Raw genomic sequence first — 72089 nt, 5'->3', positions numbered from 1 at the left:
ATCAGAACAAAAATGATGATAGGAGGGATCGTAGAGGTGGATCTTTATCTGTGGTGGTAATCATTTTGCTACTAAATGCCCACAGTGCTCTAATACGAAGGAAATTTCATCACAACATCACATTCGTGTTGTAGTTGATCATTGACAAGCATATTTTAACTTGCTACACCTATTTAGTTTACTGGTACACTTTTTGGTATTATTGTTTCTATTCTAGTTGATACTGGCGCTACGAAATTCTTTGTAGATCCTAAATTAGTAGCTAGATTACCTATTAGAGCTGGTTTTATGGCTAAACCATAGACTGTAGAGTATGGTAATAGGGCTGAGTGGTAGATAGATAAATGTCTTTTCTGTAGTGAGTTGGAATTTCCCAACTTTCGAATAGAGGTCAACCTTTTTGTAGCTCCTTTAAGTTCTTACGATTTCATCTTAAGCATTAACTGGTTAAGTGAACATAAGGCCTTAGTTAATTGTAAGGATAAAATAATTGAATGTTGCAATGACACAAGGCACCTAGTGACATTGAATGGTGTCTAAAGACCACTTAAGCTAAGACACATCTCTGCTATGCAATTGAAGAAAGCAAGGAGAAGGCGGTGTTAGTTTTATGTGGCACTTGTTAAGGATTTGGAAGAAGAAAACCCACCTCATTTAGAGGATTATGCAATGTTAAAGGAATTTAGTGATGTTTTTCCTAATAATTTTCCAAAACTACCTCCAAAAAAGGAGCTCAATTTTTCTATTGATTTGGTACAAGGGGTTGAACCTCAATCAAAGGTTCCTTACCACATGACTTCCACTAAGATATATGAGTTAAATACTCAATTATAGGAACTCTTAGACAAGGGTTTTATTAGACCTAGTGTATCACCTTGAGGAGTGCCTATAATCTTTATGAAAAAGAAGGATGGTACCTTAAGGCTATGCATTGATTATTGTATTCTAAATAAAGTTACCATAAAGAATCAATATCCTTTACCCCGTATTGATGAATTGTTTGATCAAATGAAAGGGGCTACCATCTTCTCAAAGATAGATGTAAGATTTAGATATCATCAACTTCAAAACAAGGAGGCTACCATATCCAAAATAGCATTTAGAGCAAGGTAAGGGCATTGTGAATTTGTAGTCTTACCTTTTGGACTAATGAATTCCCCTATGGCTTTCATGAACCTGATAAATAGTGTGTTCCAGGATTGTCTTGATAATTTTGTGGAAATTTTCATTGATGACATAATGATATATTCTAAGACTGTGGAGGAACACGAACTTACATATAGTTCTAGAATGCCTTAGAGAGAAGAAACTTTTTGGAAAACTCTCAAAGTGCTCATTTTATCAAAAGGAGATCCATTATTTGGGACACATCTTGTCAGTAGATGGTATTGCAGTGGATCCAATAGAGATTAAATCCATTCTTGAGTGGTTGGTTCCTTAGAATGTTAGTGAGGTACAAAGTTTTATGGGGTTGGCAAGTTATTACAGGAAGTTTGTGGAAGGGTTCTTAAAAATTGTAGCACATATCACTTCCTTGCAATGGAAGTGAAAATGGTATGAGTGGACTAAAGCATGTGAGAGAGAATTTTAGTTATTGAAGAAAAATCCTACATCCACTCCTATTTTAGTGATTCTAGATCCAAATGGACATTTATTGGTTACAATAGATGCTTCGAGGGAAGGACTGGGAGGTGTACTTATGCAAGATGGTAAGGTAGTATTCTATGAGTCTAGGAAGCTTAAAAAACATGAGGTAAACATATGGTAAAGATTGCAAAAGAGTTCCATCTCATTCAGCAAGAGGTCAAAGGTTGCACAAAGATTTTTTGGTCCTTTGAGGTGTTGGAGGTTATCAATCTAGCTGCTTATCGACTTGCTCTACCACCCGCACTTTCCCATATTCACAACATTTTCCATATATCTCTTCTTAAAGTGTATCACCCTGACATGTCTCATGTGCTCTACTAGCATGTGTTGTAGGTACAGGATCCAAGAATGGTGGCAATTCATCCCACTAGACTTGTTGAGCAGCGTACCATCCACATACAAGATTGAGATGTTCTATAGTACAAGGTCCAATGGAACCAATTTGGCAAGGATAGTACTACTTGGGAGGATGCAAATGACTTACAACAATCTTTTCCTCATCTATTTTGAGTACCATGTTCACTGTTTGTCTAGATTTTAGTTTGAGCATTCTTATGTTGTTATTTTGGTTGACATCGGGACAATGCATTTTCCTAGAGGGGAGGTATGTCATGACTTGTCATATGACTTCTTTGTTTGTGCCTACATGGCGATTAGGTGGAAACCTTGTTATTTTGACTTGGTCAACTATTTAAAACTTGCTAGATTAATTTATGGATTAGATTAATCATGTCATGTGATATATTAACTATTCGAGAAATTAATTTTATTTAAGGATTTTTAAGTTATGTTAAATGAATGGTTAAGTTGTTTTATGATCATGTTGATGATATTATGTAAATGTGATTTAAGTTCATATTTTGATGTATGTGTATGTATTATAGGTATGATGTTCACATATGATGTTTTATTATCAATTGACGAATACTGACTCCTTTATGTTTGTGAGCGTTTGAGTGTCTATAGGTGTCGAAGGTGAGGGTGTGGTTGAGGTAGAGAGAGTTAGCATCTCGGAAGGGGATCAATAAATAATCCCTATAGCATATCACACACCACTTAGTCTAGAATGAATTAATGTTGATGCACTTGATTTTTATTTAATTTCCTAATACATAAATGGTAATAAGATATTGAGATGAAGTTTGATGATATGAATAGGGTTCTAGTTTTATGAAAAGAAAACTATTGGGTCTTATAGTTTTTTTTTTTAGAATATTTTAAAAAATAAATTATGAAAGATAATTTATTTTATGGAAATTTTATCTTATTTCCTTGAAAAGATGCGTTTTTTTTTAAATGAGCTTGTTTTTGGATATTATTGGGAAAGGAGGTCATCTTTATAGCTTCTATATTCGAGGGTAGTGAAATGCCCAATTTGCAGCAAGTTTGGGGGTAGTTTTCTTCCATGACAGAGGCATAATGGAGGTGGGAAATATGATAAAGGCAGGGGAGGAGAAATTGATGGGGGGAGGATGATTGGGTATTGGAGGATAGTGCTCATTTTTGGAAGACGGAAGGGAAGAGCATATTCAAGTTTTCATGCTAATTACCATTGTTTGAAATTAGTATTGCTTCCTCTTTCTTAATTTAAATTTGACAAAAAGATGAATATATCTCTATTTGGTCATTTGTGGTTTAGTTTTGGCATAGAGTTTGGTATTTGTGTTTCAAAATGAGGAAGCGCACAAATTTAGTTGTGGCTATTTTCATTAGGATTTTTGTTCCAAATTTAAGAGGGTTATGTTTGAGTTTAGTTTTTAAAAATCGCATTTTCTTGAGACCTAAACTTTATTGAAGATTTGAACAATTTTAAACATATTGTGATCTATGGCCTATGGTACCCATTAAATCAAAATGTTAATGTAGCTACATGGACCAAATGGCTTTATGATGAAATCCTATCACTTCATTTGTAATCTCGATGTAAAATGGATGATTATGTTAAACCCTCACTCTAAATGTTTTTGTTCTATTCTCAACATCTATTTAAGGTTTCTAAATAATTTTTATAACTTCTTTAGCTAGTTATTTTTCTTTTTGAGTTGATTTCCCACACCCTAAACCTAACCCTTATTTTTTTCCTTCAAACGTATGATGGTTTTTGAGATAGCAATACGTGTGTTGAAGGAAATGATATTTCATTGTCGAGTAGTTTTTTTAGGTATATTTTTGTCTACAAATAGATAAATATTTTTTTAATGTGTTTTTTTTAAAATCTAGCTAGACTAGCTTTATTCCCTATTTCAACATATGTTGGGTTCTTTCAAGTATAGATGTGGTGTTTATTTTTGTCCAAATTCAGTCCAAGGTTAGTGCAAGTGTAAATATTGGATATAGTATTTCTTCCAGTTCACATGGATGATGAACTCTATAGAGTTATATCATTTCTTTCCAACATTTAATGATTTTTCCTTACTATCATAGTTTAAGCATATGTCTATATAACAACTTTGATGGACTGTATATCCCTAATGCAAAAATAACCAAATCTCTGACTATTTAAACAATGGAATAGTAGCATTGTTTTTGTTGGTTTTCTTAAACCTCTAAATATGATATGAGTCTATAGTATTTATGGTGTATCAAGGACTTAGCAGGGAAATAAGTATTGTACTCTATTGAATGTTGATGTCAATATAAAATGCTTGAGCTTATAACATTTTGCAAGCTTGAGATGTAAGAAATGTAGTTCTAAAACATAGTGCTCTTTTACTTTGTACCTTCTTGTGGCAACTTTTGAATATTGTTAAGATGAATGGATATGAATGAGATAACAATTACCCTACAACTGGTTACTATCAGAAGAGATTTAACAAAATCCTCTATTAAGATAATATTTAAGCCTATTTTTAAGCATTAGAATATTATTAATCGATAAATTATAGTTATTCAGAGGAATATAATACTACTCGAGGTGTGGCTTATGTGTTTTACCATCTATGGAGATTAAGTGTTCCAATTTATGCATTTTTGAACATAAGATGAGCTAAAACATAATGGTTGCTTGTTGATAATTTTGTTTTTCAAATTTCTTAGTTCATTCCCAGCTCTACCCACCACTTGGAATTTTTGAAGGCACCAAAACACATCTTCTTCATCCATGTCATTAACCATTAACATCTAAAGAAATTAAATTTTAGAGTTTAAAATACATTTTTCAATGCAAAATCTTAACCTCTCATTTGAAAAGAGTTAAGATAAATTGCTAAAACACTATTCGATAACATTACCTCTCATCAAAAAGGTTAAGATCAAACGTCAAAATGTGTGTTTTGGAGATGGTTATTACCTTCTTTGACTTCTTAGTGAAGGATTTTCTATGTGAGTGGCTCATTATGAGTGATAATGAAAGCTTGTATATTTGCAATGCAAGAAGCTATTTATATAGGATTAACACTTTAAGAAAGAGAAATTTAGTTCCAAAAATTACCAATCACCTTAATGATGGCTAGCCTCTACCCAACTATGATGGATTACATGGAAATAGCTTAAAAATCACACACTAAGCTTAATTCCTAGACCAAAAGTGTTAAATAGTCATAGTTGACTTTTTTTTTTCTCAAGCTTAATTCTCCCCTTTGTGTGTAATGTTTAAGGATGGCCAATTACATGGTGGTGGAGAAAATTGATATCTCAATTTTGTGAGAATTCACATATCCTCAACTTTATCAAAGAACATGATCGAAGGAGATAGGGCCTTCAAGGAATTTGTGAATTTGTAGATCTGTCCTATATCTGCCTTGAGTTCCCCAAATGTGTGAACATTACTTTGAATGTTGACACAGTAGGAGGATAATACACGTGACCCATTTGATAGAATACTTCAACATAGGTAATCACCTTTAATGGCTATGTAGAGAATCGAGTTTGGGGAAAGATAAGACTTAAAATGATCAACATAATTCTTAGAAGCAATGTAACCATATCTTCAACAAAAGCATATTGCAGTATATGGTGGTGACATGGGAATCAATTCAAATATGAAAAAGATGTAGGATTTAAAGAACAACAACACAATAAAAATAATAATAATACTTAAAATAGGGGAGGCATTGTTTTACCACAGAGAAAAACTAATTTTTTATCACTACATCATTCATAAAAAATAATTACATCTTACAACTATCTTATATAAAACTCTTCTATGGAAACCTATGATGGAAATCACTACTTGTCACAATAATTGAACCATTAGTGACTGGTCCTTTATTATATGCAAAACTTTGTGAAACTTGCAATAGAGACAGACTAACATATTTATTTCTTGCAACAACAAGTGTTATTGAAATTCTAACACAAAGTAAAATATGAAACAATCTATAGAAAACTAATTTAAATTGTTGCTAATTATGTGAATCCTTGGTTTGGATGGTGCATGAAAACTAGGATGGTGGAACTAATGGTTTAAATATCTTGTGAAGCATTAATCTTCATACTACCCCTTGATGCTGAGTAGACTAACAATTTGATCTCTGAGTGCTAAAAATTGATCTTTTGCAACTACCTTTGTGAAGATGTCCACTATTTTCTCTTTTGTGTTTATATACTTGAATTCAACTACCTTGTATTGCACAAAGTCTCTAATAAAAAAATGATTCAGATCAAAATGTTTTGTCCTACTATGATGAATGAGATTTTTGACCAATTTAATAGCACTTATGTTGTCACAAAAAATCATAGTAGGTTGAACTTGTATCTCTCCAATTTATTCAAGAAGTTTTCTGAGCCATAAGGCTTGTGTTCCTCCTGAAATAACTACAACATACTCTGCTTCTATAGAAGAGAGATCAACCATGCTTTGCTTATTTGAACTCCATGTGATTAAACCTTAACCCAAAGAAAAACAATTACTAGATGTAGATTTCTGGTCATCCAAACTACCTCCCCAATCTGAATCACTAAAGCCAACAAGCTCAAATTTATTAGAAGAATAATGAATGCCAAAATCTATTGTGCTTTTCACATACCTCAAAATTCTCTTGGTTTCCTTCATATGTTCCTATGATGGATTTTTCATTTACCTTGAAACCAATGAAACTGAATAAGCAATATGAGACCTTGTGTGAGTTAAAAACATAAAACTTCCCACAATGCTCCTATATAATGTCTCATCAACAATTTCAACACCATCATCTTTACACAATGCAATTCCATGAGAAATTGGAGTGGAAAGAGATTTACAACTAGCCATATCAAATTTCTTCAACATATCCTTTGCATATTTATTTTGACAAATAAATTTTTTATCTTAACCTTGATAAACCTTCATGCTAATAAAATACTTCATGAGACCTAAATCTTTCATCTCAAAATCATTCATCATAGAAAGTTTGAATTCATCTTTCATCTTTGAACTACTACCCATATATAGAAAATCATCAACATACAAACTCACAATAAGAATATCATCACCTTCTTGTTTGTAGTAAAAGGTAGGTTCACTCTTACTTCTTTGAAAGCCATTCTGCTGAAAATATCCATCAATTCTTGCATACCATGTAGGTGGTACTTTCTTGAGGCCATACAAAGCCTTCTTCAACTTGTAGACATGATCTTCTTTGCTTTGAATCTCAAAATCTTGTGGTTGTCCCACATATACCTCTTCTTCCAAGTACCCATTCAAGAAGGCACTTTTCACATCTATGTGATAAATATTGCATCACTTTTGAGCTAGAAGAGAGATTAACATCCTAATAGTTTCTTGTCTTGCTACTAGTGCAAAATTTTCTTCATAATCAATTCCATACCTTTGAGTGAAACCTTTAGCAACCAATCTTGCCTTGTGTCTTTCAACACTCCCATCACTATTATACTTAGCCTTGTAGACCCATTTTGTGTTAATATTCTTCCTCCTATGTGGAAGATCTACAAGCTCCCACATCTCATTCCTATGAATGCAATACATCTCTTCATTCATTTCTTGCATCCACACCTCATTAGCACATGCATCTTCAAAACATGATGGCTCAAAATCAGCTTTAGCAAGTAATGCAAAATTTACTATCTCACCTATTGGATCTTCTTCATGTGCTTGATTTTGACACCTCTCATAGATATCACTCAATCTTCTTACCTTTCTTGGAGGACTTGAGAATGGAATTGTTCTTGAGATTGGTGAGGGGTTTCTTGGTGGGCTTGGCAATCTTGAAATAGAATCATTAGTTGGTTTCTCATTATCATTATCAGCAATAACATCATCATCCAAAACTGATTTTGGCTTTTCAACATGGTTTTTTTAATGACCATAAACTCCCCCTTCATCAAAAAGCACATCTCTTGAAACAACAATCTTATTAGTAATAGGATTGGATAATATGTAAGCCTTTCTTTCCTCACTATAACCCACAAAATGGTATGATTCACTTTTAGCATCTAGCTTCTTCCTTTTTTGATTGGGGATATGAACATAAGGTAAACATCCAAAAAATTTAAAAAGATTTACATTAGACCTTTTCTCATACCATGCTTCATATGGAGTCATCGTGTCTAGGGCACTTGCAGGACTCCTATTGAGAATATATATGGCTATAGCAACTGAATCAGCCCAATAAGAATTGTTCAAACCCTTAGTTTGTAACATGATCCTTGTCATTTCTACCACAATATGGTTGTTCCTTTTGGCCACTCCATTCTACTGGGGTGTGTATGTAGTTGTGAGTTATCTTTTGATCCCATTCATCTCACAAAAATTATGAAAATATTTTGAGCAAAACTCTCCTCCATGATTTGTTCTCAAACATATGATTGTGTTAACTTTTTCATTCTCTACACGAGCTTTAAAACTCTTGAATGTATCAAAGGCTTCATGTTTAGTCTTCAAAAAAAATGCCCAACACATGCATCAGTAATCATCAATAAAAGTAATGAAATATAATGACTTACCCAAGCTTTATGTTTGCATTGGACCACAAATATATGAACAAATAAGCTAAAGTGGGTGTTGGGTCTTCCATGCATTGCCTTTTGGAAATGATTCTCTTGCATGCTTCCCTTTTGCACACCCTTCACAAATTTGTTTATGTTCTTTAACCCTAGGTTATCCAAGAATCAATGCATTTGATTTTAGATTCTTCAAACTATTGAAATTCAAATGGCCATACCTAAGATGCCACAACCAACTTTTGTCCTCATAGGCCATATTGACAAGCTGATTGTCAGTTTAACCAAACTTCAAAGGAAACATCCTATTCTTTGTCATAGGAACAACTATAATCACTTTATTTCTCTGATTCTTATCATAGATAGTACATTTCATGTTCTCAAATATCACTCTATAATTCTTCTCACATAGATGCCCAACACTCAATAAATTATACTTCAATTTTTGAGTATAATAAATATCCTAAACACTTTTCATACCTTCCTTTGTCTGAACATCATTGGCTCCTTTATCCACAACATCCACTGTATTGTTATTGTTGGTGTAAATAAGTATTTACTATTTACACATACTTAATTTTACATAGGTTAATGCATATTTTTATTATTTATTTATTAGTCACCTAGGAGTATGCATACTCTTGTGAGATGTCATATTAACAACGTGGGAGTTCACACCTCTTTTATGCACATGGTGTCTACAACATAGGAGTTAGCACACTAATTAAGCTCATGGTGTCTACAACATCTGTACTTGAGATACACCTTGTCATTCTTATCCACTCATCTAGAATTATGGATAAGACATGTGCTTAGTTGTCATGCTTATCTTATCTCCTAGCTCTTTCTAGAGACATTCTAGGTGCTTCCTAAAAGGCCTTTATATATAGGCACTCCTAGTGTGTTTGTACATACAATATAGAGCAATATATGAGGACATACTTTGATATATTCATCATATCCCTTTTTGGTCTACAGTTGTGCCTTTGTTCAAGTTCTATGATCTTGGGTGAATCTTTCCCTAAGGAAAATTCTTACATGGTACCAAAGCTCGCGTAGAAATCTCTCTTCACATAGTCATTCGAGACTATCTTGTTGCTTCATCACCTCGGCCTAGATCTGGTGTATCACTATTACTGGGAACATCTAGAGCTAGATCTGACCTCATCATTGGATCCAAAATGTCAATTCAATAAAAATTGGCTATAAATTTTCCTACCCTATGCCAAATTTGATCATAAGGCAAAAAGATTTTGCAAATCAACACCTAGAGGCCCTAATTTGCAAGTTCGGATATGATCTTTTAGATTTGCAATTTAATTTAATTCAGAGCTTAGTGTTTTCATTAGTTAGTTTTCTATAGATTTTTGGAAATTTTTTTCCATTAATTGCCCCTGCATAGAATTTTTTTTTGCAGGAATTGGGCAATGACACCCTAGCTCCTGTAGGAAAAATTCACAGTTATTAGAATATTCCTCATCAATTGGTGGCTTCAACATTTTTTAATGGATTTTCATTTTATTCTAGTAGTATTAGACAAATTCTAATAAATCTACAAATTTTTGGCTACTCAAATTCTGGCCAAGATGACTGGCTACATTCCTCCACCAACGGTCATCTTCCATCCCATCATGGGCTTCTCTTTACACTCTTTCTGTGGATTTTGTTATTTAAACCATTGCAACATCTTTTACCCCACCGATGTGGGATGTTATAAAAAAATTAGGAAACATGTTAGTAGATTTAGGCCCCCATCCATGCCTTTCCAAACCTCTTCTTGATTTTTAGCACTTGACAAGCAATTTTGGTGCCAATAAAACATTTTGTAGCTCATTTTTTTCAACTGGCACATGCATTACACTTTTGACTATTGACTGTAGACATTTTTAGCCTCCATGACTACCTCTGACACCCATAGATTCCAAACTCAGTGCGTGTCTACCTTTTTTGGTAGATGAAAAACTTTTTCTAACACGTCACCAATTTTCTAAAGCCTCGCTAGTTGTTTCTTTTTGTGACACCTTGTATTTTTCTAGGAATGTATCAATGACATGTGGCATTCCCATAGAGAGTCACCTCTACCAATGCAGGCTAGTCAACTTGGACACATGTTCATCCATGTTACATAATGATTTGTCAATTTTGTACCACCACGTATTGAATTCCATCCAATTGTACACTAAGTCAGCATTTTTGTACTGCCATGTCAGTAGAGGGGACTTTTTTTGCTAACGTTGGCTAGACATGGTGTTAAATTTGATAGCCATCTTCCCATCATTTCTAGGGATATTCTAACTATTGTGACAACCATTTGACCATCAAATTTAAACTCACAATTTTTTACCTAGACCTTCTCCAAATTTAGTTTTGATTTGTCAACCCGACTTTGAGAGGCCATACCTTGGTCATTTGGACTCCAATTTAGGTACAAATATTTTTTATTTTGAGTAAATTTTTTTGAAATCTTCATTGGTGTTGTTCTTTTCTAGTTTTGGTGCATGGATTTCTCAAAAATTGCATCTTTTGGCAGTTGTACTTGTCCATCCTACATTTTTCAACTTGAAATACTCTGTATGGGCTCATCTGGACTCCTTTTCAAGTTCCATTTTTTTGAAAGTGCATTATTTTTCATCTACTTTCCAAATATACATTCAAATAATAGGGTTGTGTGGATAGAAATATCACTTTAATAACTAGGGCCTCTTCTGCATTGTATTGCTTTCATTTATTTTTAGAATTGTTATATATTTGAGCTATAGTGCTTAGTTCTATATTTAGGCCTCAAAAGGTAGTTGTAATAGTCAAAATCAGAAGTCCATCTTGTACATTTTGACAACTGGCCTATTGTACATGCACCACCTATAAAGCACTATATATTACATGAGGGGGGGTTCTTTGATTCTTTGGGGGTTGCATTGATTAGTCCATCATGGAAGAGAAAGATTTGATTTACTTGACACTGGACAACTATCAAGAATGGAGTCAATTAGCTATCAAATATCTCAATTAACACAATGCACTACCATATGTGAGAGGACTTACTTATGATATTGAGACTTTTTTCATCATTGGTAATGTTCTCTTTCTACATATAGATATGGAGGCTTTGGATTCACTCATTAACCTTAAGAAAACTGATCCATATGTTAATTGGATTCATCTTTGGGAGACATATGGAGATTCACACATTCCTCTATTCCTAAAGGATCTTATACCTTTAGTTGCAGCTACATCCTCTCTAGATGAGATTACACCTCTAGATGCTTCTTTTGCTCCTACTGATCCTATTCTAGCCATAGATGCTTTAGATTTGGTGTAGCAAGACCCTTTGTGTCTTCCTACTTTACCTTCATGTGGCGACGACTTCCCGCCATTGCAAGCCTATTCATGGAGTCTCACATTGAAGTTGTGGGAGACATCCTAGATGATATTTGTCTTCTCCTTGAGGCGAATTCTTCATCCATTTCCATAGAGATAGATTCATGTACTTCAACACAATAGGGTACACTTTGTCTTCCAGTTCTAGCATCAAGTGATGACTTCTTGACTAACATTTCAAGTTTTCTTGTGGAGTCAAACACAATAGATTTGGAGGACTTCTTTGATGATCTAACACTTCTCTTTCATGAGGACGATCCTTCTATAGTTGTTGTGAGGGCCCACTTTGACCCTCATGTCCATTCTCTACATGATCAATCTTTACAAGTTGATGTGATTGTGGATTCCTATGTACAACAATTGTTAGAGGTCTCTTTGTCATTTGAGAAGACTATTGGTTCCTTGAAATAGGTTCTACATCACTCCTTGTTCAATCTACACTTCTTCTCAGCACTATTGGAGGGAGCCGCCATCAGTATCGACACAAGGACATTTGAATTGGTTTTAGAGATACCTTACTTCGTTGAGATTCTTTCTCCATACAGGAGAAGCATCTCCCAGGTACCCTTGCCTTTGTTTCTTCCAAAGGGGAGGAACATCATTCAGTGGTCATGGATCAGCTTCTATGTTGGAGCATTTCTCACTAATTGGCACACTACCTTTAGGGGGGGACTACCTCATCTCCTTCTTATCCATTTTGGGGGGGACCTTTTCCTCTTACGAGGTTTTGTCCTCCCATTTCTCTCTTGTATATACTGGATGTATGTCATAATGTGGGGGTCTTGATTACTCCATCCATCCATGCATCCCTTTTCATCTCTCTTTTTGGGGGAGGGTTTTTCCCATGAGGTTTTTCCTCTTTCTCTACTTGATGAGAGATTGCATTTTCATTATGTACATGGGTACCTAACATGGCCTAGTAGCCAAGACCCATCATGCATTTCATCATAGTTCTTGTGAACTTAAGTGCATTCCCCTAAGTTGCACTTGAGGGCGAGTGTTGGTGTAAATAAGCATTTACTATTTACACTTACTTAAGTTTACTTAGGTTAATTCATATTTTTATTATTTATTTATTAGTAACCTAGGAGTATGCGTACTCTTGTGAGTTTTCATGTTGACAACATAGGAGTTTGTACCTCTTTTATGCACATGGTGTCTACAACATCTCTACTTGAGATACACCTTGTCATTCTTATCCAATCATCTAGAATGATGGATAAGATGTGTGCTTAGTTTTCATGCTTATCTTATCTCCTATCTCTTTCTAGAGACATTCTAGGTGGGTCTTGAGAGGCCTTTATATATAGGCACTCCTAGTGTGTTTGTACATATAATATAGAGCAATGTATGAGGACATACTTGGATATATTGATCATATCCCTTTTTGGTATACAATTATGCTTATGTTTGAGTTCTATGATCTTCAGTGAATGTTTCCCTAAGGAAAATTCTTACAGTTATTACCAAGAGTAATATTGGATCTATAACCATCATCAAGTTTTGAAAAAATCTCCTTGTTACTAGACATATGGTTAGAGCATCTAGAATCCAAATAAAAAACATCATTCATATTACTCCCACCTTTCCTATAACACAAAATAAAATTACCTAAGGAAGAATTCTCATCTTGTTGAGTAGAATTTGCATTATTGTTACCTGATTTCAATCTACACTCTGTCTCAAAATGTCCATACTTATTGCAATGATAGCATTGGATGTTCCTTTTTATCAAATTTTTCTCTACCTCTTCATCCTTGAGTGCCTCCTCTTCCTCTAGATCCTCTTGAAAAGTTCTAATTTTGACCCCTTCTTGATCCTTTGTTGTTGTTACTACTACTGCTAGCACCATCATTCTTTGAAATTTTTAATTGGGAAGAAAAAGCCGTCTCATTAGCACTAGTAGATGTGTCACTTATTCTATCTTCATGTGATATGATAGATCCAACCAATTCATCATACTCCATGGTAGCTAAATTTTTTCTTTCTTCCATGACAATTGGTATAGTATTCCATCTTGGGGTTAGAGATCTTAATGCCTTCTTTATTACATGCTCTTGAATCATAGATTAATCCAAAGTGCCCATTTTATGAGTCACATCTTTCACTCTCACACAAAAATCTCCCACATTCTCTGTCTCCTTCATCTTCAAGTTCTCGTATTCTCTTTTCAAGGTTTGTAGCTTCAAAACCTTGATCTAATCATTGCCATGGTAAGCATCTTTTAGAGTCTTCTAGGCCTCTTTTTCTATTTGTGCATCAGCAATTTGGGGGAACAAGCTCTTCTCAAGAGCCATCTAAATGTGGAACAATGTCATTTCATTCTTCTTCCTAGCTTCTTTCTTCAATCTCCTAGCATTAGGTTGGAGAGTATTCCAGTTTGTAGGCCCTTTGTATCTAAATTTAATGATCTCCCAAAAATATTTCCTAATAAAAAATGTATTCATCTTGATTGACCAATATTGGTAATAAACTCCATCAAACTCTGGTATTTACAAAATATTTGCCATGTTGCTCTCTTCCAAACACCTTCAACTTTGATACCAAATGTAGAATTTAAAGAACAACAGCAACACAATAAAAAATAATAATAATACTAAAAATAGGGGAGGCTCTGTTTTACCATAGAGAAAAACTATTTTTTTATTGTTGCATCATTCATTAAAAAAAATTACATCTCTTAGCTATCTTATATAAAACTCTTCTATGAAAGCCTAAAATAAAAATCACTACTTGTCACAACAGTTGAATAGTTATTGACTAGTCCTTTATTATATGCAAAACTTTGTGAAACTTGTGGTAGAGATGGACTAACAAATTTATTGCTTGTAACTAGTGTTACTGGAATTCTAATGCAAAGTAAAATATGAAACAATCTATAGAAAAATAATTTAAATTGCCGCTAATTATGTGAATCCTTGCCTTGGATGGTTCATGAAAACTAGGATGGTGGAACTGATGCTTTAAATATCTTGTGAAGCATCAATCTTCAAAATATATGGTAGCGCATGCTAAATGTGAAGGTGATCTAGTAGATCTATGGCCATGATGTGGTTACACCATGCACATAGAATGCAAGAAGGTGAAACATGGGTGTAGTTTGATAAGCTTTGCTTGCATATTTTCGTAACAATAGCTTCAAAGTTTCATATGGCATGATGAGTTTAGAGTATTCAAAAGAACAACATGTGTTGGTGAAATACCTAAGAAAAAGACAACTCTGATCCTATCGGTTCACCAATTATTAACAAAATATTTGAAGTGATGATCAGCATATTTTCTTTAGTAATCATGTGAAGAATAAAACATTATAGACAATATGTAATGGCAGTAAGTATATAAGCTTTTAGTTTAGATTGAGTAAATTTTACTAATCTTTTCTTTGCACTATGATAAGTGCTATGAGAAAGGAGGTAATTTTCCAAAGCATCAAACGAAGGGTGCTTGATGATGATGTTTGAAGATGTAGATCCCAAGCAACAGAGAGAAGAGAAAAAGAAAATGAGGCATGAATTTAAAGAGAAGTTGCAATGATGTCTGGAGCATAGGATAAGATCAACTTTGGAGCATGTAATTGTCCATTCTATGAAAATTAACACTATTGTAGTCACTGATTATTAATCTCCTATTGTAAATGATTATTAAACTACTAGAAATAAATTTCCAACTAATATCAAAAAATAACACAATTGTAACTTCACCAAAAAAAATATGGAAATAAATTCATGACATAGTCAACACAATATTTTCAAACAAATTGTCCCTGGAAAAACCCCTAAAGGAAAACCAGTTCTATAGATAAGGAATTATATTAAAATTTAGAAAATAAAGAGATACAAAATTCCTTGCCTCTCATTGGTAGAACTCTGACAACCTTCTAATTTCTTCCACTAATATTCCCCACTACTATTCCCACTCTAACACTATGTCGTTGCTAACACTGCAAGACAATTTGTTGTCACTGCAAAATGCTTCTAAATAACTTGTCTTTCCAAATGACCCAATGACCCCTTTTTATACTACTTTATTGGAAAACCAACAATTGAGATTACATCAAACCAATGGTTGAGATTAAGACAACTCAACAACCAATAATAGAATTGGTTACAAGATGCCCAGAAAGGAAATCACTGAATGTTTAAATATTTATCCTTGCATAACAACCATTTACTAATTCTTAGCAAGTGGAAAAACATCTATCCAAACTACCCATAACTAATGCTGCTATTTCTAGGTAAAGACGAGTAGTTGTCCAAGCTACCCATAAATATTATTGTTATTTCTAGGTCAGAAATAATAGTTGTCCAAATAGCAATAATTAACACTCCCTCTTAGTGAGGAATTTGTTCTACATGACAGCCATCTTATCTCTAAAGAAGATAAATTTGGCCTTCCCCAAAGCCTTCGTCAGAATGTTAGCTACATTCTCTTCTATAGTTATGTATTGTAGCTGAACAATATCTTGTTGTACTCAACCCCTGATGAAGTGATACCTGAGATCTAGATGTTTAGACCTATCATGAAACACTCGATTCTTAGACAACTTGATGCAACTCTAATTGTCACAATGTATCATAGTAGTCTCAACCTTCTGACCAAACAAGGCTACTAACAACTTCCAAATCCATATAGCTTCACATGCCAGCATGCTAGCTGCTATGTATTCTACTTCTGCTAAACTCAGAGCCACAGACTTCTGCTTCCTGCTAAACCAAGATACCACTCCTGATCCCAAACTGAAACAACACCCTGAAGTGCTCCTTTTTTCCATTGTACTTCTTGGCCAATCTACATCAGTATATCCTATCAACCTAATACCTTCATCTTGGACATATCTGATCCCATACTCAACTGTACCATGCAAGTAACTCAATACATGCTTGGCCACTTTCCAATGCATTCTCTTTGGTTCAACTATGAACTGACTGAGAGAGTTTACTAGAAATGCTATATCTGACCTAGTTTTGACCAAATACATAAGTAAACCAATCAACTATCTATATAAGGTGGGATCTAGATCCTTCTCCTTGGATGTATCTACCTTCCTCCAATTCATGATCATGGGTGTAGACATGAATTTGCAATCTTCCATCCTGAATCTCTTCAAGATTTCAATGCAATATTTCCCTTGACCAAGGAAAATATCTCCATTAGTCTACCACACCTCCATGCCTAGAAAGTAGTGCATAAGTCCCAAATCCTTCATTTCAAACTCTTAAGAAAGGTCCCTCTTGCAATTCTCTATGAGCCCTAGTGAACCTGTAAGAAACAAGTCATCCACATAAAGAACAAGAATGATAATCTCACCCCCAACCACCAACTAGTAGAGGTTAGCATCTGCTTCACTCTTTACAAAGCCCATTCCCGGCAAGTATGTATCAATATGCTCATACCATGCTTTGAGATCTTGCTTGAGTTCATATAGTGATTTCTTTAATCTGCACTCATGGGTCCCTTTGTTGTGTGCTATAAAGCCTTCTGGTTGCTCTATATATACCTCCTCCTTTAACTAACCATTAAGGAATGTTGTCTTGACATCCATTTGATGGATCTACCATCCCATCTGTACTGCAAATGAGATCACATATCTTATAGTAGTATACTTGTCCACTAGATAAAATGTCTCCTCCTAGTCTATTCCCTACTTTTGAGAGAACCCCTTGGCCACAAACCTCACCTTATATTTCTCGATGCTACCACCTGCACTATGCTTTCTCTTATAGATCTAGCATGATTAAACTACTTCTCTATCTATTGGTCTAGGAACTACCTCCCACACATAATTCTACATAATTGAGGAATACTCCTCAACCATAGCATCTTGCCATACCTAATGCTCTGCAGCCTCCTGATAGTTAGAAGGCTCACTATCTACCAACTAACTAACTAATGCCACATAGTCATTAAACTTGGTTGGTTGTCTCTGCTACCTAGTACTCTTCCTACGAGCTCCCACAACCTCCTAAGTATCCTTTTATGTATCTGAAACCTCATGGTTTTTGCTGCTAACGATACAGGATGAAATGTCAACCTCCCTATCCTCTAAATGCATTTCTTGTTGCACCTTTTTCTCCATACTCTATGAATCTTCACTACCTGAGCCTACACTTGTACTGGTAATTGTACTTAAGCTTTTATGCCCTTGGCTTGGCCTTGGAGCTTTTTTTGGTTGCTCACTCTAATCATCTATAGGAAAATCTCTAGATATCCTAAGTGCTTTTTTGTTCATAGCTTGACATTATGTCTGACAATAATTCTTTTAGTCTTTGGATTAAAAATCTTATATGCCTTTGAGGTCTTACTGTACCAAACAAAGTAGCTCCTCTCTATAGTCTAATCTAACATCGTACATGTATCTCTAGGACTATGACAATATGCCAAACTCTTGAATATCCTAAAGTGACAAAAATGTGGCTTCTTCCCTGTGAAAGCCTCTCCTTGTGTCATCTTCACTAGCACCTTGTGTAGAACTCTATTCTAAATGTAGACTAATGCACTACATGGCTCTGACCATAAGTAATAGGGCATGTCCTAGTCATGTAGCATACCCTTGCTACCTTCGATATAGAATGATTCTTCCTCTTAGCAACTCCATTCTATTGTGGATTGTAAGGAACAATCCACTCTCTCTTAATTCCTTCTCTAATACATAACTCCTAGAAGTCATTCCTATGTACTCACCTCCATTTTCTGACCGAAGAACCTTTATCTTCCTTCCTGTCAAATTCTTCACAAGAGACTTGAACTCTTGGAATTGACTGAAAACCTTATCCTTGGTCTTCAAGAACTATATCCAAGTCTTCTTGGAGATATCATCAATAAAAGTAACATAGTAAACTCATATCCTCTGAGAGATTCCATCAACATCGGTCCACAAACATCTAAATGTACTAGATCAAGAACACCCTCAAATCTAGTGTTTTGCTTTGGAAAAGATACTTTTGTAAACTTCCCTAGCACACATCCCTTACCTACATCATCATGCTCTATGCTCAACTCTGGTACACCTGTCACTATCTCATGAAACAATTTAAGTGTTCCATGATGAATATGGCCCATCCTCATATGTCATAGCTCTTCAAGATCTCTAGGATTACTATTGCCCATGAGTTGCTTAGGAGTATCAAACTGCAACCTATAAAGGTGACCACTCCTAACTCCAATAGTTATGGATGATTTCCAATCCTTATGCTTAATCAACACATTTGTCCCTCTAAAGAGTACATTGTACCCCCTCTCCTAAAGAACGGATATAGAGATCAAATTCATACCTAAGCTTGGCACATGCAACACATAATCAAGTGGAATTATCTTTCCATTCTCCCTCTGAAACTGAATAGTCCCTTTCCCAACTAGGTTGAGTTTGGATAAGTTTCCCATAGATATCTAGATTTTGGTGTCCTCATCTTTGTAACTAGAGAAGTACTCTCTAACTCATGTCATATGAAATGAAGCCCCACTATTTATATACCAAACACACTATGAGGTTGAGCTAACCATACAAGCTATAAGTGCAAACTCATCTTCCATTCTACTAGAGAGTTCTTTCGCACTTGCTGAAGCTGTCACTTACTTCTGATCCTTCTTCCTCTCTGGGAAATCACTAACATAGTGGCCAAACTCATGACATCCAAAGCACTTGACCTTAGAAAAGTCCTTCTTCTTCTTCTCAATTTGTGAATTTGATCCTTTGCTAGATCCTTTCTTTGCTTTCCCTTTCCTTGCTAAGGAAATGTTCTCTTGTTCCACTCATTTTTCTGACTCTTGTTAGCCCCATTGACAAGACTTAGTCAAAACTCCTCCTAAGTTAAATTAGTCCATAGTAGATCCCAACTAAGTAAAGTATCTCATCCACTGACAACTTGAACAAAGACACTTCATTTTTTAGTAAACCCATTTAGGGCTATTCTCACTAGCTCATCATCACTGAGACTATCTTCAACAACTGCTAACTCATCCTTAAAAGGTCTAAGCCTAATGAGGTAACTTGTAACATCTTCTCCCTGGTTCATTTGGGTATTCTTTAGCTTCTCTTTAAGAATCATCTTCCTATTGGTGGTAACATTCTAGTACATATTCAAAATGGTGTCCCACATCTTATTTGTCATATCTATCTCTAAGATATCTGAAATAATATGATCCTTGACATCATCAAGGATAATCCTCCTAACCTTGGCATCATCCTTCTTATATGTTGCAAGCTATGTTACATCTATTGGTACAAGTACAACACTAGTAGCACAATCCTTAATACCATTCTCTTCTAGCAATAAAGAAATTTTGGCCTTCTAGACACCAAAATTCAAGGCCCCATCCAATCTATCTTGGTCTCTCAAACTAGCTAAAGCCATCTCAAGGGATTCAAGCAATAATATATCTAAAGAGATCAAAATTTATTTCCTATGGAAAAGCTCTTCCACCCTAAAAAATTCTCTAATACCATGTACACTATTGCAGTCACTAATTATTAATCTCCTATCGTAAATGATTATTAAACTACTGGAAATAAATTCCCAACTAATATCAAAAAATAACACAACTGCAACTTCACCAATAAAAATACGAAAAGAAATTTACGACGGAATGAAAACAATATTTTTGGACAAATTGTCCTTGGAAAAACCCCTAAGGGAAAACTAGTTCTATAGATGAGGAATTGTATTAAACTTCAGCAAATCAAGAGATACAAAATTTCTTGCCTCTCACTAGAAAAACTCTAACAACCTCCTAATTTCTCCCACTGATAGTCCCCATTGCTCTTCCCATGCTAACATTGTGCCCTTGCTACTGCAAGACAATTTTCTATCATTGCAAAATGCTTCTACAAAAGTTATCTTTCCAAATAACCCAATGACCCCTTTTTATGCTACTTCATTGGAAAACCAATGACCAAGATTAAATCAAACCAATGACTAAGATTAAGATAACTCAACATCCAATAATAGAATTGGTTACAAGGTGCCCAAAAAGGAAATCACTAAATTAGTAAATAATTATCCTTGCATAACAACCATTTATTGATTCTCGACAAGTGCACAAACAATTGTCCAAACTATGCATAACTAATGTTGTTATTTTTAGGTAAGGATGAACAGTTGTCCAAGCTACCCATAAATACTACTACTATTTCTAGGTCACAAATAATAGTTATCCAACTACCAATAATTAACACATTTAATGTGATAGTCACCTAATTGCTTCCAAGCATGCCTTTACGGAAGTACAATATTAATTATGAATTATTATCATGGTATTAAAAAAGCCATGACTGTCCACATGCTAGTGGGGTTATTTATAAGGATCTCAGGCTAGACAACTTTCTACTTATGGAAGATCAAAAATCTATCAAACTAAGTGATTTGAGATGTTAACATGCAAAATTGTCTATTCTACATTGAGGAATCACAAAACAGATTTTTGGGCAATACCTATATTTCCACATTCTATGGTAATTCTATAACAGGTACTATAAGGTACTAAAAGAGTGACAGCCAGAAAAAATCATGGAGCTTTCAACCTTTTAGACTATTTGAACATCTAAACTTTCTTAGTACTTGAGATTCATTATAATCTATGAACAAAAAAGTGGAACTATACAAATCTTGAGCTATAATCATGCAATCAACTTGTGGACTATTTGGAGTTTTTATGAAAATGGGTATGTGCCATGAAGTGACTCCATATTTGGGTTATTTGATCAAGGTTTACATTAGGCAATCCAACTAAGGTGATCGATCTGATGGAATATACAGAATGGCACTGAAAATTTCTCAACGTGCCATCTAAGCAAAAAAATGATGTCATCATAATGAATGATCCAAAGATCAAATAGAGAATCTATAAGTGCTTTAGAATTAGTTATTCAAATTTATTTTTGAGTGTCCAAGTTTCAAGCTATACTTTTCGTTAATTTTCTAGAGGTTAATTAACTGCATCAAAAATACAAATTTGGTAAATAGTTATTAGCTATAGAGTTCTTGAACTCAATGTCTATTTAAAGGATCATTTTGGCTTTGTAAAGGACTTTTTAAAAGTTGAAGAATTGAGAGGACAACTTAATTACTGAAGCAGTATTGCTTCATATATTGAGAACCAAGTTAATTTGAAAGTATTTTCAATATCTTTGATTGTTCAAATTATCATCAGTTATGTTCATCGTAGGATGGTATAACATTTTGTGCTATATCTTTTGTAAAGGTAATTACTCAATTAATAATTGATTCTATGTGATTGAGTATTTTTTCTTGGTATCTTGAAACTTTTATAAGTTCTTGTTAGGAGTTTGTATATTCTTTCAACAAGAATGTAGTGCTTAAGTCTTAATTCTAGCTTTACCCCTAACCTTTTAAAAACCCAAATTATACATCCTATAAGGGAGTTGCCTCTCTAAATGCAATAGAAGGCCACTTATCAAGGGCCTATCCAATTTTTGGAGAAATTGATTTTTTACACATTCCTTTGGGTCAAATCAAGTATTTTTCAAGCGACAAATATGTTTACCAACAAAACATTGTGTAGATTTTATGTACATAATATTATATGAATAATATTATTAGTACCCAGGGTTCAAAGATGTCTTTTAGCGAGCTAAGTTGGGGGGTGGACTTGTATATGGGTACCCATCCATGGAACTTAATTAGAGAAGTTTTGGAGGCACTCCAACTAATCTTGGTGTGGTCTTCAACCACTCCTCTAGAGGTACACATGCTCATAGCATGAATGGGCTAGTGGAAGCTTACCTTGTTCCTATGATCCCATGCATTGGCTTCTACATTTCATCTTGATCCCAAGCCAAGGAAGGGGAAGGTGACTTCATGCAAATCAATTTCTCCTACTCATGAAATTGGTCGCTCACTAGTTTGTTGTCAAATTCTAGTAGACCAACAGGAGGGGTAAGGCCTTGGGTTCCTTAGCTATGGTAGAGAAGCTGTGGGTGCATCTAACAAGGGATATTTTTCTAATGGGGGATCGAGCAAGGTCATCCAGTGGTTTTGTTATCTGAAGGAGAGTGCCTATGGCTTCATTAGGTGAAGTTATTCTAAATTTCCAGTGCAATGAAATGGTTCCAGGTGGGTTGGGTGGGTTAGTTCTAATCACAACTTGGCCTAGTAGGGCAAGGATCATGACATAAAACCAAATGTTATATTGTAATAAGAGTGTTTAGGTGCTTAAGAAGTTATGTTTCTAGCTTGATCAAGCCTTCTATTGTAGTCAACCTCTTATAATATTTTTAAAAATTAATAGAATTACTATCATTACCAATCAAAAGAAATATTAATAACCAAAATAATTTTAATTTGTATTGAAACAGTCATATTTTTTATAACTAATTTTTATAAAATATTTCAAATCATAAACAAGGGCTAGAGCTTGAGTCCCTGCCTTGTGTAGAGAGAGAGGAATAGGTAGCATTAAAAGATATATGCATGTTTGGATTTTTAGAGAGGGAAGTACTAAAAGATGTAGCATGATGTGTTTCTTTAAAAAAATCAATTATATTTTAATTGATAAAAAATAATATAGTTTTATTCTTAAAAATATTTACTCTAGTATATTTTGATGTGCATCCACCCTTTTGCAAATATTAACTCCTAGTTTACTTTAATTTGAACCTTGCATCTTCCTATTTTAAAATTGACTCATACATTTGTGGCCTTGTCCTCGTCATAAGAGATTCCTAAACTTACTTTATTGGTATTTAAATATATATTGGCAACCCTTAATCAAATCTTTGGTTGTGCATAAGACTGGTGTTAATTTCCATGTTTGGATGTTACATAGCAATCATAAAAGGACACAAGCTTTTAAATTTCAAGTGCAAAAAGTGAACATAAAATTACTAATGGATCGATTGGGGTAAATTATTCTTGAAAATATAGATGCATTCTTCTACAAGATTCATATAACATAGTTTGAATTTCTAGATTTTAAAATTCAAGTAGGTAAACTACTAATTAATAGGTTAGAAAGGAAAAATACTAAGAAACACTCTTGCACATGAAAGAAAGAGAAAACATAGACAACTAAACACTAGATATAAACTCCAAAAAATATTAAGAAATACTTTTTTAAAAATAGCACGATGTTAGAGAAAACTAGGTAATAATTTTCCAACTCTAAAATTGAAGCAATAGTTTTATATATATAAGAATAGAGAGAAAGAAGTAATAAGATAATATCTCCTAATAAAAAAGGAGTAGCCATTAGCATGAACTATGACAAAAATTAAGTTCAAATTAAAAAAGGATCAATCAATAAAAATATGGTTACCAAGAAATATTTAAAATAATTGGCTATTTATATAGGCATGATGAGAACTACTATAGTTAAAAATATAGGTCTACTTTTGATTTTAGAGAAGGTGGAAATCAAATGAAATGAAATCATCAAATATTTGAAGGAAAAAAGAAAATTAGAATATACTAAACAATCAGGTGAAGGCTTAAGTATATAGTTGGTTACAAATAATTAAAATATATTAGTCGAGATGATAATACGAAGGTAATTATGTATGTTTACAATGTTTATTGCTTACCACTTTTTAAAAGTAATTATTGAAAATATATTTTGTCTGTAATTATAGTAAACAAAAAATTAATTATAAAAGAGATTTATTCAAAATTTAAAAGAACTATTCATCAAAAAAATTTATATTTAAGTTAATCAATGTTTACCATTTTAAAAAAATATTTATTCAAAGTCCATGAACATTTATCACACATTTCATTGAGAAATTACTAAAATATAAAATTGTTGATAAGAAAAATATGAACAAAGTATAATAAATAATTAAATAAATAAATTTTATAACTTATAAATAATTATTACATTTTAATCAAATTTTGTTAGAATTTAAATTAAAAACTAAATATTATAATATAGTATGTATGTAAGAAAAATAAATTACTAATTCATGAAAAAATAGATTCTATATAATTAGAGAAATTAAATATGATTAAAAATATTATTTAAAGAAAATTAAATTGAAATATCTTTTAAATTTATATAAATTTCTACTTATTATAAAATATATTTTTTTAGGTATCTTAGGGGAGAAAAACGCATTTTATTTTGGCATCATTAAAGTTTATATAAATCTTTTTATAAAATATTATATCATCTCAAAAAAATTGACTATTTTTTAGATAATTGACTGTTTTCATGTCTATTTTTATTTATTGTTTATAGTTATTCTTTAGGTTTCTTGATAATTATAGTGATACAAGATATATTTTGCATTTAAGGGAATGCTTAAAGAATGTTTACTTAAAGATGTTATAAAAATTATATATTTCATGCACCTTAGAAATTATAAATATAAATGTACAAATTTATAATAGTAAAATTGTTAATAATTTTATATAAATACTCTACTCTAGTAGTAAAATGGTATATTTTAATTACAAAAGATAAATAAATAAACTTTTAGTAATTGAAATTAGAACATAAATGAATATAATCTTTAGTAATTAAAAAATTGGATTAACAAGAAACAAACCAAATTTATTTCAATAATATAACTACTAAATGATCTCAATATTTTTAGACCTAAAAAGTTTGAAGACATTGAAACTATTAATAAGTATTTTAGTTTGACACTAACCCATTGTAATAGGAATTCCATATGTTCTCTATGTTTCTACCACACACATTTTATAGAATGTCTTCATTTCAAATTACCAAATTCAAGCAAAGAAAACTTGCATTGAGCTAATATTATTCTTCCATGTGTACTACACATTCTTTCAAAAGCTCTACATTTTCTATAGGTAGATAATCTTCCTATTGAACATCCTAATTAAGATCCAGAACATCAAGAGCTTGAACACTGACCCTAGTTAAATCATTTTGACAACAATCTTGAAAAGTATATGGAATTGTGTTATGGTTATGATGTAATAAAAGAAAAAAAAGGCACTCACTTTCAACCTAATTCGGTAGATGGAATGGGAACCCAAACTCCCTCTACTTGCGAACAAAACAATATCATTTACATTACTAGTAATATTGAAAGGAGCTTTCATGATGTTTTCATCATATTTTCTAATTATATTTTCTATTTATGACAATCTTATGCATCTAATACAAGCCAATATCATTTACATCACTGGTAATATTCAAAGGAGCTTCACATTGGATTTGGTAATGATAATTACAATAAGAGCACATAAAATCTAGAATACATGTGATAAAAGACATAAAATCATCTCAAGGAAAAAATGTGTTTGAAGATTTTTAGAAGAGGAAATAAAGTCTTAAGGAATGCAACAATCATAGGAGAGGCACACTATATTTTGTTTTACTAAGGATCAATAACAATTAACACTATCAAAGAAAATTAGCTAAAGTACAACTAGCAACATGCCAAAGGTTAAGAAGAGAAATAATTGGTTTTATAAAATAATTGAAAATATCTTGGTATTTGTAATAGAATACTAGCTTAGTCTTGGATTGAATGAGATCTTATAAAAATAAAAGAGTTGATCTTAGAGCATTGTAAGCTACACTCTTTCCCACATAATTGAAAAGAAAATTGGTTCTACCAAAAAGCGACATACTCCCTACATAGTACACACCTTTATAGAATACCTCATTAGGAAGGAATGAATCTCATCTATTAAAAGAAAAAAAATCAACCGAATGAACTAGATGCAAACACGACAAAATATATTTCTATTTTAAACTTACACAAAAATCTTCATTTTTTAGGAAAGACCACTAAAGTTTCGTGCAACACAATGCTTTAATGGGAATAATTGAAAATGTCTCCCTACTTTAAAAAATATTGGCACAAGAATTGATAAAAAAAGAAACTCTTTAATCTACTTCCACATAGATGCATGCACATAAACTTGTTAAACCACTTGTCTTCCTCTTTAGTAATTACATTAACACTTATCTAGGAGTATACAAAATGAAAATTACAATGCCATGCATTCCTACTAGTTGCGGTAGTAAAAAATGCGAGTTGCAACTCTTCAACATTTTCATAGTAAAATCCCATTAAGAAAGGAAAAACCTACCAGGAAAATAGCTTTAGCCAATAAAAAAAAAGTAAGTGTAATTAATGAGGTCATTAAAATTTTAAATTCTAGTAGAACAATAGATTTAGACGAAGATTTTTATATACTACATATTTTCCAAGAGCCAGGTAATGTTGAAAAAGCCATTAAAAATTATAGTCCTTTGCCTTACGGCAGGGACTAATAACCTCATTATTAAAAGTATTTTAATTTTCAAATAGCTAAATGATAACATAATCCTCATAATACTAATAATAACTAAGTAGTATTTTAAAGTGAAAAATAAATTTATTACATTAATTAAGCTGAGAGGCTTTCCTATAGTGGGAGCAAATATCAATGTAAACAATAAGCACTTTTCAAAAAAATTGACAGGCATTCACCTATTTGTAATGTGAGGTGCAAATAGAATTTTAAGAAATAAAAAGTAATAGTAGATTAGTTACATATTGCCATATGTTGCATGTTTTGATTTCTTTCTTTACCAAACACATCAGTTGCATGTTTCAATTTCTTTCTTTCATTACCATATGCATCAATTGTACTTATATATTATATATTAATTAAAAAAACTTGCTTGTAGGTACATGGCAAATATATTAAAACTTATATTTAACACATAATTGGTATCACTAAATATATATGGTTTTTAATTAATCAGTCAGGAAATGAATGGACCACTCCAAGAAATTGAAACGTTTGTAATGGAATAAGCTCTATTATATAACAATATGCGACTCTAATTAGAAACAACATACAACTTTTAACTTTGTTCTTTCTGCAAATTTTAAGAAAGATATGTTTTTCATCTCTACTATTCACATGATCTTTTTTTGAATAATACTCTACAATTTTAATTAAGGTTTAATTTTTTCATCTGTTGTTGCTTATTAGCACATTGAATTTTTTTTCCCTGGATTTTATTATGAGTGTTTGTTTTCAAAATAGATACAAAAATGTTGGAAATTCTGTATTCATCTATTGGGCATGTTCCGTTTAGTCATTTTGGATTTAAAAGTGATCTAGTCCATAGATTCCCAAAATAAAAAGTGATTGAAACCATGCCAAACGACTTACCAATCATGTCCTGCTAGTTATATTGCTATTAATATTGCTATGCAGATCTGTGAAGTTGTTTTATCAAACAAATTTCTTGATACCAACTCACCAATCTTATCAGCAAGAGAGCAAGGAAAATAAAATTTGATGGCTAGAAATTGCACGACTCTTGTTAAGGATTTTTCTTCACATGGCATATAGTTGTACCACCTGATATACAAGTTATTCCAACCTATTTTAATAGTTTCTAAGTAACAGTATTAATATTTGCTACTTTATACAGTTTGCAATATTATAGTAGATCATAAAGCAGAATAAATCCAAGCACCATCTTATCTAAAGTTTTCAACCCAACCCAAACTAGATTACAGTGTGAGCATCAAGTTTTCAAACGTATGCAACCCCTTTTCATGTTGGAGACAGAGAATATCTGATCAAAGTTGTAGTGGTAACTCTGGTGAGAATATCTAATGAGATTCAAGGGAATTATGGACATGGGCAGCAATCTGATGTAGACACAATGCATGTCTTGCCACAACTACTACAAACAAGCTAACCCAATCTTCCACTCTTCCAAATCCTCATCATTTTCAGTCATTCCCTGTGACGGTTCCTCTGTCAGGAACTAGGCCTCCAACAATCAAGATGCACTCCCGATTGCAATTATGTGGTACAATATTCTAACGGTTCTTTTATGAGCGGTGGGCTTTCCCTAGAGACTCTAACAATAGGAAGTGATAACAAGGTCTCTCATTTTGCCTTTGGATGTGGACATGAGAGAAATTACTCTTTTCTTATTATTATTATTGCTGTTGTTTTTAATTTTATTATTATTATTGTTACAATTGATATTGTTTTAAATTTTATTATTACAAATATTGATTAATATTTCTGAGTTCATCCAGAGAATAACACTAAATCTAGAAAAAATTAGTAATAATAACAATTTGAGATATAAATGTAAAAAGTGTTTATTTTCACAAATATTCTTTTTCTTTTGAAAAATTGCTATTATTTAATGGAGACATGAAATATGGTGATGAATTGTAAAGTAGAAAGGAAAAATTTTCTATAAATCTTTTGGTTAATGCCTTGCTTGCAGTTTTCATTTTTATATGAAGGTTTATTATTTTTTCAAATCTTAAAAATCAAGAGTTTTATATATGTAGGTTTACTTTATTATTAAAATAATAAGATTTTGGGGGTTGTAAATTATTGAAGTTTAGAAATTATTTTAGATTTTACAAATGAATTTTAACATAATATTTATATTAGAGAAAGAAAATATAATAAAATTGTTACTTAAGTCAAATATAAAAATTATAATATTTTAGCTAAATTTATTAATCATATAATATAACTATTAAAGATAATTAAGTTCTATTAAATGTATTTGATTTTATATTATAGAAATACAAATGAAATTTATAAATTGGAATAAACTTTAGAAATGAAGTCAAATTTAAAGAGAGACAAACAACATGAGGTGACATGATTATGTGTGTGTGTGTGTGTGTGTGTGTGTGTGTGTGTGAGAGAGAGAGAGAGAGAGAGAGAGAGAGAGAGAGAGAGAGAGAGAGAGAGAGAGGAGGGGACATATGTGTGAGAGAGTGAGAAAAGAGGATTATAGGGTAGGAGACATGAGGTCATCATAAATAGATAAATTGTGAGAGGTAAAGAGCCATGTGAGTGAGAGAGGGTGACAAACATTTGGTATATATGGAGGGTGAATAGGTTAGGGGGATGACATTGTGAGAGGAGTGAGGGGAGAGAGTTAAAGAGTGTAATGAGGGAGACAGAGAGGAAGAGAAGAGGGAGAATATGAAAGGCATGATGTAGAGATAAATAGTGATTGGGGGATGAAATGGTAAGAGGGTGTGGGAAAAAAAGAGAAACACAAAAGAGGGGGAATAGATGAAGTAGAAAGAAACAACAAAGTGGGAGAGAGAGATGAGGTGGAGAGAAAGAGAGTACTTAGGGAATAAAATAGATGGATTTGATGATGATAGGAGGGAGGGAGGAAGGGAGGGAGAGAGAAAAAGGGGGGTAACATTTGATGAGATGAAGGAGTGGAAGAGAGTAATTAGAGATTAGGGGCAAGAGATAAAGAGAGAGAAGAGGGGGAGGATTTGAAACACAAAATATGTGTGTGTGTGTGTGGTAATTACAAAGATGATATAGTGAGAGGGGGATGGATATGAGAGAAAGATAGAGACATAAAGATACATGAGATAGGGAGTTTAGGAAATGACAACACGAGAGAGAGAGAGAGAGAGAGAGAGAGAGAGAGAGAGAGAGTTTGTGAGAGATAAAGAGACACGTGAGAAATAGATGGTGTGAGACATGAGGTAGATAGAGATGGTAAATAGGGAGCCAAGATTGTGTGTGTGTGTGTGTGTGTGTGTGTGTGTGAGAGAGAGAGAGAGAGAGAGAGAGATGGTGATTAGAGAGATATGGTAATTATAGAGAGGATATAGTGAAAATGGGATGGATATGAGAGAAAGACAATGAGACATAAAGATACATGAGATAGGGAGAGTAGGAAATGACAACACGAGGGGAGGAGAGAGAGGGAGAGAGAGAGAGAGAGAGAGAGAGAGAGAGAGAGAGAGAGAGAGAGACGTGAGCAATAGATGGTGTGAAACATGAGGTTGATATAGATGGTAAATAGGGAGCCGAGATTGTGTGTGTGTGTGTGTGTGTGTGTGTGTGTGTGTGTGTGTGTGAGAGAGAGAGAGAGAGAGAGAGAGAGAGAATACTTTGTACTAGGGTAATTGGTATGTGAGACATATGAGGGAGAAAGAGAGAGAAGAGGGCCCAGAGGGTGACACAAATGGGCTACAGATATATGGTAATTAGGAGGAATTGATGGTGAGAGGGGGGAGGATATAAGAGAAAGAGGCAATAGAAGAGGGAATAGGGCATAGATGGGATTAATATAATAATTAGGGCATAGGATAGATGAACATGGTAATGAAGGAAGGAAGAGAGGACAATAGTGAAAAGTTGGGGGAGGAGGGAAGGGTGGGTTAAGTAGGAGAACACATGCTAGGAGGAGGGAAGGGTGGGTTAAATAGGAGAACACATGCTAAGAAGAGGGTTGGGAGAGAGGGAAATAGAGTAATTATGGGGGGAGATATATGTATGTATACGTTTAGGAAAGAGAGATGTGTGAGAGAGAGTAAGAGACATGATGTAAAGATATATAAGGTATTTAGGGGGAAGCAATGGCTAAAGGTGAAGGGAGATGGAAGAAATGTACAAGGGGGAGTAGGGAGAGATAGATGTAAATATAGAAAGAGGACAATTTAGGCCCAAAATAGAGGGGGAGAGATAAGGGGATGACGGTAAGGCGTGAGGTAGATATAGTGTGAAGGATGGGAGATAAAGAAATGTGAGAGAGTTGTTGAGACTTTACTTTAATGATTAATAAAAAAACTATGTATTATAAAACTTGAATCCTTATTAACTCTCTAGCTCTTGATTTCCTCAAAGAAGTCCCACTACAACCTTTGCTCTATTACAAATAATTATCTAGCTTTAACGATAAAACCTATGCTAATACTAATGCAAATAAAAACTCTAATTTCAATCCAAAATTTAATTATAATTACTTGAATAAAAAATATTCATTTTGTTCATACTAATTATTATATATCTGGTGATTTTTATTTTATTTTAATTTTCAAAAGGAATCTATTACATTAAGCATATATTGAAGTGAACATATAAAATATATAATGTATTATAAAATATAATATATTTAATAATAATAATTTATTTTTAAGATTAATAACAATAATGTCTTTCATTCTTCCATGGCGAGTGCTACTAGCTTTTATCTATATATATGCTAATACTATCCCACAAGTAAACTCTAAACCATACCTTTTTTTAAAACCAAAGAGAGGATAGAGAATGATTCTTAAATAATTTAATCCAACAACAGAATAACATTCGCGATTTGTTTTAGAAGTGACGTAAAGTAAGAGCATAACCTGCGTAACTATTGCTTTTAATCTTACTTCGTGTTTCACGTTTATTCTTATGCAACTTCGCAAGCACGGTCAAAGAAGAATGTCAGGAGGAAATTATAGGTTTTCCTCTTTCCTCGAGACGTGGCAGGGAAAGCACATTCTCAGACTTTCCCCCTGTCTACTATGTCCCCGCGCTCCTTAATTTTCTTCAAAAGATCGCCATCTTTAAAGTAGAACCATATCCAGGACTCATACACATCACCATGACACTAAATAGGATGTGAAAGCTTGTGCTGTTGTTGAATAAAAAGGAACACCTATGTATTATTTTATAGAATTTAAAATTATCTCATATCCCCAACGCTCAAGGGATGTCAGCCTGCCACATAAATACTTGCAGTTGACGTAGAAGATCAATAATGAATGAAATAGTAGGACGTAAGAATGTTTAGCTCATAAAATATGGGACGCTGCTATTTTTTTTACAAATTTTAGAGTCAATCAATTTTTAAAAAATCGAAAATATTATGGATTTTTCTAGAAATTTCAGGATTTGATCTTTATGATCAGCATAGTTTGTAATCGAGAACAACAAAAATTTGGAAAAGAAAATCACCAAGTTTTCATGAATCTAGGAGAAAAAAAGAAAAAAAATTGACTTTCTTTTGTGTTAAGTACATTTTCTCTGGAGATTACCCCTGAAATATGTCCATTAATCGTGTCACCATGTAATGTAATGATAGCTAGAGCTCAATGGTAAATTAGTGAAGAATCTATTTGAAAATATTAATGGACCTTTGATCAAGGCATTGAAAGATTGTGCTAGATTTGGTAGATGTTGTAGAGTATTAAATGTATGTATTTTGGTATAGAAAGAGAGTATATGTATGAGAGTTCAAACACTAGAGAAGTGGGTTGGATCTAAGAGTAGGTTTGAGAAAAAGGTTACTTGAGAAATTTGGCTAGTTAAGGTTGAGAGAGATTAGTTTTGTAATTTGTGGACATGATTATATATGTTGAAGAGGTTGATTTTTGAATAAACTTAAAGGAAGAACATTATGATAAATTAAAATGGCAATGCTAGCAAGAAAAGGAAGTTGAACAAACTATAATGGAAAGACTATATGTGAAATAAAGTTGATATAAAAAACAAAAATAAGATCAATGTGTATTAACAGTAGGAAGAATAAGTTACATATGAATAATAAGAGGTGCTAGTTAGAAAAAAGTGTTAAATAGAATGTGTAGAGCAAAAGGGGAATAAGAGGAAAAGAAAAACACTAAATGAGGAGTCAAGAGTACATATGAAGGGATATGAAACACATAAGTTTCTTCGGCTTAAAAACAGATTACAAGAAAGAAAGAAAAGAGTACTAAAATTCGTCTATTTTCTTTGCTGTTTAAAATGACATCCGGTATGTATAGTAGGATGTAAGTTGTGTTCAGTCATCAAAATATTATTTGATAATTGTAAATGATAGTCTTAAGACTATATGAATTTAAAGATTATTAGTTTGTCTCAATAATTTACAATAAAGAAATTACTCCAAGTAATATGTTAGGGTGACAACATCACTTTATAAATAATAATAATAACAATAAAGCAGTTTTTAATCAACATTTGTGAAGCCAATAAACTATTATTACTTTCACAAAGGGTGCTAGTGGGGGAGTCCGGAACCCTTTCTCTTTCCTCTTTTGCGGGGACAGAGGAAAGCGGAAGTATGAATTCTTGAGTCTCACGAAAAGCATAGGCGCTATAGCATTCCTTCCCGTCTCTCTTTTATTTGGAGCTAAAGAATTCCTCTCTCACAAGAAAAGCGAAAAGAGTAGTGCAAAGTCGAACTCGCGACCTCCTCCTGCTGCTGTGTGTGATGGCTGAGCCGAAGCTGATCTCAGAAGAATGGTCGGAAGAGGTCAGACTGTTTCTGGAGGCCAGTACGGAGGACACGATTCGAGATGATAGAGGCAACGTGCGTCTGTCAAAGGCTCTCAGAGATGCTAAGCCAGAGGCCTACACTCCTCAGATGGTGTCCCTCGGTCCTTACCACCACTCCTCTCTCAAAGACGTATCCGTGGGGCCGTTCCATAAACGCCTCACCCATCTCTCTCAGATGGAAATGTACAAGCTCAGATTCACAAGGGAGGCAGCTGGGAAGGACCCCCAGCTTATCAAAAGTATGCTCGCAAGAGTGAGCCATCAAGATATGATCTCCGAGTTCGAGCAGTTTTACGACTGGAAGATAGATGAGGAGGACGTTTCCAACTTTGCGTGGATGATGATGGTCGACGCCCTCTTTCTCTCCTACTTTCTCAAATCTGGTTTCGACGATGTTGATCGTGCGGAGTCAAGTGTGCGCAGAGGAGCCTCCAAAGACGTTGTCATTCCTGCAAGGGCAAGCATCAGGTGTGATATTGTGAAGCTGGAGAACCAGATCCCTCTTTCTCTTCTCAGAAAGTTGGAGGTGATTGCCAGGGACCGCAACACACTTGACTCTCTTCTTCCGTCTATAACAAGACGTCTATCCTCTTTCTGGGTATCTGATGTTAATGAAGAGAAGGATGATAAGGGAAAGACTGGAGAAGGTGTTGGTGTTGATTTAAAGAAGGATGATAAGGGAAACAGAGAACGTGTTGATGAAAGGCTTCTGCTGGGGTGTATCCACAAACATGTCTCTTCCTTCCTCCAAGTGAGCGAAGTGGAAGAAGGGTCCCCGACATGGCGTCAGTGGATGGCAAATGTGATGGGAGACATGGTCGCTGCGGTGTTCAGTGTTTGCTATTCTCTTCCAGCCAAACAAGGTCGACGAGATTTTCTGGAGAAATACAGTGCCAAGGAGCTGAAAAAGGCCGGGATCAAGTTCAAATCGTTTTGCGATGAGCAAGGTAAGATCAGATTTTCCAAGAACTCCGACACGCTTTACCTTCCCCAGATTACAATTTCAGATACGTACACTGAAGTGCTGCTGAGGAATTTGCTGGCGTTGGAGTTCAACGAGTCGGGCCGAGACAAACACGTGTCGAACTACGTGGAGCTGATGGACTGCCTTGTCGACACGCCGGAGGACGTGAAGTTGCTGCGAGAAAGCCGCGTCATTGAGCGACAGAGCATGATGATCACGGACGAGTACGTGGCGAAGATGTGGGACGGAATGTCTAAAACTATCTTTCTCGCAGGTTTTCTGGAGCTTCCCGGGGGGCTTAAAGCTAAGATCAACGAAGTGCTGATTAAGAATTACTACAAAAGCAAGATTAAGACTCAGATGACGATACTTTATTCTGAGTACCTGTCAAGTACGTGGAAGGTGGTGGCTTTATTAGTTGGGTTTTTTGTGCTACTGTTGACTGTACTGCAAACATACTGCTCTGTACATGATTGTGAGATTGAGCGTCGTCCAAAGACCAATGCTCGCAAGCTTTTCAGGCATTTTGGTTAGCTGGACAAAGTGATGGCATGGAATAGCACTGTCCATAAAGACTTTCTAGGCTTATAGGCCATAAAAGAAGATCCTTACGCTGGGAAAATAATGTCGTATGCAGGAAAAATAATAATAATACCAGCCCCTGTGAGACTGGATAAGTTATTGTAATTTGTAGCCAGGCAGATATTGCATTTGTTGTGCACTAATTAGTATGCCGTATAAGAAATTAATAATAACCGATACATAGTTCTGCTATTTTATATTTTGCATCTTAATGTTGCTTGATTCTCATGTGGTCAATATTGGTACTCTTTGAAGCAATGTCAATGTCATATGCTCTTATTTTTGTGTATCTAGCTGATTTTCTTGCAGGCTCTAACTGCAAATTTGTAATTCACATTTTTTTCAATATAAAAAAAAAAAAATATTGGTACTTTCCAAAGCTTCACATTTAATTTTTTTATTATATATTCAAAACAGGCAAGGAGTTTATGGGGCTTTGAATTAGGTACATTTTTTCCTATAAAATAGGAGTTTGGACTTTTTAGCCCTTTCAATTTAAACAGGTGAAAATGGGATGGGGCTGGAAATAGCCTCACACAAGATTGTCAACATTCTACTCTTTATTTTCCCACCAAACAAACTTATGAAGAAATATGATTTTTTATTTTAAAAATTCATGACACAACTAGCCTCTTGAATTTGGGAGCTAATTTTTTGAAGGGGATTCACATATAAATTCACGGGACTTCTTCCATTTTTTAATATTCCACTAGCTTTATTTTAAGCTCTATTTTAAGCAAGCCGGTACCCATAGTACCCAGGTCTAAATAAATAGTTATAATTTAGATAAATTATTAATATAAAAAGTGGAGAATTTTACATGATGATTAATCATATATATTAATTTTTTACTTTAAAGATAATTTTATATTAAATCATTAATATAAATTTGAAAAATTATAGAACTATATAATTTTTTATTGATAATAGGCTGAAATTAAAATTAATTATTATTTGTTATAATTAATTATTATTAGTAGCTAAGTTCTAGTAGACTTAAACCCAAGACGTTCCATATAAGAGGCTCACAATTTACCATTGTGTTGTAGGCTCTTGCTTTACAAATATGTAATATTTATTATACTTAAAATAAAATATACAAATATACAAATTAATGATTTTAAAAGTAAAATTAGAATGTAAGATCTAATTAGACACTACCAAATTAAGTAGTAATGATCAGAACACATGGCTTAAGAAAATTAGGGATAAATACATATAATCTATGCATGATTTATGTCCAATCCAAATTTTTTGACAATCCTAAATTCTTAAATGATACAAATAGTACATAATAAATAATAATTAATAATTGTATATAAGAAATCTCATTACATTAGTTATAGATATGTCACTTAGTTAACTATAATATAAACTTAATGAGTTAGATATAAAAAGATTCGTAGATTATTGTTTGTTTGTTATAATCTTGCTAAAGAGAATTTTTTTTTAGAGATACATTTAAACCCTTCCAAAACAAGAGCTCTATTCGAGCTTGAGTCTCTGCCTTGTGTGAATAGTGGAAGGTTAAAATATGAGTTTGTCAGTTTAAATATGAGGAAATAGATTTGATTTGATTGACAAATAAAAGAGGAAGACACTTACAAGATAAGTCCATTTTGAGTTTGTTCGATATAATTTAGGCAATTCATGTGCATTTAACATTTTTCTCAAAATGCAACTCAAGTAGGTTTCCTACTTTTAATAGTAGATAACAATTCAATTTGAAAAACACAATCATTTGACTAAACTATAATGAAATAGTACATGTCTGTAATGCATTGAAATAAATATCACGGTAACCTCAAGATGAAGAGTTTTAATCTTCACAAAGATGAAACTAGTTGAGAAACACATTATTCCTAGAATAGATGTGAATTCTGCACTGGCTATTATTACGACTAATAAGAGTCCTTATCTAATTGGCAACTTAACTTTATATATCTTTTTACATATTCAAAGCCTGGTACCCTATGTTGGAAACTACAATTGAAATAATTTTTATGTTGTCATTGATGCCAAACCTTATTGGTGAGACAGCTTTCTATCTAATCTAAGTGACATACCTATCTGATTGATGAAGAGGATTTGAGAAGTTGTTTGTAACAAAAGTATCTAGAGGATAGGTTGAGTTATGAAGAGGAAAGTACAAATGGACACTTGATTAGTTAGACTTTGACAAGATAAAGTGATTGTTTAAATCATGTTACAAGTGGAGAAGGCAGTTACACTGAAGCCTTGAAGAAGTGATCAAAGATAGATTAAATGCATAGGCTTAACCTAGCAACAAAGGAGAAGATTAAGAATCTAAAGTATATGCTGAGTGATGCTAGTGCTGACTAAGCCTCACTAAGTGTTGAGTAGAATTAGTGTTGACTAAGCATCAATATCAACCGAGTGATAGTATACGTGTTAAGCAAGAAATTTAGTAGTGATCGAGTAACCCAGTGATGACTGAGTGTAAGAACATAGTGTTGGCCAAGGAACAACATCTTGACAATTTATGAGAAATCTTAATTTCCAGTCGACTAAGTTGATTTCCTGTAATATGGAAAGTGTGTTAAAGATAAGGATGGATGACCTGGAACATCGAAATCAAGGAAAACCATGTTTTCACTTTTCTATGTAAGGATTAGTAAAGAAGTTTCTAGAAAGGAAGAGGATGAACAAGATGGTGATCAAATTCATTGTATGTGTTGAATCCAATTGTAAGCCTCAAGATCTACAGTGGTGTTTAAGTGAAAAAAGATCAAAATTACCTATTCAAGGATGTACAAGGGCTAACTTTAAATTTGGTTAATGATTGAAGGTTGGAGTAGTTTTCGATGTTATTGGTTGGTGCATATAAGCAGAAAGATGAGAAGAGTTGAGAAGTGTGATTATTTTAATGGTTTGCAATTGAATGAGAGACTAAGATGACAATGAGGGCCAGACAATGAAGCAACTTGAGAGTCAGACTAAGATCTAAATTTGCAAAGTGGGTTGTACTTGACATATCAAAATTTGTTGTTCTAACCATTGTAAATAGTATTTGAAATTCTTTAATCAAGGTTGGCCTAGTAGTCATTCGTCAATCATTTAATCAAGGTGACATTCTAATGAATGTTCTAAAGTCCTCCAACAAGTTAACTCCTAACAAGGTGATTAAATCCTTTAACAACATTACATTTCACTATTACATTTAGGTAAATATGTGACTGTGTGACTCAAATTTTTAGTCATATGACTAAAATTGATCACATTCTACTATTTTTTTGTAATTTACAACTATAGGTGACTAAATAAATGACTAATTTGGTTATCAACTAAAATCACAAGATCAACCAAATGAAAGTGACGAAATAGACTACCAAATGAATGACTAATAAGTGATTGCAAAAGTACTCACTAATAATTAGTCACCTATTCCAATTGTGGAATCTAGGAGTTGGTCCAAGGAAGTTTCAAAATCAATCCTTGTGTATAGGACATGTTAGTTCACCACTATCACTCCACATTATCACTACATCGCAGGTTAGAAAATATTTGATGACAAAAACTAGGCTGCTGAAATCATTTTTTATTGTTCACTCCTTCCTCTAGGATTTATCTCATTTTAAACATAATGATGAACTTTTGTGAAATTTCTATAGATGCAATAAAAGTTCTCGCTATTAAATGGTCACCGATTACATTACATTGGCTTGTTGCAATAAAATCCATTAGCTCAAGGTTCAAGGTTAAAACCATCATCTTCATTTACATCATTTGCATTTTCCAGTATCAACTTCTTTAAACCCTAGGCAATTTGATTGATATATCAATGACCAAAAATTCATTGACTTATGTGCAATTTCCTCCTCTGAATACCTTCCAAGTGTAATACAGAGAGTAGTCCATTTAAATTTAGGAGTATGTTTCTTGCTCTAGTATTTTGAAATCATTTACTAATTTGATTCATATATTATAGGTTTTATCCAAAATTGGAATCCATTAAAAATCCAATTTATTTTGAAATTTAAGATTGCCTAGTCAGAGCTTGAAATTATTTGGAGCCCCAGCTACATGTTTCAAACCATTTATTAACCAAGAATTCCAACTAACAATATTTGTTGATGTTGAACAACTATTAATAAACTTCACTGTATAGGGAAGTACTAGTGGACTGATGATTTTAATAAGTTCTTTGAAAGAAATATATGACCATTTTTTTTAAAACAACTAAGATCACTAGATCAAGCCCAAGGTTGTAGCTTTGAAAATATTGTGACACTAAAAAACTTGCTTGCCATAAATTAAGTTCAATTAATTGTTCACTACTTTTTATAGCATAAGTAACATTTTGATTTCAAACATAATAATGCATTTTCTATAATACCTTTCAAGTGTAACCAAACTTCTAGCTATTAAATATTCACCAATTATACCACACTAAATGAGTGTTAATATGAGTAAGTTTCTTGAAAAATAATCAAACACAGAATCCATGCTAGCGAAATGTAAAAGTAGCCCTTAATGTGATTTTTGAGTTCTTTTTGTCATAGTCTCATTCCCAAAAATACAAATTAACATTGGATTGAGCTCTTTAAGTGGTTAGAGGCATTAGAGATTGCATTTTCATAAATTAAAAAAGCTAGTGTTGAGATTCAGGGTGTCCTCTAGAAATATTTCTAAAACACCTTGCCTCTAAAGTCTTCAAATATCACCCAAAAAAAAGGCTTGGGCCATTATGGATTTTTTTTTTCTATCAAACTACCAACCTAGGCCCAAATTTAAATCAAACAAATAAGCTTTCTTTACTATATAATTTGGAGGAAGCTCCATGTCTTTAACTACAAAGTTCATGGAGGATTTGATGTCTAGCCCAACATAATTGCTAGGTTTTTTTAACCAAGAGCTTGTAGGTTTTGAGATTCTTAACTTGGCCTTTAGTCGAAACTCAATGTTAGCATGATGGTACTACTTTGGGGGAGTATCTTGAGCATTGGAGAACATTGACATGTGTCATTCATGACTATGTTTTTCATTCATAACAACATAGTATGCTTTCTATAGAGACTGGAAGAATAGTAGTAAAAGATCGTATGTTGCATAGTAACTGATTAAGGGTTAGGTGATGCATAGTGAAGTACATGTTCTTGAGAGCATCCTAATGACATGGTTAAGAGGAAGAAATCTAAGTCAAAGTTGTATAGCACTTATGTTTGATTTATTGTGAGTAGCATAGAAATAGAACATCTGTTTGGCAGATTATGATGTTTTCATTATATCTTTTAGCCAAGATATAATGAGGTGGTGCATAGTTAACCAGAAATAGAAAACAGTCAAGTAATGATGTCATCAAGTGCGCAAGATCTGGAGTCACATGTGTAAAGTTTTGTAATAGACTGTGAGTCGATAGTGTTATTGTAATTGTAATTAGTTATATATCTTGTTTTAATTAATTGGGAAAGCCTTCAGGCCAACTCAAGGAATTATTATGAAGATACAATATAAAGGAAAGATGTTTAGCATATTAGAAAAGATGTGCAGAAGTGTTGTGATCATTGTATTTGTGAATTGCAGGAAGGAGCAAAGTTTTGATTAAATGCATGTAAACGCTCCAAGGGATTATTGGATGTGCAGTTCATGGTTTGGTTACAAGATTAGAAGGAGTAGAAGTTTGTTTGATAGGATAGAGACAAAGGAAGGAAGTAAAATCATATTCTATTATTCTACAAGGAATAATACATAGATCATTTCGATAATGAGTTCATTGGTCTTATCCTTGAAGTTGTTTGGGCAATGGGTCTAGTTGTCTTCCACAGCTCCTAACATGGTTGGGATCTCCTAACAAGGACTCATATGTACTGAATTTTGTAATGTACTCCTAGCAGGTTCTATCCTCTAACAAGGAATATTTATGATAGTACATCATCTTGTGGGTACCATCCCCACTAGGTTTCTCCCTCTGATCAAGGTTTCCCTAGTTAATATATTTGGTGTTATTGTGTATGAGTATCTTGTTGTGGTTTTGACTTGCATTACTCATATGATTAAGATTCTTTAAAGTTATTATTTAGGACATTAGTTGGATAACTAATTCAACCCCCACCCCCCCCCCCCCCCCCCCCCCCATCATAGCTCCAGGTCCTTGAAGGATAAGCTTAACAGCTTTGGGAGATCGGTGGAAATATTTTTAGAAAGCATAGTCCTAGATTTGATGGGCCCAACTATGATAGTTGGAAGGAAAAGATGAAGATTCATATATTGTGCATGGGTCTAGGATATTGGCTCTTAAAGAAAAGATCAAAGATAATCATTAAAGAAGAAAACCTTGAAGTTTGCAATGAAGAAGAGAGAGATCTATTCATGTGTAACATGAGAGCAAGAAAATCCCTACTAATAGATCTTCTAGAAAATGGGCATAGTCAGGTAAAGTCATTCACAACACCTCATGAAATTTGGAAAGCATTAGAATCTACTTTTGAAGGTGATGATCACACTAAAAGAATGAGATTACAAAGTTAGATATGTGTATATCAAGATGCCAAGATGATGGAAGATGAATTTGTAAGAAGTTATATTGGTAGAATATTAGAAATGGTTGTAGGTATTCAATCTCATGGTGAAACCAAAGATGATGATGAAGTCATATGGAAGAATTTGAATAGCTTGTCACCATCTTTCAAGCCAATTGTGTAGATGATTTAGCTAGTGATGTCTTGCACTAAGGATTTCACTAAGGAAACATTTCTTGGAAGATTAGAATCAGCAAAAGAAGATCCAAGAAAATTAGGTGAGCTAGCTATAGTCAAAATAGCTTTCAGTTCCCTAAACATTTGACCTAATTTGACAAGGAGTGCAAGCACCCATGGAGATTTTGCTAGCAGTAGTAGAGTTGATGAGGACAAGGAGATTGGGAAAGTAATAGCCCTTCTAGTGAGAAGAGAAAAAGATGGTAAGAAAAAATTTAAATATTGGACTTGCAATAAATTCGGTCATTATGCATCTAAATGTCCTAAAAAAGAAAAGAAGTATAGGGGAAGGTTTAACCCTAGAAGAGATAGAGATAGAATTTTTTTGCATGCAAATGAAGATGAATAATCTAATGAGAAAGATCAAAGTGAAAGTGATGATGAATAAGGATTTATGGCTATTAAGGAAGATGATCTTGATAGAGAAATTAGAGAATAAAGAGCTATAGTTACCCAATTTACTAGACTTGGTAACAATGCAGCCTATCATATAATAGGAATTGGATCCATTACTCTTGATGGTAAAACTAACATTGATGATGTCTAGATTTTGTTGATGGATTGAAGCATAACTTGTTGAGTGTTGAACAACTAGTGGACAAAGGTTATAAATTTACTAAGAAGATTTGCACTATCAAAGACAAAGATGATAAGATGATTGGAATTGGCACTAGATCTAGAGCTAATGTATTTCAATTAAATCCTATTGAGATGACATGTTTGGAAGAAAATTTTGATGATAGTTGGTTGCACCACAGTAGATTTTGTCACATAATCTTTGATAATATTGTGAAGGTTAGTAGCACATTTGTAGTAAGAGATCTACCTAAGATTGTTAAGCCTACTAATATTGTATGCAAGGAATGTATTTTGGCTAACCATAGGAAAGTGTCTTTTTCTAGCAAGACGTTCTCTACCAAAGAAAAATTGGAGATTGTTCACATAGATCTAAGTGGTCCTGCAAGAACAAGAGGATTCTATGGTGAAAGGTATTTTATTATTTTGTTGATAATTTCACTAGAATGATATGGGCAACATTTCTTAAAGAGAAGTCTAAAGCTTTTGAGAAGTTTAAGATATTTAAGAATAGAGTTGAGAATGAATCAGGTGTAAAGATAAAGTGTTTGAGATCAAATAAATGAGGAGAATTCACTTCTAGAGAGTTTAACATGTTCTGTAAAAAGAATGGAATCAAAAGACAATTGTTTTCACCTAGAATTCACCCAAATAGAATATGATTAATAAGAGAAGAAATAAGTCAGTAGATGAAGCAACTAGAGAGATGTTATTTGAGAATGATATTTCTAAAACATTCTGAAGAGAAGTAGTTAACACAATAGTTCATACTCTTAACAAAGTACAGATAAGAAAAAGTATGGACAAGACACCTTATGAGCCATAGTTTGGGAATTCACCATCAATCAAATATTTTAGAATATTTGGGAGCAAATGTTATTTTAAGAGAGACAATGACATTGGTAAGTTTGATCCAACAAGTGATGAAGGTATGTTTCTTGGCTACTCTTTGAAAAGTAAGGCTTATAGATGTTTCAATTATAGAACTAAGACAATAGTTGAGTGTGAAAATGTTAGGATTGATGAGAATTTTGTAACAAAAGAAAATATGGTAGATTATAATTCACATGAAGAAGAAGATAACTTAGGAATTGTTAGACAAAATGTTGAAGTTTTGTTTAAGAATGACAATGACTTATAGAATGATGTGCTAACTTTTGAGCATAGAGGAGAAAGGAGCTTTGAAACCTAGAGAAGAGTTAACAGTTGAAATTTCAACTCTTACTCTTAATAGAAACTTGAAAAGGAATCACCCACATGAGCCAATAATTGGAAGTAACGACAAATGCATTTTGGAAAGAAATATAGTAAATGGGGAGATATGCTTGATAACTTAAGTTGAACCCAAGTACATAGATGAAGTAGTCAAAGACAATCATTGGATCCAAGCAATGAAGAAGGAATTGGACTAGATAATAAAGAATACATGGGAAATAGTTCCTAGACCTAAAGACAAGAATGTGATAGGAACTAAATGGGTTTTTAGGAATAAGATGAACAAGCAAGGAGAAGTTCTGAGAAACAAGGATAGACTTGTTTGTAAAGGTTATTCACAACAAGAAGGCATTGATTTTGAGGAGACATATGCACCTATAGAAAGAATGGAAGTAGTATGGATGTAGGATGTTCTTGGCATATGCAACAAACAATAAATTTAAGGTTTATCAGATGGATGTTGAATTAGTATTTCTAAATGGAGAATTGGAAGAGGAAGTCTATATTGAGAAGCCTAAAGGATTTCCCTTATTAGAAGATAAAGACATGGTATGTTGATTGAAGAAAGGTCTTTATGGTCTAAATCAAGCACCAAGAACCTAGTATGCAAGATTGGACAGTTACTTGACAAAGCTTGGACTTGCTAAAGGTACGACTCACAGTAACTTGTATCCAAAATAAATTGAAGATGATCTATTGATCATTGTAATATTTGTTGATGACATCATTTTTGGGGGCAATGATGAAGCTAGTGATAAAATTTTTGAAGAGATGAAGAATGAATTTTAATTGAGCATTATAGGAGAAATGAAGTTCTTCCTAGGATTGCAGATTGTGTAGAATAATGATGCTATATTCATTTTGTAAACTAAGTACCTGAAAGACTTGTTAAAGAGGTTTGGTTTGGAAATTTGTAAACCTATTGGTAGACCCATGATAATTGCTCATAATTTATCTAGCAAAGATGAGACACCTATAGTAGAGTAACAAAAGTATAGATCAATGATTGGAGGTTTACAATAACTGACTCACACTAGACTAGATATAGAAAATGTAGTTGGGATAGTACCTAGATATTGATTTGATCCTAAAGAATATCATTTTTTAGTAGTAAGGAAAATATTCAGATATCTAAAAGGGACATCTACTTATGGAATTCGGTATGATAGATCAAATTATTTCACTTTGTGCACATATGATGATGGTGATTTGGTAGGGAGTATGGATAATAGAAAAAGCACTAGTGGTGGAACATTCTTTCTTAGAGGAAGATTGGTTTCTTAGTTAAGCAAGAAGCAAGATTGTATTTTGCAGAGCACTACTGAGGCAGAGCATGTTGCAACATCAAACAACTGTAATTAGGTTATGTGGATGAAGCAAATGTTGAAGGACATTAGAATTGTGATTGAAGAATCAATTATCATTTAGTGTGATAACATAAGTACAGTGAGTATGCCTAAGAATCTTATATTGTATTCTAAGACAAAGCATGTATCTATTAAGTATAATGTGATGAGAGAGAAAGCAACCAAAAAAAAGATCAGATTGGAGTATGTAAGTATTAAGGATTAGATTGCAGATATCTTTATGAAGCCCTTGCCTTAAAGATATTTTTGAGTACTTGAGAGGCATGCTTGGCATCATGCCCTTTCCTACTTCTAAATAGTTGATGCAGAGAGTGCATCAGTCCAGTGGCACAAAGCACTATTATTTGACTAGACTATATGATGATGCTTCCTCTATGGGGAAGTATTTGGTACGTACTGAGTCATTGATGACTCTTGGTATTCAACTCTTGGTAATGAATAGTGTCTTTTGACACTCAAGTTGGTTAATGACTTAGAGTAGAAGATTAGAAATAGGTATATAACAATTGGACCTTTTACATTGATGTCAATGGGGGAGGAAATTTACATGAAATACATATCCTACATTAAGGGGAGAGAAGCACCTATTGAGACAACAATGGGGAATAGTTATAGAAAGATTCGTATAAGTGTGCAGAGTTTGGTATTCTTGGAACTTAGATGTTTTCAATATATGTTACATCATGAACTTACTCAACTAGCCTCAATTTGAGAGTATGGATTCTAAATGAATCCTAATGTCTGTGAAATAACAACAAGGATATGATCTAAAACAAAAACACCAGATATAAACTCACCCAATTGAACACAAGATCAGGAGAATAGATGTGACATGCATCCCAAAGCAAACAAAAGATGCAACAATGGTCTGACTAACATCCTATGATAATCCAAGTCCATGACCAACATCATGCCAAGAAAACTTGAGAAAATTGGGTAGCACACAAATCAAGGTAAAAACCTCTAAACTCAAAAACTACAAAATTAAAACCAATTTGGTCTTAAGGCACAAAAGCCACAAATATCAAATAATATATGGGTTTGGAGCCCGTAAGCAAAAACAACCAGCATAATAGTGCAAAACCCCAAACCCTCATCTCAAAAAATAGGGAAATGCTCATACCTATCTGACAGGGTAGAGCTAGCATACAAAAATAGATCGAAACACTAGTTCTAAGCCTCCTAACAAATTGCTACCAAGAAGTAGAAACAAAGATGAAACAATAAAATGGGAGAGCCTTATTACAAATAAAAGAGCAAAATGAGAATTTGAACCATAAAATAAAAATTGTGTAGAAGTAGCTGAAAATCACGACAATCCAAGCTCTCCCCAAGATGGATCCAACGAGATAATCCTCTCAATGATCCCATGCCCATAGCTCCCACAATGAAAAAAACATTAATTCCTCATGAAGCTGATTTTGGGTTTTACACTCAAACTTTCTAATTCAAAAGTGAGAAGTCTAGAATTAAATTCCATTTTGGATACTTATTCATTTTTCAAGTGAATAATCGATCAGGGTAAATAACCCACCAACCTAGTAAAACCCTGAATCAACTCAAATGAAAATAGGTTGTTCCAAGTAATTGGAATTCATCTATGGAAAAGCTACCAAAAATTAAAATACATCAATTAGAAGCCCCACAACCCAAAATATCACAGAATTACTTAATTAGTTTCATGACAAATGTGAACCTCTAAATGCATAGACACAAATGGGTCTAGTCACATAACGCAAATGATTTTGGATTTAATCAAATCACTAGAAAGTTTAATTTAAACAATTAATAAGATACGCCAACCATATAGGAATGACATTGGTAAAATATGAACTGTTGAATCACTAACTCCATGTGCTACTACTAGGGATATAAATCATGTAGACTAAATAATGTGATCAAGTGCAATTGCATATAATAGCATAGATAAAACAATAAATGCATTAAATCACCTAATTTAACCATTTATTTAATTATACTAAAATAATTCATTTACATCACTCGCATTTGCATAAAGCACAACAATACAAGAATGAAGTAAATATCCATAACATTGGAATTCTAATGAAATTGTAAGCCTTGCTTCCCTACCATATACCAACATAAAGGGTGAATTTCCTATGGCTCTCTTAGGTGTTATTTTATCAACTGACAGTGTTGTTTTCAACTTTTGATGCCAACACCTCTTGTTATCCTCTATAGTCCTTTTCATAATCCTGATTAGGTTTTTGTTAGATGATGGCCAATCCATTACCCTAAGGATAGTTGTTTGAGGATGTGCTCAAGTAGTTATTATGATCAATTGCCTATGCACAAATCTAAGCTCCTACAAAAGATTTTTCATTATCTAAAATAATGGTTGAAGGGGCACTAAACCTGGTCACAATTCCAGCAAGGAATTCAACAACTAAAGACTTTGTGGCATCCTTCAATGCAATGTCTTTTGTCCATCTAGTAAAGTAATCTATAGTGGATAGGAACCCATTTGTGACAAGAACTAGAAAGTGGATTGATGGGGAGTATGAAATCCAATCCCCATTGAGCAAAAGGCTAGTCTACCTAAATGAGATGAAGAGGAAGAGTTGCAAGTCTTTGTTTGTTAGAAAAGAAAGCACATTTTCCACACTTCCTCACATGACTATGACAATCATGGAATAGGGATGGCTAGTATTAACCATCTCTTATAATCTTCATTGTAGTTGTCCTTGCCAAAAAATGGCCACCATCAAGACCATCATGAAGCTCCTTGATCATTCTTTCATCTTGGTTTGTATCAATGCATCTTAATAGGGTTCCATCAAAATCCCTTCTGAAAAGGATACCATCAACTATGGCATAAGGAATTTACTGCAACCTATACTGCCTCCTTTTCATTCTATCCAATCCTTGAGGATATCCATTTCCTACTAAGAAGGTCTTTATGTCATCTATCCAACTCTTTGGATTATTATTTCTTGCTTCTTGGTGCTCTATCAATACCATAGCAACTTCCTCATCTAACTCCTGAGTTGAGATCATCTATTTACACAATTCTTTCCCTCTTACCAACTTGGTAATCTAGATGTCCACATCATACTCCATTACCTTAGTGATCCATCCAACTCTCTTCTCACTAATATTTCTACTCAAAAGAAAGTCTTCCACACCGGCATGGGGTACTAACAAATAGATCTTGTGATGAGACAAAAGGTGTCTAAATTTCTTCAAATCTCTTATGACTACAAGGGTTTTCTTTTCTACATAATTGTATTTGTCTTCATATTCCTTAAGCCCTTCACTAAAGAAGGCAATAGGTTGCTCCTAATCCTTATCATTTTTTTGAGTCAAGACAGTAGAAATTCTTGACTCACCATCTAAGGTATAAAGAATGAAATCCTTCTCAAAGTTCAGATTGATAAGAGTAGGGGCCAAGGCTAGGGCTGCTTTGATCTCTTCAAAACTTACCTTCTCTTTCTTGGTTTATGAAAAGACCATAGTCTTCTTAAGAATGGTTGTAAGAGGTTTAGCCATGGTAGCTATATTAGGGATAAATCTCTTTACAGAATTTATTCTAATAAGAAAACTTTGCAAACGTTTCTTATGACTAGGAAGGAAGAGAGAAATTATGGCTTTAGTTCTCTCTAGATCAATGGCCAAACCATCCTTTGATATAATGTGTCCTAATGATTTTCCTTGATTGGTGCCAAAGACACAGTTGCTTGGGTTAAGGGATACCCCAAACTCTCTACATCTTAGGAATACCTGTCTGAGATTACCAAAATGATCTGCTACATTTTTTGAATATATTATGATATCATCAAGATAAACCAACACAAACCTTTCAATCATGTTTGTGAAGGCCATCTTCATTTCCTTTTGAAATGTGGCACCTACATTTGTTATCCCAAAAGGCAATTTACTATAAGAATAGGTGTCCCATTTGGTGGTGAATGCAGTCTTGTATCTATCAGCCTCCTTGATCAGCACTTGATTGTAACTAGAAAATCCATCAAGAAATGATAACCTCTCTAAACCACTGACCTTGGAAAATATTTGTTCCATTGAAGGGATAAGATGATGATCTTTAAGGGAAGCTTGATTAAGATCCCTAAAATCCACACATAATCTAATTTCTCCATTCTTCTTCCTAAAATGGACAAGGTTTTCTACTCATGATGATTTCTTGATAGGGAAAATTATATTGGCTTCAATCAATTTGGATAACTCTTTTCTCATTAATGGTTCAATATTAGGATTCTCTGGTCTCGGCTTTTGTCTTAGTGGTTTGAAATTTTCTACTAGATATATGGTATGTTGAAATAGGCTTGGGTCAAAACCTTTTAGATCATCATATGTCCATACAAACACATCACTAAATTCTTGATATAGATAAATAAAACTTTCTTGCTTAATTTCAGAAGATACATTTCCCATGTTTAAGGTTTTTTCATGAGCAACCTTGATTGGTGTGTAATTTTCTTGGTCGACATATAGGTTCATGCCTCTATTTCTTTCTTGGTCATTAGGGTTAAAGACACTCTCTAAGGTAATGAGACCCTTAGGAAACTTATTGGAATCGAGATTGATGATTTGATCCCCATATTGGTCACGCAACTTGGATCAATTTCTCTTTGAGAACTTTGCTTCATTCTGCAAGAAACTTACAATTTGTGCATTAGATTCAAAGAATTGCCAACTGATGTTATTGTCAGGAATTATAGGCCTACTACCACTCTAATTTTTTGCTTCCTCTCCTCCTCAAGATTCCCTAGCACATCATAGAATACACCTAATGTTTCCAGCCTATTAGCATATCTATTCTCTTTTCTAGGGATGCTCTAAATATTAAATGCATTGAAACCTTCAAGTGAATCCCATACTCTATGTTTACAAGACTTGAGCAAGCCATTCTTCGTGATATTCTAATTTCTCACCTGATTGACCACCAACTCACTATCTCTATATACACTTAATTCTTGAATTCCTCTTTTTTGAGCAATTAGGAGACCTTGAATCAAGGATTCATACTCAGCCATATTAATGGTACAACTAAATTGGACCCTGAAGGACAAGTTGTGCAAGAGAAATCAACATCACACTTGCCCCTAATCCATTTTTATTTCTTGATCCATCAAAAAAAATAGTCCATATCCCACCTGTATCCTCTCTAGTCTTCATAAGGTTGGGAACAAGAGCATCCTTTTCTAACACACAGTCTCCATGGTTTCTGATATGGGATCAAATTGATATGCATTAGCCCATTCATCTAAGAGAAAATCACATATCTCTATTAGAGAAGTGGCAAGCTCATTTACTATGTATAATCAATCATTCTAAAAATATTTCATTTACATATCTCCATATCTCCATATTTCATTCTAAAAATCATGTATAATCAATCAAAGGATACGTGACCACCTATTTGGGTAGTAAAATCTCTTGAAAGACAAATGAAAAAGTGTGGCTTGACTTCAACAACTGATATATCTTGAGTTACAGTACAACCAGGGAATGCATGTAGGGCCATCTCAACATTCCTTAGGATCCCTATAGTCTTGAAAGTACTACCATCCAACTATAATACATCCTTAACAATGGGCTCATATTTCATTTCTAAAGCATTAGCAACACACCTAGGCATCATTGAACTACTAGCCCCTGAATCAATCATGCAATTGTGGACTAGTTTATCCCCTATAATTAGATAAACATAAAATGGTGGAGGTCTAACCTTACTTGTTTCTACCTCCCTCAATGGTTGTACTAGACTTGTGGCACTTTCTTCTCTTGATGGCTAATCCCTTAATTCAATGCTTTCCAATTCTTGTTGTAGCAATCTCTTATGCATAGGTATAGTAGCAACAACATCCCACATGGAAATATTCACACTTGTCTTCTTCATCTACTCTACCATATTGAATGAGGCATTAGGTGCTTTGATAGAAGCTTTGGGAGTTATATGTATGGTAGATTAAGATGGAATAACTTGAGGACTATTCACATCTACTATGGTACTATTTTGTCTTTGTTGTTGAGGAGCATTGGGTTGATCATTTGTTGGTTATACATGAGGTACTACATTTAATGTTGAAGCTTTATTAGGAGGAGGAGGGGTAGTATCTTCAATAGCTCTTATTTTCGTCCTAGTATTGTGAGTAATAGAGTCATGGTTTACATTGCAATGTTCCTCCACCTGATAATTCATAAAAGAGAAATCACCCTATCTTTGCATATGTGAGGCGTGTTTGGGTTGGTTCTCATTATATGACTATCCTATTGCAGGATCTTGAGTAGTCAAATAAAAATAAGTTTCATCCTTTTGACACATGCAATAGGCATAGGAGTAATTGCAAGAGGAGCAAAAATCTTGGTCTTGAGCCATATTGTTTTGAGGTACTATGGCCCTAATTTGATTTACACTTGAAGTAGAGGGATGAATGTTCTGCCTACTCTGATCAAAAGAAGTAATCCCATTATTATGATTTGGTGGCCTACCATTATTTGGAGTTTAATATTGTGTTTGAGGAGCCTTACCCTGAGCTTGCTATCTCTCAAAAGTCACCACTTTCTTGCTAACATTTTGCATCATAGAGAAGATATCTTCTAATTTCTTTCCTTGACCTTGCAATATTTTATCTATGTTCAACATCATAGACTATATCATCTCCTTGATTTCATCCATTCTATTTGAAGATGTGGAAGCTTGAGGGGACAAAGCAAGGGGTTGTGATGTGGAAGTTCTCTGAATAGGGGCCATTATTGGTGGGTGATTTGGGATATCAAGGAAGAAATGAATAGAAGGCCTTGGAGCTAACTTTCTTCCTTGTATCAATATGTTTTATGCCTTTATTTCTATCTCATAAGCATCACATAAGATATCTCCTCCCATGGTTTGGATTGTAGTGGCAATATCACTATTAAAATCTTGGAGGTATTGCAAGAAGGCATTACAAGGAGTAGGCTTCACTGAAGTAGGTATTTTGTCCCATGTCTTCTAAAATCTGTAGTTGAAATCAATCATACATTCATGGGGGGCTATTTTTATGGTAGTTAGCTATTCTAAAAGTGACAAATAGTCACTTTTATCCTCAAAATGTTTACATAGTATTACTTCTAACCAATCCCAATTTGTCATAGAACCATGTGATAGGCCTATGTACCATTGTAGGGATTTCCCTTTTAAAGATGAAGCTAGGAGTCTGATAGCCACCTCATCTTATGTAATAGCATGGATACTATAGACATTTGGAACTTCTTGAATGTGTTAAGGGAGAGATAGAAATTTCACCAGTAAATTCAAGTATACTTTTAAGTGCAGCTGTTGGTGTGCCATATCTTTGGGCCAATAAAAGAGGACTTCCACCATTAAAGGTGGCAAAATCATGAGCTCTAGCCATATAAGCAAGTGGTCTATTAATATGAGCAGATGGATTTCTAGGTTGAGATCTCACAATAGGAGGAGTGGAGATTGATCTTGCAGGGGTATATATTTCCTCTGTACTCCTAACTATTGATAAATATACTCTAGTCTTTCTTCTTCTAGGATTTGAAAATGAAAGCTCTTGATACTAAAATTTACCTCTAGAAGATCCCCTTGTTTCAGTTTTGGGCATGAACCATAGAAACTATGGTCCAGAACAAGATGTATTTGAAGCCTAGAGTCACCAAGTACTTGAAGAATGAGCCTCTTAAAGGCTTGAATACTAAAGCCAGTACTATCTCTTTAGCATAATCATGAAATTTTCTTCTTCTTGACACCAGTAGGCTTGAAATCTTCTTTTTATAGTGGTCCCATTGGGCATACAAAAAATTGTTGTCACAAAGTTTTGCACCCTTGTCCAAAATTTTTACCTAAGGATAACCTCGTAAAACATGAAAACAACCTCCAAGATGTGGGACTTGAACTATGAGGTCGAGTCTCTAGAGAAGGCCAGCTTCCTTTGCTATCAGGATGCACCTAACTACACTTGGAGAGGAAAAGGGAGAAGGAATGCATGAAAGCAAATCTACCTACTCTAACCTAAGGGGTAATGTACCAAAATAGAGTGTTCAAACCAATCTCTATCCATACATGCACTTTTGAACCATCATGACACCATATACACATCCAAGCTTTTTGTAATCTAACAATCACATGGAGATTAGAAAACCCAAATAAATGATACAAGGAAGATGAGATTCACTTATATATCATTCATAGGTCAAAGAGATAGAGTCATGCAAGAGAGGCAAATATTCACAATATACTAATGAGAGGCAAATAGGTCTTGCACAATACATCAATGGCTGAAGCAGATAAGGCAGGATGCTAGATAATTCAAAGGAAAAGGGGATTTATAGTAGCATGTCAAAGAAAATAGAGAAGAGTGGACCTTTTACAAAAATTACAACATTATAGCTCAAGCATAACTAAGCTATTTCTAACTGAAGTTACTCCACAACCACTACCATTAATTGCTTAGAGAATAATCAAGATGATTCAAACAATAGATTTGATTTCGTACACTTGCAAAGGTATGAAAATCATGGAAACCCTAACTAGAGAAAACCCTAAAGTGATAGAAATGATGTCAATCAATGCTAAAACCCCTCAAAATGGATGATCAGATGGTGGGAAGAGTATCCTTTGCATCATTTCTAGTCCCACATTCATTCAAGAGTGGTGTGAATTGATCAAGAAGATCATATTGTGTAGGAAAACCATTTCTTTCCCATAGTTGGGTTGACAAATTAGTAAAATTCAATAGGTCAACTGAGTTCTTCAACCGAGATAAGCTATGTAGAAGAATAGTCTTTTATCTTTCTGCCACCCCACAAAGTCTTCATGGGTTGACCATTTTGTCAGTATAATCATACCACCTTTTAAACCCTAACCATGACTACTCATGGAACTGTGACCTAACCACAACATGACTATAGTGTTATTCCTTAATTGGGCTTGCTAGGACACATGCCATTTGTTACTTTCCTACAATGTTTAAAGTCCTTGCAATTCCATAATTCAGGAAAGCGTTGATCGTTAATATACAAAAGATCGACAATTGTGGAAAACCTTCATTATTACTACACTTGCCCCCTTAATATTCTCAAGCCCATAGACTACTCCACATCCCACATGACACATGTCACCCTTTTTGGAAAATCAACATGAAGCAACTAGAATGAAATCCACCTCAACACGACCTAGCATCATTTCTAGCACTACCCTTTAATCCTAGCAGGCCACATGGAAGAATGGAGCCACCAGTACATGTGCCAAGTGCTCGCTTTGTTGCATGGAATAACTACCTTGCAACTTGGCAAAGTGACCAAGCAATAACTATGGATGATCCTTGATCTAACAGTGAGTAAAATGCACTGAAGGAATTGGCTCACACCTTACATAGTCATCACATGCTAATGAGTAACCAACAAACTGCCTATGTTTTTTAACAATTTCTTGGCTACTCTGACAGGAAATGGGCCACCAAAATCCATGTGTCAGGTCATTGCTATGTCACATAAAATAACTCCCTTGTAACTCTACATAGTGACATAACAATGATTGTAGATCTACCATCATCTGATGGTGAAAGTAGAAACTAAAAACATGCAGCCCACCAAACTGACCATGTTAGAGACTCAGCCAATGAAATGCTCACCGTACACCATCTTAGTCTAACTCATCAGTTTATCACCTTATGGCCCACATAACATGACTTGATCCACAAGTCCACATGTCATAACATCACTTCCCTATATTGTCAAAACATTTGACAAAGTATAGAATGTGGGGAAGTGATAACCAATAGAATTCTAGCCGTATTCCAACTCACATCAAAATGTCAGCATGATCAAGAGATGGCACACCAAAGAAACTTGGACCCACATATACACATGATGTGATGTTTCTTTATTGCATGAAATAAAGAATGAGCACTTCTACAAAGTGACAAAGTGATGCTCGTGGATCATGAAAAGATCTGATGGTCCTGAAGGTACACCCAACCTGTCAGTGCAGCAATCAATAAACATGGCCTTTTACCAACCTGTCTGACACTGATTCACCATACTATGGCCCAAAAAAGAAAAGGACCCACCTTGGACGTGTGGAAAAAGGTCGCTTCTCCTCATTGTCAGAAAAATTGACAAAATAGAAAATGTGGGGAAGCAACTACCATAGATCTATGGGAGATCTAATGGTTGGAGAGAGTTGTAGGGATCAGGAAAAATAAACTTAGGAAAACATGAAAATTTTATAAGGTTTTCATTTAATTTATTTTGTATTTCCATGGCATTGTTTAATATTTAAGGTGGGATGTGATTGTTTAACACTTGAATTCAAATATGGCAATTTTGGTGGGAAGGCAAATTTGGCCAATAGCAGCCCTTTGGGCCCTGGCCCCCATTGCAAGCCACTTCCATAGAAAAGTACATAAACTACCTTCCCAAGATTCATAAACCACAAGTGTGACCATACAACAAAAATAACATTGATCAAATTCAGTTCCTTAATAGGCGACCCGAAAATAACATTGTTTCTCAAAATCCAAGTTCTCACAAATGATCATAAAAAAAAATCTCAATTTAAATCATTAAGTGCATTAAGTGCATCATGACATCCAATCAAATAATCAAAAAAGAAATCTCAAAAATGCCTCTCGTGCACTTCCTAACTTGGCCAACTAAACAATCAACAAAGAAAACCGTCACAAAAATAAACATCACAAGACTATAAATAGAATAAAAGAAAACACATAGTTTTTAGCCACATAATTTAATTCCATCATTTTCTATTATTTAGTTTGGGTCATAAGGATGTGTTTACAAATAAAGTAAGAATATATGTGTTAATATAAATTGTTATGCTAATATGGTCATTTAAATCAATAAGTATTTAAATGCCAAATCTCTTTGTGCATATAAAATATCATGCAACATTATCATGTTATTAATTTAAACAATCTTAAATCATAAATTATCTAATTAATAACATAAATATATATTATTAGATTAAATATTAATACCAATTTCATTTTTGAAATATTAATTTAACTTCTATTTAAGTCTAATCTTAATATTTACTTTTTCTTTAATTCATAATACAACTAAAGATAACTCAAATTTGAAATTAAATTTTTCATAAAGTTATCGACAATTCCTCTCATAATATGAAATATTCATAACTAGATGATTATATAGTGAATTCCACTATAGCTTCTCTTAAAATATAACTAAATTACAATTATATATTTATTAATTTGTAACTCCACTTCCATTAATATATATAATATCTCACTAAGATTTTGAGAAGTATTTGATATTAAAAAACCCAATTATAATAAATAGCATTTACTTATTGATTTTTCTAAAAAAATTATAATTTTTTTTTAGGAAAAGTTATTTATTTTAATTTTTTTAATAAAAAATTGAAATTATTATTTAATCACATTATTTTTATTTTATAAATAAATTTGAGAATTGAATTATATTTTTATAGAATAGAAATAAACATGCAATTAGTATTTTCACATTATTTTGATCTCTCAAATCATGCAACCATAATATACTTAGTTTTCTATCTTTAGTATAAATTTAGTTATCACATGCTTTCCTCTCATAATCCTTTATCTTTTCCAATAAATTTTGCAACCAAATTATTTTAGATATAAGAAAAATATTGATCTATATTTAGAAAAATCATGATAATCACATGATTCTAATGACCAATTTAAAGTTGAAACTCTTGCTATTCAATTTATTGTTTTCTTCCAATCTTCTTTAATCGAAATTTCCCTATATTAGAAAGGGTTTTAAAAGAATAAAAACATTATTATTTTCTAGATCTTTCTACAAGTTTCTTCAGATAAGTTTTCTTGATCAATAAGTTTTCATTTTCAAAATCTATGAAATAACTCTTTATCCAAAAATCAGTACAATAAATTAACAAGCAATTATGCAAGCACATCAGAAGACATGAAGTAGATAGGTTTTCAATAAAATTCTACAATGAGTTTTCAAACCCTACCTCAAAATAATAAGTAAAATTTGAAACAATATGTAAATGCATGCAAATCCAAACCTTCTAAAATTTTCAACAATTCTTTTGCTCTAATTCTAAATTTTGCTCCCCAAAACCTATATGTGCCTCAAAATGAACTACCAACCCCCTAATAAAGAACCATAACTCTAACTAGGGTTTCTACTCTCCAGTATTTTAAAAGCCAATAACTTTATTAAATAATAATTACTTTAATTATTTAATCCTTTCATGCACACTTGAAAAAAAATTTAATTAAAATATTCTTTTTATTTTCTTTTCCTCCACTTTATTAATTAGTGCAAGCACTTAAAGCACAATTTATTATTTAAATTAATAATAATAATCAAATTGTATTATTGAAATGTAACATTAATTTAATTAATATTAATTAAATAATTATAATAAAATAATATTAAATCTTTAATCTTTTAATATGTTAATTTTCTTTTTATCCAACTTCTTAAAATAAACTTTTTAATTAAATCTTTTAATCTAAAGCACATATTTATTTAATTTTTAATTAATTAAACATCATTATATTTTAATTTATCTTTAACCAAAATTTCAAATTAGACTTCCAAATTAAGACTTTTAAATTAAAGCACATATTTAATTAGTGTTCAATTAATTTAGTATTTTCTTTTTAATCAAATAGTATTTAATAATTCTCAATATTATATGATTTACCCAAATATTATAGCTAAATAATTTACCAAATAAATCACATAGCCAAATCCACAAAAAAATAGCATTAGCAAAAGTGACCAAAACTCAAAATTAAATGACACAGGCAAAGATAAGCTCATGGGTTTTAAAAGGGTGGAAAGTCAGAAACATGTCCTCCTTTTGAGGACAAGTAATTAGATTGTGACTAGGATTGGACCTAAGTATTATGTCCCCATTCTTATTGTTGAGTTATTGCGATAAGGCATGCTCATCTTGGCAATTCAGGGAAGTCGATGCTAGGTACCTATAAATATGTATAAAATACAAGTATGTACATGTGCATATATATCTAAGCTAAACAGACAATAACAAGGAGTGGTACATCGTATAGATCCTGACTAGTAGGTGACTATGACTCCCTCCCTCAACCATATCAAACACATCAAACATAAATATAAAATAGACACGCACACACCATACACATGCAAGTATGGTTTACGTATAATAGTAAATCATAAAAATAAATAACATAATATTCTAACATGAATAGTTTATCATCATGAGGACATACTAAACATCTTTCTAAGAAACCATATGACATCATCATAAAAGTAATTTTATTAACTAATTAAGAGCAATTAAAGCATCATTATTACCAATAGAAAATTGTTACAACATGACATAATCAATTTCTCATCATATTAAAGTATTATATTTCAACTATCAAAAAGGATTAACACATCTATAGAAGAGTCAAATAGAACTTTAACAACTAAGTCTATAATGATAGCAAAGGAAGGGTATTGCACAAATTGTATAACTCGACACATGTAATGCTCCGCCAAGGGATCCAAAGAATTTTATTAAGTTTGCCAAAAAAAAAAATTTTTTTAACATGAAAGATAAAACCATTCATAACATTTGCGGAAGCAATAGCAACAATTCAAATGAAAATAAACATAACATATATACATAATAGGCTACATTCTTTAAAGATCCCTTAACATTGTATCACATCTAAATTAACTATTCATCCAACATCCCATCCTTATGAAATAACAATGATACATCCAATGTACTTAAACAATATATAAGTGTCTTTTTGTAATTATATTTTAGTTTAGCTCAATCATCCACTGTACATATCACAGGGTATGAAAAGCTTAAAAGAATAAACATCCAAGTAAATAAAGCACATCATCATCATCTAATATTAATCCATGGTGCAATAACATAAATGAAACCACATATCATAAATGATACATCATCACAAAAGATATAAACATAAATAACTAAGTGCACGATTCCTCCCAACCGTAAATAGCATCATTAGACCATCGTGGATCCTAGCCATCCCTCCGTGCGTAACATTCCAAAGCACCAAAGAGATCATCGGTATTAACATAGTAGGAATGTCACTCCTAAAACATCCTACTAACATGCAAAGTAAAGCATAATAAATCATCAACTAACATATGCAAAGTAAAGCAAATCATCAATATAAGAAACATACCAGTAAATACATCCATCATAAGGTATATTATCTATCATAATGCTCCAAGAACATAATGAAGAATAAATACCAACCAAGAATACTCCAGCCACGGTGTCCCAAACGGATCTCAAATGATAAGAGTGAAAATACACTATCACCCGACCGCGTAGAACCTAAGTGGTCCACTCCCACCGTGCTGAGGAGATAATCTCAAGTCCCAAACAGGATATCAATACACATAGCATAAAAAGTTCAGGAATCCTAAAAGTATACTAACTCAAAGGTTCCATCACACAAAACCGACATCTAATTCCTAGAGGCATACAAAGAAATGTAGGAAACCTACTCTGCAAATGGGAGAGTGTCATTGCAATTATCATGTACAAGTTACCCTGGCAGTTAGCTAAACTCCACGGGTCCATACTGATCTCATGCGGCCACTAGTATCCTCTCATACTGACAAGAGATACTACGGAATGCACGGTCGCAACCATGCGTTCTCACTACTCCCATCCTAGCCTGTACAAGCACTCAAGGCATGGGTGAAAACATCAAAACAATTATCTTTTTAGGTTCATTTAATCCCCATTTAGTGTGTAAATGTTATCACTTATTAACCAAACTTACAATGAGTTATCCTAGCAGCCACTTAGGGCCCCGGCCCCCATTGCAAGCCACTTCCCAACACTACAAGTAGATTACCTACCCTAAGCTCATGGAATCATAAATCTCAAAATCACAAAATATAATCCATAATAAAATCATCAAATATGCATAAAAGCATCAAATATCCATAATAAGAATCATCAAATCTCCAAGATAAGAATCATCAAATCTCCATGAGCATCTGGAAAAGCATCCATAGAAAATCATGACCACAACAGTTCTCTATTGGCAACTGAAGGCATCACTGATAATCATAAGTATCAATTGGTTCTCAATAACCAACATATATCTCAAGATAAATGGTTCTCAACAAGCAACCAAGAATATCTCAAAATCATACTAATCGAAGACTCCAAAATGGTTGAGTCAAACATGTCACAACATAGCATCATCAAAAAATAAATTCATATTTTAGTCTCATCATGGCAACTAAAAAGTAATCCAAGGATAACTGATCGATGACTAAAAAATGATTAGCTCAAGTGTCTCATATATCTCAGCTTCACACATGAAGACTGATGAATAACAATCAGTAATACAACATTCCATAGAGCATATGATCACATTACCATGGTTGGGCTTATAAAGACCGAGACCAAATAAAATCAACATGCCTTCACATCTCATAACTCCGAGCCTCTGGTAACAACCTAAAACTGGTCAACACTAGTTAACTCAAAACCCAAAACAAGAAGCATATAAAATACACGATGCAGACACATGTTTTGGTTTTGCTATCTTACATAGTTGAATCAAGTATAGAGGTTTCCAGTTTTCTATTTGCAAGTATATTTTCAAGTGTCTTAAGTTATCATTTGACCTACAAGTCAACCCATTTGTTCCCCGATAGCATTACCCTTCCATTATTAAGAATTACATTCTAAGAATAACTTAAGAATAAATATTCACTAAACTGATCATTATTGACCTTAATTAAATTGTCTTTTATATTTAACCATGATTCATATTCTAATTGATTAACCTTTCAACTTTATTAGGATAATTATTCATTATATTATAAGAGGACCAATTATCATTCTTCGAATAAGAGATTATAACTTAATTAAAATGATCAATTTAATTTACCAATTAACATAGGTACATGATTCCATGACTTTCGTCATTTAATAGTTTTCAATTCAATATTACTATGTCTCACCACTAAAACATCTAAGGTTATTATTCAAGTCATGAGAATAAGGCCTATCAACTTTGATATCAATATTTTACAACCTCGTTAAAAGAATTATATCAATTAAATCTCTATTACATAACTTAATTATTAATTAAATCTAATTAACTCTCATTAATTGATTTAATTAATAATTGCATAACCATAGCAACGTTCTAATTAATATCGGTTGACTAATAACTAACTAAAATTCTGTAAGATAAAGGTCAACTATAATTCAATACTCAAATGATTATATTAATAGTTTAATAACAATATCTTGATAAATATTACATACAAACTATGTTGGGAATCTTAATAATAATTTCGTATTATCATATTTCAAATAAAATTCTATCGCACAACTTAATTATTAATATCATAGTTATAATATCATCTCAATGAATATCAATTTGATTACAAATCAATTATACTTCAAATCCAAAAACTAATATCTTTACAAAACTTTTAATCGTTAAATAATCTTTACTAGATTAAATCTAATCAAATTTATTGATAACTATCTACATCATTATTTATTAATAGTTTGTTAGACCCAACAAACATTAATAAATAATAAACTCATCAAAACTATTATTAAGAAGCCTTACAAACTTCATTGGTTAATATTTAAATAATTCTTAGCACAATTAAGGTGTACCATTATTCATATTAATAATTCAAACCATTGCTATATTATAACAAGGTTATAAGATAACTATGACACCTTATTTAAGTCCAAATCCAATATCATTAAAATTTGAGTCTTTTAATAATCATCATTTAAACACCTTTATAAATTACCACCTCTTAACTATTTAATATATATTAAATAGTATTTAATATATATTAAATAATTAATATTAAAAGTTCACTACATAAACTATATTAATATCTTTTCTCTATTAATTTTCTCTCATTTAAAAATATATTTACTAATAATTAATTACACTTCTTCTACTATTAACTAATCTTAATTAGATTTGATTTAATTAAATTAGATAATAAACCATATAAAACTAATGCATATTAATAAGATTTTAATAAGGGAATATTTCAATAATATCTTTAATTCATTCCATGCTTTGATATATATTATTTTTGTAAAGTTTAAGCATAAAGAACTCTTGGTTATGGGAAATGGAGAAATATCTGTCTTTGAATAAAACAGTCTCAGTACGACGGCCATATCTCCCTAATAAACCGTTGGATCGGGCTGAAATTTAAATATGTTGGAGAGGGACAAGCGTCAATTCTGACTGGAGTGATCGAGTAAATTTGATCTCAATAAAAAGTTATGAATGACTGAGTTCGGGTCTATCCAAGGGGCAGCGACAAGACAATCTGTGATGAATTAAGAATATCCTCTTAAAATGTAATTGTTCTCTAAATTTACCCATTCATCCATCTAATAGGTTTGTCCATACACATCTGAAGATATAATTTGATAGAAAGATTACATCTAATCATACGAATTTTCAACTTAGAATTTCTATTTTAATTTCAAATCTTGTCTATCTAATTTTACAATATAAATTCGAATCCAAACCCGATTAAGATCTAATTATTTCTCCTTAATTGGATCTAGGATTTTTCTATTGTTTTCTTCTCATCCAAATAAAATATCTAGATTCCAATTTCAAATAGTAGATTCAATCGCAGAGAGTATTCAGACACATAAAACAAATATGATGAAGACAGGAAGAGAAAGAGTGCAAAGGGAATATGAGAATATCACGAGTGCACCTGGACACTGATGCTACTTTGCCATGCCTTAGAAGTCCATAGAAAATCCCTTCCTTCTCCATCATTCACAATTCTTCCAAGAATCCAAGCCGATCGAATCCTCCAAGTGATTAGAAGAGCTAGAAGGAGCACAGAAGCAAGTAGAAAATATATAAGCATATGAATCTTCTCCCATGCATGTAAGCTTTGAAGTTTCATTTTTTTTTATAGCTTGTAGCTCGAGGCTTCCATTAAGCTTGTAGCTTCCATTAAACTTTTCATTTAAGCTTCTATAAATGCCTGAATATCAAGTGCTCTCAAGAAACTTTTGGAATGCTTCTTGAAACCGCTGAAAGGTGTCATCAACTAAGCATGGGTCTTTTCCAACTTTTTTGATGAGTCATAGAATTGTAGACACCTTGTGCTTAATTGGTGCACTAACCCCCATGTTGATGACACATGTTAATTCCCATGCAAGCTTATAACTCTAATTTACTTTTTAAATAATCTCTATTTAAATTTTATAACTTTCATTTTAATTTTTATAACTTTTATTATTATTATTTTATTTATTACTTTATTATTATTATTAATTTTAATTTCTATTTTTCTTTTATTTAATTCCTTTTTCCCAATAATTCACATTTAATTAATTACAATCAAAATATCAAAGATCATGATATTTTATTAATTTTTTCAAATAAATAATGTATTAATTAAATCTATTTATTAAGACTTAATTAATGAAAAATTCACCATAGACCTCCAAGATAAAATATGAAAATTCATCATAGAACAAATCATACAAAATAAATCTAAAGGGTTAAAAATCATGAAATATGTCATCCGACACATTCGGTGGGTATTCAACTCAGATACTTGTCATAATTTTTCAATTAGGACAAATGGCTCAAAGGGTTGGGATTTGGATTTGAGAATTTATCTCTCCTCTCTTATCATTGAGATAATGTGATAGGGTACGCTCATCCTAGCAATTCAGGAAAGTCGATACCCGGTACCTGCAACCTGCATAAAAATCATGCATGTACAAACACAATATATACTAAACTAAATAGACAATGGTAGGAAGTGGTGCATTGTGTAGATCCCGACTAGCAGGTGATTACGACTTCCTTCTTTAACCACATCAGACACACCATACAAAAGCAAACACGCAAGGCAAACACGTACACCATACACATGCAAGTATGGGATACGTATCCATAAGAAAGCACATATGATAATAAATCATCTTACTAATCATCATTAATAATTGAAAGTAATGTAATAATCATCATCAATAATTGTGAACACTAAAAATAATCATCATACATACATAAAATGTAGAGTCTAAGTAATCGCATCACATAATAAACTGAATCCATAGCACAATATCTGATAATCTCAAAAGAATGCTGCTAACCAACAACATAAAACTAGTTCTAAAAGAGTTCAGTAACGATAACAAAATGTGAACCAGGGGCAGACACTACATCCACCCCCTCTGGGATTAGGCTTACTCTTGGAAGCCTACAAGAATGAAAAACTAAGATACTCACTATGTGGGTCCCATTGAACCCTTTCCCTCTGTAGGGAAACATGATACTATTGAGGATACTACAACACACTTAGAGAAATATGATTCTGATTTAATGGTAAACCGAAAATCACATTGATCCAACATTTGTTCTTTTAACAACTACTAAAATAGATCCCTTAATTCATTCTAAACAAGAGCAACTTAATGATTGCAAAGATAAACAGAGGTTTACTACCTTACAACATAGATAAAAGATACATGTTTTGCAACTAGAATGAGTTTCAATTTTTAGTTTTTCCTTCGTTTAGATTTTCAATAAAATTTTTAGTTAAGAAAGCTAAGTGTTGAAGTATGGAAAATATGCAAGTAACAATTTTAAGTTCTGTTTCAGTTCACCTAATTTTCAAGTTTTCAGTTTGAAAAAGATACACATGATAGTTTTAAGTTTTCATTTTATTCAACTAGTTAATAACTAGTAGCATTCCAATATACCCAGAGCTCCCAATGTTGAAACCTGGCTCTGATACCAAATGTAATGCCCTGCCAAGGGATCCAAAGAATTTTACGAAGTTTGCCAAACAAATTTTTTTTTTAACATGAAAGATAAAACCATTCGTAACATTTGTGGAAGCAATAGCAACAATTCAAATGAAAATAAACATAACATATATACATAATAGGCTATATTCTTTAAAGATCTCTTAACGTTGTATCACATCTAAATTAACTATTCATCTAACATCTCATCCTTATGAAATAACAATGATACATCCAATGTACTTAAACAATATACAAGTGTCCTTTTGTAATTATATTTTAGTTTAGCTCAATCATCCACTGTACATATCACAGGGTATGAAAAGCTTAAAAGAATAAACATCCAAGTAAATAAAGTACATCATCATCATCTAATATTAATCCATGATGCAATAACATAAATGAAACCACATATCATACATGATACATCATCACAAAAGATATAAACATCTATCACAAAAGATAACCATATATCACAAACATAAATAACTAAGTGCACGGTTCCTCCCAACCGTAAATAGCATCATTAGACCATCATGGATCCTAGCCATCCCTCCGTGCGTAACATTCCAAAGCACCGAAAAGATCATTGGTATTAACATAGTAGGAATGTCACTCCTAAAACATCCTACTAACACGCAAAGTAAAGCATAATAAATCATCAACTAACATATGCAAAGTAAAAAAAATTATTAATATAAGAAACATACTAGTAAATACATCCATCATAAGGTATATTATCTATCATAATGCTCCAAGAACATAATGAAGAATAAATACTAACCAAGAATACTCCAGCCACGGTGTCTCGGATGGATCTCAAATGATAAGAGTGAAAATACACTACCACCCAACCGCGTAGAACTTAAGTGGTCCACTCCCACCGTGCTGAGGAGATAATCTCAAGTCCCAAATAGGATATCAATACACATAGCATAAAAAGTTCAGGAATCCTAAAAGTATACTAACTCAGGTTCCATCACACAAAACCGACATCTAATTCCTAGAGGTACACAAAGACATGTAGGAAACCTACTCTGTAAGCGGGAAAGTGTCATCGCAATTATTACGTACAAGTTACCTTGGCAGTTAGTTAAACTCCACAGGTCCATACTGATCTCATGCGGCCACTAGTATCCTCTCATACTAACAAGACATACTACGGAATGCACGGTCACAACCATGCGTTCTCACTACTCCCATCTTAGCCTATACAAGCACTCAAGGCATGGGGAAGAACATCAAAACAATTATCTTTTTAAGTTCATTTAATCTCCATTTAGTGTGTAAATGTTATCACTTATTAACAAAACTTACAATGAGTTACCTTGGCAACCACTTAGGGCCCCGACCCCCATTGCAAGCCACTTCTTGACACTACAAGTAGATTACCTACCCTAAGCTCATGGAATCATAAATCTCAAAATCATAAAGGATAATTCATAATAAAATCATCAAATATGCATAAAAGCATCAAATATCCATAATAAGAATCATCAAATCTCCAAGATAAGAATCATCAAATCTCCATGAGCATCTAAAAACGCATCCATAGAAAATCATGACCACAACAGTTCTCTATTGAAAACTGAACGCATCACTGATAATCATAAGTATCAATTGGTTTTCAATAACCAACATATATCTCAAGATAAATGGTTCTCAACAAGCAACCAAGAATATCTCAAAATCATACTGATCGAAGACTCCAAAATGGTTGAGTCAAACATGTCACAACATGATATCATCAAGAAATAAATCCATATTTTAGTCCCATCATGGCAACTAGAAAGTAATCCAAGGATAACTGATCGATGACTCAAAAATGATTAGCTCAAGTGTCTCATATATCTCAGCTTCACACATGAAGGTTGATGAATAACAATCAGTAATACAACATTTCATAGAGCATACGATCACATTACCATGGTTGGGCTTATAAAGATCGAGACCAAATAAAATCAACATGCGTTCACATCTCATAACCCCGAGCCTCTGGTAACAACCTAAGACTAGTCAACACTAGTTAACCCAAAACCCAAAACAAGAAGCATATAGAATACATGATGCAGACACATGTTTTGGTTTTGTTATCTTACATAGTTGAATCAAGTGTAGAGTTTTCTAGTTTTCTGTTTGCAAGTATATTTTCAAGTGTCTTAAATTATCATTTGACCTACAAGTCAACCCATTTGTTCCCCGATAGCACTACCCTTCCATTATTAAGAATTACATTATAAGAATAACTTAAGGATAAATATTCACTAAACTGATCATCATTGACCTTAATTAAATTGTCCTTTATATTTAACCATGATCCATATTCTAATTGATTAACCTTTCAACTTTATTAGCATCATTATTCGTTATATTATAAGAGGACCAATTATCATTCTTCGAATAAGAGATTATAACTTAATTAAAATGATCAATTTAATTTACCAATTAACATAGGTACATGATTCCATGACTTTCATCATTTAATAGTTTTCAATTCAATATTACTACATCTCACCATTAAAACATCTAAGGTTATTATTCAAGTCATGAGAATAAGGCTTATCAACTTTGATATCAATATTTTACAACCTCGTTAAAGGAATTATATCAATTAAATCTCTATTACATAACTTAATTATTGATTAAATCTAATTAACTCTCATTAATTGATTTAATTAATAATTGCATAACCATAGCAACGTTCTAATTAATATCAGTTGACTAATAACTAACTAGAATTCTGTAAGATAAAAGTCAACTATAATTCAATACTCAAATGATTATATTAATAGTTTAATAACAATACCTTGATAAATATTACATACAAACTATGTTGGGAATCTTAATAATAATTTCGTATTATCATATTTCAAATAAAATTCTATCGCACAATTTAATTATTAATATCATAGTTATAATATCATCTCAATGAATATCAATTTGATTACAAATCAATTATACTTCAAATCCAAAAACTAATATCTTTACAAAACTTTTAATCATTAAATAATCTCTACTAGATTAAATCTAATCAAATTTATTGATAACTATCTACATCATTATTTATTAATAGTTTGTTAGACCCAACAAACATTAATAAATAATAAACTCATCAAAACTATTATTAAGAAGCCTTACAAACTTCATTGGTTAATATTTAACTAATTCTTAGCACAATTAAAGTGTACCATTATTCATATTAATAATTCAAACCATTGCTATATTATAACAAGGTTATAAGGTAACTATGACACCTTATTTATGTCCAAATCCAATATAAATAAAATTTGAGTTTCTTAATAATCATCATTTAAACACCTTTATAAATTACCACCTCTTAACTATTTAATATATATCAAATAATTAATATTAAAAGTTCACTACATAAACTATATTAATATCTTTTCTCTATTAATTTTCTCTCATTTAAAAATCTATTTACTAATAATTAATTACACTTCTACTATTAACTAATCTTAATTAAATTTGATTTAATTAGATTAGATAATAAATCATATAAAACTAATGCATATTAATAAAATTCTAATAAGAGAAGATTTCAATAATATCTTTAATTCATTCCATGCTTTGATATATATTATTTTTGTGAAGTTTAAGCATAAAGAACTCTTGGTTATGGGAAATGGAGAAATATCTGTCCTTGAATAAAACAGTCTCATTATGACGGCCATATCTCCCTAATGAACCGTTGGATCGGGCGGAAATTTAAATATGTTGGAGAGGACCAAGTTGCGCCAATTTGACCAGAGCGATCGAGTAAATTAGATCCCGATAAAAAGTTATGAATGACTGAGTTCGGGTCTATCCAAGGGGTAGTGATAGAAGAATCTGTGATAAATTAAAAAATTTCTCTTAAAATGTAATTGTTCTCTAAATTTACCCATTCATCCATCTAATAGGTTTGTCCATACGCATCTGAAAATATAATTTGATAGAAAAATTACATCTAATCATACGAATTTTCAACTTAGAATTTCTATTTTAATTTCAAATCTTGTCTATCTAATTTCACAATATAAATTCAAACCCAAACTCGATTAAGATCTAATTATTTCTCCTTAATTGGATCTAAGATTTTTTTATTGTTTTCTTCTCATCCAAATAAAATATCTAGATTCCAATTTCAAATAGTAGATTCAATCACAGAGAGTATTTAGACACATAAAATAGATATGATGAAGACAGGAAGAGAAATAGTGCAAAGGGAATGTGAGAATATCACGAGTGCACCTGGACACTGATGCTACTTTGCCATACTTCAGAAGTTCATAAAAAATTCATTCCTTCTCCATCATTCGCAATTCTTCCAAGAATCCAAGCCGATCGAATCCTCTAAGTGATTAGAAGAGCTAGAAGGAGCATAGAAACAAGTAGAAAATATATGAGCATATGAATCTTCTCCCATGCATGGAAGCTTTGAAGTTTCTATTTTTTTTTTAGCTTGTAGCTCGAGGCTTCCATTAAGCTTGTAGCTTCCATTAAACTTTTCATTTAAGCTTCTATGAATGCCTGAATATCAAGAGCTCTCAAGAAACCTTTGGAATGCTTCTTGAAACCACTGAAAGGTGTCACCAACTAAGCATGGGTCTTTTCCAACTTTTTTGATGAGTCATAGAATTGTAGACACCTTGTGCTTAATTGATGCACTAACCCCCGTGTTGATGACACATGTTAATTCCCATGCAAGTTTATAACTCCAATTTACTTTTTAAATAATCTCTATTTAAATTTTATAACTTTCATTTTAGTTTTTATAACTTTTATTATTATTATTTTATTTATTACTTTATTATTATTTTATAATTATTATTAATTTCTATTTCTATTTTTCTTTTATTTAATTCCTTTTCTCCAATAATTCACATTTAATTAATTACAATAAAAATATAAAAGATCATGATATTTTATTAATTTTCTCAAATAAATAATTTATTAATTAAATCTATTTATTAAGACTTAATTAATGAAAAATTCACCATAGACTTCCAAGATAAAATATGAAAACCCATCATAGAACAAATCATACAAAATAAATTTAAAGGGTTAAAAATCACGAAATATGTCATCCGGCACATTCGGTGGGTATTCAACTCAGATACTTGTCCTAATTTTTCAATTAGGTCAAATGGCTCAAAGGGTTGAGATTTGGACTTGAGAATTTATCTCCCCTCTCTTATCATTGAGATAATGTGATAGGGTACGCTCATCCTAGCAATTCAAGAAAGTCAATACCTGGTACCTACAACCTGCATAAAAATAATACATGTACAAACACAATATATACTAAACTAAAAAGACAATGGTAGGAAGTGGTGCATCGTGTAGATCCCGACTAGCAGGTGACTATGACTCCCTTCCTTAACCACATCAGACATGCCATACAAAAGCAAATACGCAAGGTAAACACGCACACCATACACATGCAAGTATGGGGTAAGTATCCATAAGAAAGCACATATGATAATAAATCATCTTACTAATCATCATTAATAATTGAAAGCAATGTAATAATCATCATCAATAATTGTGAACACTAAAAATAATCATCATACATACATGAAATGTAGAGTCTAAGTAATCTCATCACATAATAAACAGAATCCATAGCACAATATCTGATAATCTCAAAAGAATGCTGCTAACCAACAACATAAAACTAGTTTTAAAAGAGTTCAGCAATGATAACAAAATGTGAACTAGGGGCAGGCACTACAACACATATACCTTCTTGATGCTCGGTCATGCTAATTATTCATGTTGTCCCTTGACATGAACTATGCTCAATGTATATTGATTTAAACTCTAAACTACTCGCTTCATATTATCACTCAACAATAATTGGAATGCTTGGTTACTGTTGATGTGCTTGACAACTATATATGCCTCGGCACACACTAAACTTATACACTTATGTTTGATGTAGCTCGAGCTTAATAGTGGCTCAATCACAGTATTGACCGACCAAATTTTCCTAGTAAACGATTAAGTGTTTTGCACTTATTGTCAATACTAAGATTGATAAGTAGTAGATAATTTCTATAACAAGTCAAATTGTGATATTGCTATCAGGATTTAACTATGTGATTTTTGAGTCAAACTCATTGACCCATGTTTAATAAGTAGTGATTCAACATGAATTCATCTCTCATGAGAATAAATAGAACACTTAACACTCATTAGATCTAGGTGATGCTCACAAGGGTGAAGCACCAAGACTTCTTGGGAGGTCACCCATCCCAGTACTACTCTAGCCTAAGCATGCTTAACTATGGAGTTTCCTCCATTGTTAAACCCAAAGCTTGCAACCCCATTTGTAAAACCTTCACCAAGTGTTGTTCCTTATGAACCATTCATTAGAAAGAATGTTCTTTAGCACTTCTTCAAGGATGTTTTCCTAGGAATTGGTTTAGATTAGGTATCTCCATTTTTAAAGACATCATTAGGGAAGGAGACTTGATAGACTGGCATGAGATCATGTCCTTGTTCTCCCTCCCTCCCTCATAAAAAATGACTTACTCCATGGTGAGAGAAGCTTGGAACCTCCTTGGACTTCCCTTGAATTGTGGCAAACTTGTTAACATGCTCCCCTACATTCCACGAAGACCAATTATCTTCATAACATCTTGTCACATTCAACAGAGATTATTGATCGTGCCTTGACTCAAGATGGCTCTCTAGTCATGATCCCCAATTCTAGGCCAAATGCCTTTCATCCACATGGCACCAATATGTGGAACCAAAGATCTAATGTATTTTATGGAAAGCCCTCCTGCACAACCTACCTTTGAGTTGCCTATATAAATCTCCTCACCCTTTCTCTACTTTCCAACAACTAGAATTTGTCCCCCATGTCTTTATGGATTGTCCTTTTGCCAATGGGGTCTAGGGTATTGGGTTATCTGGTGATGTTATCCTCCCTTGCTTCTTTTTATCACTAGTTCCATC

At 32.9% G+C, this 72089-nt stretch overlaps 1 protein-coding gene across 1 annotated transcript; it reads left to right on the top strand.

The window, feature by feature from the left end:
• The first annotated feature begins 33773 nt into the window (after positions 1-33773).
• On the top strand, positions 33774-35647 carry LOC149563887 (putative UPF0481 protein At3g02645). The gene has a single exon (XM_089824089.1). The coding sequence runs from the start codon at positions 33838-33840 to the stop codon at positions 35398-35400; it is 1563 nt and encodes a 520-aa protein (XP_089680215.1). The 5' UTR covers positions 33774-33837; the 3' UTR covers positions 35401-35647.
• The last annotated feature ends 36442 nt before the right edge of the window (positions 35648-72089 follow it).

This window comes from Cupressus sempervirens, chromosome 4, assembly GCF_028749045.1.
Source record: "Cupressus sempervirens isolate cs-2001-9-10 chromosome 4, ASM2874904v1, whole genome shotgun sequence".
Taxonomy (NCBI): domain Eukaryota; kingdom Viridiplantae; phylum Streptophyta; class Pinopsida; order Cupressales; family Cupressaceae; genus Cupressus; species Cupressus sempervirens.
The sequence above is the reverse complement of the archived record's forward strand: the minus strand, read 5'-3'. Positions and strand labels throughout refer to the sequence as shown.

Bases quoted from the DNA above. Each gene is read 5' to 3' on its own strand.
- LOC149563887 (XM_089824089.1), top strand. From the start codon at position 33,838: ATGGCTGAGCCGAAGCTGATCTCAGAAGAATGGTCGGAAGAGGTCAGA.